Genomic DNA, 72,089 nt, shown 5'->3' on the forward strand with positions numbered 1-72,089 from the left:
GGCTGACAAGACCTAGCGGGAGATCGAAGAGGACATCTCGAAACAAGACAAAGAGTTGAAGGTGCACAACATCTCCTTGGAATATCAGGAAGAAGAGCTTGCGGCCTAGGAAGAAGACCTTGCTGACAAGCTTGCGGCCTAGGAAAAAGACCTTGCTGACAAGCTTCGGCAAGCAGGTCCAGGTCCTCGAGCTGGAGCACAAGGCCGCGCTCGAGAAGCAGTCCGTGGAGTACACCGACAAGCTCGAGGAGGCCGTGAACGACGCTGAGGCCGCCCGGCTCACCAAGGCTGAGTTGAAGCACAAGGTCGCGCTCGAGAAGCTGTTTGTGGAGTACGCTAGCAAGCTCCAGTAGGCCGTTAACGACGCTGCAGCCGCTCGGCTCGCCAAGGGTGAGGTGGAGGACAAGGTGAAGCAGAGCGGGACCTTGCTGCGTCCAGGCGAGTAATCTCGGAGCTGATAGAGAGCACCCAAAAGGATACCCAAGCCTTGGCGGACTTGCAGGCTGCCCTTGCGGGCAAGACCAAAGGCCTGGAGGCCGCTGCGACTACCAGCTCCAATTTTCTAGTGAGAGTGACCGCCAAGGAGAGGAGCCTCAAGAGTGCCCAAGCCAAGGAGCGCAACCTTCTCAAGGAACTTGAGACGGAGAGGGCGCTTGTCATCTCTGTCGTGCGTTCCTACAACGAGTTAGAGGGGAACGTTCTCTTGTGTATGACACAACTTGTTGACCTTGTCGAGGAGCTCTCTGCCCAGCTAACGAAGATGGGCTTGGAGGAGTATGTCTTCCCCAGCGACGGCCCGGAGGCAGTGAGCACGAGATTGTCCCTCTTCTTTGGGAAGCTCGTAGGTGCCTTAGCGAAGTACGAGGCTGAGCGGGAAGATGACTTCCTGAAAGGATGCCTCAAGGTCTGTCGTGGAGCCCTCTGGAATGTTCTAGTGAAGTTCGCCTATCTCAACCCTAGCGTCGACCTATGAAAAGCCACGTCCAAGATGTCGAAAGGCTTCGACACCAACGAGCTTGACACGCTCGTTGCCCCTCTCTCCTCCAGGCGTCTCTGTAACCTTGAACCACTAAGTCTTTGTTCCTACAACATTCGTATAAAAGGGCGCCTACCCAGTATTAATCTTTTGAACTTAGTTTTGTTTGTAACGCACTTTGCTTCGTTGGCATGTATGCTTCTTTCTTCTGAACACAATCTCAGATTTGTATGCTTGTTTGATCCCTACGCTTTTGCCCGATATGCCTGCCCATGCACACACCCTGTCCGTGGGTACCTTTTTGGGACGGATCCCTAGTAGCCCTTGGAGATGCCGCTACCGGTGAGTCCACCTCGTCGTGCCCGTCGCGGCTGTTTGGGACATTGAGAGGACTCGAAATTTCCAAATGTGCGGACAATTTCAGCAAGGGTCCATCGCATGCAGGTCTTTTCGTACAAACAACGATTTCGTTTCAATGGAAGATCATCAAAGGAAGGCTTTGCAATAGTTTTCGTAACTTAATTTTGTGAAGCGATAATTCTGCAGCCGTTCGAGTCACTACCATTCTCCTTCCCACGGTAAGATTTGTACGTGAGGGTCCCTATCCTCTTTTGAAGAGGAAGGAAAGAAAGGAAAACAGGGGGTGTAAGGGATGATAATGTTTATTCAATCGCTTCGTGCAAGGGGGAATCGTCCACAATATTTCCTGCAACACATATAGGATTAAGCGTGCACTTTCAATGAAAGGTTGTGGGATACTTAGCTTTAGATATGGGGTGCACCCCCGCCTCCTTCCTCCATACTAAGGGTTAGATGGACACCTTGCATAGTAGGGGCTGCCGAGAGGTCCGACAACCGCACCCTTCTTGGATGTTGCTTGACGGGATGCTCGTCGTTGTGCAAGTTTAGCACTTGAGTGTCATCCCTGGTCGCCTGGCACGCTGCATCAGGCCTAACGACCTGTGCCGCCCCGGAAGGGCTCACTGGCATTATTCCTCTTGCCCCCGATGGAGGAAGTCTCGGGTGAGTCATCGACGGGTGTGCTGTGCTCAGCAGTGCACTTCCCATATTCGTCATGAGTCTTATTAGAGGTCTTGGGCTTGCTTTTGGCTGGAGTAGACGCCTCGTCGGTGGATGCTGTGACTGCCTCATGGTAGATCCTATCGATGCAAAGGATTGCGTTTTTCTTGTGTGCTTGGATGGTGATGATGCTCATCGGTCGTAGCATCTTGATCGTGTTGTAGGCATGGTGAGACTCCGCCATGAACTTGGCCAGAGCGGGACGACCCAGGATTCTGTTATATGGCAGTGCCATCTTGGCAACGTTGAAGGCGACCTTCTCTGTCCTCAAACTCAGCTTGCTGAAGAATGTGACTGGAAGGATTAAGTTGCCCTTTGGTTGACACCCCCCCCCCCGGTCCACTCCTTGGAAGGAGCCCGTTGGTTTAAGATCTAAATCGGGGATTTGCAGCATTTTGATCACATCGGGTGATATCAAGTTCAGGCCGGCCCCACTATCGACCAACATCTTTGTGACTCTGAGGTTGCGCACCATTGGCGAGAACAACAGTGGCACGCACCCAACCGCGGTGATGCAATCAGGGTGGTCCTCAGCATCAAAGATGATGGGAGTGTTGGACCACGTGAGAGGCCTCCTTGCTTCTATCGTTGGCTCTGCCGTGTTGACTTTGCGGACCCATTGCTTAAGCTACCTATGGGAGGAGTGAAAGGATGCTCCTCCGTCAACACACATAGCATATATAGCATTTTGGAACTCCTGCCTCTCGGACTCCTCTCCATCCTCGTCATCATCACTTCTCGACTGGTTATCTCGGCCCCTGGCAAGCTTCTCCTTTTGTTTCTTGGTGTTGTCGCGGCAGCCACCTTGACCGTCGCTGTGCTTCTTATCAGACCCTCCCGCACCGTCTCGGCCATTCTCCTTGTCGTGCCTGTCGTACTTTTGCTTCTGCTTCTCAGCAAGTTGTTCTATTTGGTGGCACTCATTGATATCGTGGCCTTTGCTGAGGTGGATCTTGCAGTACGGCTTGCCTGTCTTCTTGTCTGCTCCGGCTTCGCCATCCTCGGAGCACGCGACAATATCCTTGCCTGCCCCCTCAAGCTTGGACTTCTTGCCGCAGCTCGACCGCCATCATTGTGTTCCCCTTTCCCTTCTTGTTGCACTTACGTCCTTTGTTTGAGGAGGCCGGCGCGACCTCGTTGTCGTCGGAGTCAACTTCCACGCCAACGTCCTCCCCCGGGAGCCTTCTTCCCTCTTCAACCCTGTGCACTTGTCGGCCATGGTATAGAGCTCGGCGACATCCCGCACCTTGTTGATGATCATCTCCTTGCGCATGTGGCGATTGCATAGGTTCGTGTGGAATGCAGCAATCACCACAGCGGGGTGGATGTTCGGGATATTGTGCTGCACACAGCTGAATCTTTGGATGTATTTCCGGAGGGTTTCGTCGCCCCGGTGAGGCAAGACGTGCAGATCGCTGGGATGCCCTAGGAGCTTGTGCCCCCATGGTAGGCCCTAATGAACTGGTTGCACAAGTCCGCACAGGAGGAGATGGACCCCTCCAGCAAGTTCATCAGCCAACCCCTCACGTTGAATTTGAGTGCCAATGATAAGTAGTTGGCGAGAACCATCTTGTCACGTCCCCCGGCAGCCTGCACCACAATGGTGTAAATGCCTAGGAACTCCAATGTACTGATGTTGCCGTCATACTTGTCCGGCAGTCCTGGCTTGAAAGCCATGCAGGAAGGCCAATGGACTTGCTGCAGCTCACGGGTGCACGCTGGGCATCCTACCTCATAAGGTAAGCTACCGGGCATCCCGAGCGCGGGTTCTTCAACGAGTGGGTCCGCACGACCATCGGACCGGTGGCGTGTCTCACGCCACCTCTCGATTGTGGTACACGCGTCCTCCCTGCATCGGTCCTTCAAGACATGACGATGATCCTGCTTGACTCGTGGGTTTGTCGAGGTTGAGACACCTCGTCTTGTTCATCGGGCCGAGATGTGTTTTGGTGCTATCGTGGGGGGGCCACCGATGTCGGGCCCGGTTGTGGGCCCCACAGGCGTCATGCGCTGTGGATGCGAGGAACCTGCCACGTTCGACCTGTCCTTGTTGGCAAAGCTCAATAGGCTCTGGATGGTCGTCCTCCAGGCCTCCATAAAATCTGACGCATGCGGGAAGTTCAGCAACGGCCGAGCCTATGCTAAAGCTTCTACCTTGGTCTTAGGGACTGGGTGGGCCAAGGCACGGGTAGCGTTCTTACTCCTGGCAGTGCACAAGGAGCACTCTCCCACGCCATCACCCGCCGGTGGCCCTCACCAAGGGGAGTTGCGTGAGCTTGGTTATGTGTTCCTTACACAGGAGTCTTACCCGCGTGACGCCCCAGGTCGTTGATACGTCTCCAACGTATCTATAGTTTCTGATTGTTCCATGCTATTATGTTATCATTCTTGGATGTTTTATAATCATTTTGTAGCAATTTTATATCATTTTTTGGGACTAACCTATTGACAAAGTGCCGAATTCCAGTTGCTATTTTTATCCTTTGCAGAAAATCCATATCAGATGAGGTCCAATTGCCATGAAACTTTACGAAGATTTTTTCTAGACTAGAAGGAAACTTGGTGTAGCGTCATGTTTTTCGGAAAATAATTTCCAGAAAACATGTCTATGTGTTTACCAGCCCCAGGATTGTTGTTAGCTGGTAGACACCTACTTGATATAGAATATCCAAGCAAAATACAAAATCTGGGTTACAAGACCATGAAGGTCTACTAGGTTGAACAAAAGTCTGAGGTTGGCGGCGGAAGCGACTCTAGGAATCTCCATTCCCACAGGAACAACTGACTTAGATAAATTCCTATCTCACAAGGCTGCTATCCTTGACTCCTAGGTTCCGGGGTTGACGGCATTGTGCTCCTCTCCGAACGCAATTAGGCCAAGAGAATAGCCAGGGACAAGCGAGTGAGTACTTTGAATGTACTCGCAAACATCAAGAAAACAGTTAAGTTAAGCAGGTGAGATGCATGCAATTTCCATTAACAATTGTATCATGTCATTAGAGTTTAATTCATGGATGCATTCATGAAGATATGCAACGTTTCCACCAATGCTTTATAAACAAGCAAAAGACGATAATAATGAGTAATATGCTTGCCACAGTCGGGCGTCAGAGCGACACCACAGAAAGGGCTTAAGATATGACAATAAGCATGCCTCAGTCGGGTGGCTGAGCAACACCACAGAAAGGGCTTATAAGAATTGATAATAAGTGTGCCATAGTCGGGCGTCTCAGCGACACCACATAAAGGGCTTATATGAGACAATAAACATGGCACAGTCGGGCGTCTGAGCGACACCACATAAAGGGCTTATATGAAACAATAAAATGACACGGTCGGGCGTCTGAGCGACACCACATAAAGGGCTTATAAAGAAGGCAATAATAAATGTTGAATATCCAAGAGGTAGAACCGTCCGAGGGTTATCCAACAACATAATCATATGGGTTAGTCCAGAGTAATAATCATAATGTGATCATGTCCCACATCATCATATGATTTTCAACGTCCATTATTACTATCACCGTTTATACTCCAAAGACTGACTCTAGGACGGACACTTGACTCGTCAAACAACGTCCTTGACAGGGGATACGGCTACTCGAATAGTTTTGACTTTGTAGAGGGTGTACTCTTTACCACAGCTCACGATTTCCGACAGTTGACAAGACTAATCCCTCGTACGGCATTTTAGAAGCGAACGCTCAGAATCATCACACACCAATTTTCCTCCGCGAAACCCGGCTTCACCCGGACTACGCTGCCAAGGAAAAACCATAAGACGGGAGGCTCCGACCTCGACTAGCATGGGATTAAAAAATTACACCGCGCGCTCGCTGGGAAGGGCCATTCCCTCCCAGTCCTAGACCGGGAACACCCATGCCCCGTGACCGGATGACTAGATTTAGTCCATGGCCATGGATACCGTCATACCGACCTCTCTACTTGGTTCGTGACTGATAATAGGTCTACAACTGACTTTACCGAATCCATTTTCCAGGAAACTGTGGTAGCACGTTATAGAAGTATGCCACGGACTAGACTCGATCTAGGTCGATACGGGAGTTAACCAAGTTTTACCGGCATCATCATGCACCTGTCATGACCAGGCCATAACCTATCACGTTTCGCGTGACTAGGTTATTCCACGACCTCTCATAACCAGCACATGCCATCATCATGTTTCACCATTGTTATAATGTGAGTAGCATGCATGAAAATGCAAAGTATTATTTCATGTGAGACCACTATAACCTCAAATCACGCGATTTATGCACCACCACAATCATCACACAACTTTATGCAAATATGGATTCAATATGCTTGCCTTAGGGGTTTGAGGAGGGTAATTTGTACCCCATCATCTTGGAGTAGGTATCCACTCTTCAAAATCCTAGTTTAAAAATATTTGAATTAACAGACATAATCAAAACAGCACACAGATGTTGTTTGATTTTTTCTGAAATAAATCTTAAATTAAACTATATGAAATTCTAAACAGGTAGGAAAAAGAATCAATTGGTTTGGAGTTTACCATAAAAGTTAGAGCTATTCTAAGTTTCTGCACAAATCTGTTTTTTAAAATCAATATAAAAGAAAACGTTTCGGGCAAACTACGTTTTCCCGTAGAGAAGGTTGTTGGGTAACGTAGCATAAATTCAAAATTTTCCAACGCATATTCAGATCTTCCCATGGAGAGACCAGCAACGAGAGAGGGGTAAGAGCATCTTCATACCTTTGAAGATCGCTAAGCGGAAGCGTTGCTAGAACGCGGTTGATGGAGTCATACTCGCAGCGATTCTGATCTAGTGCCGAACTACGGCACCTCCGCGTTCAACACACGTGCAGCCCGGTGACGTCTCCCACACCTTGATCCAGCAAGGAGGAGGGAGAGGTTGGGGAAGAACTCCAACAGCACGACGGCTAGTGTCGATGGAGAGACGAGGTCTCCCGACAGGGCTTCGCCAAGCACCGGCAGAGAGGAGGAGCAAGAGGGGCAGGGCTGCGCCGAGAGAGAGGGAAAACCGTGTGTCTCAATGGCCAAAACCCCTCTCTATTTATAGGAGGAGGGGAGGGGGTGTGCCACCCCTAGGGTTTCCCCCTAGGTGGTGCGGCAGCCACCAGATGGGAGGGGGCGGCGGCCAGGGCACGGAAAGGGGGGGCGCACCCTAGGTGGGCCTTGGGCCTGAGCTGCGCCTAGGGTTTCCCCCCTTCTCTGGTGCGCATGGGCTGGGTGGGGGGCGCACCAGCCCACCTAGGGGCTGGTTCCCTTCCCCACTTAGCCCATCTAGCCTCCCGGGGTCGGTGCCCCCCTTCGGAGGTCCCCCGGGGCCACCTCCGGTGGTCCCGGTACGTTACCTGTGATGCCCGAAACACTTCCGGTATCCGAAACCATCCGTCCTATATATCAATCTTTACCTCCGGACCATTTTGGAGCTCCTCGTGACTTCCGAGATCTCATTCGGGACTCCGAACAACTTTCGGTAACCTCGTATAACAATTCCGTATAACCCTAGCGTCACCGAACCTTAAGTGTGTAGACCCTATGGGTTCGGGAGACACGCAGACATGACCGAGACGCCTCTCTGGCCAATAACCATCCGCGGGGTCTGGATACCCATGGTGGCTCCCACTTGCTCCACGATGATCTCATCGGATGAACCACGATGTCAAGGATTCAATCAATCCCGTATACGATTCCCTTTGTCTGTTGGTATAGAACTTGCCCGAGATTCGATCGTCGGTATACCTATACCTTGTTCAATCTCGTTACCGGTAAGTCTCTTTACTCGTTCCGTAGCACGTCATCGTGTGACTAACTCCTTAGTCACATTGAGCTCATGATGATGTTCTACCGAGTGGGCCCAGAGATACCTCTCCGTCACACGGAGTGACAAATCCCGATCTCGATTCGTACCAACCCAACACACACTTTCGGAGGTACCCGTAGTGCACCTTTATAGTCACCCAGTTACGTTGTGACGTTTGATACACCCAAAGCACTCCTACGGTATCCGGGAGTTGCACAATCTCACGGTCGAAGGAAAAGATACTTGACATTAGAAAAGCTTTAGCATATGAACAATACGATCTAGTGCTATGATTAGGATTGGGTCTTGTCCATCACATCATTCTCCTAATGATGTGATCCCGTTATCAATGACATCTAATGCCCATGATCAGTAAACCATGATCATCTATTGACTAACGAGCTAGCCAACTAGAGGCTTGCTAGGGACACATTGTGATCTATTTCTTCACACATGTATTACTGTTTCCTGTTAATACAATTATAGCATGAACAATAGACGATTATCATGAACAAGGAAATATGATAATAACCATTTTATTATTGCCTCTAGGGCATATTTCCAACAGTCTCCCACTTGCACTAAAGTCAATAATCTAGTTACATTGTGATGTATCGAACACCCATAGCATTGTGGTGTTGATCATGTTTTGCTCGTGGAAGAGGTTTAGTCAACGGGTCTGCAATATTCAGATCCGTGTGTACTTTACAAATATCTATCACTCCACTCTGGACATGGTCCTGGATGGAGTTGTAGCGGCGTTTGATGTGCTTCGTCTTCCGGTGAAACCTGGGCTCCTTGGCTATGGCAATGGCCCCAGTGTTATCACAGAAGAGTGTCATTGGACCCGACGCGCTTGGGACCACTCCAAGGTCGGTGATGAGCTCCTTCATCCAAATTCCTTCATGAGCTGCTTCTGAAGCAGCTATGTACTCCGCTTCACATGTAGATGCTGCCATGACTTCTTGCTTGGTGCTGCACCAGCTCACTGCCCCACCATTTAACACATATACGTATCCGGTCTATGACTTAGAGTCATCCGGATCTGTGTCGAAGCTAGCGTCGACGTAACCCTTTACGACGAGCTCTTCGTCACCTCCATAAATGAGAAACACTTCCTTAGTCCTTTTCAGGTACTTAAGGATATTCTTGACCGCTGTCCAGTGTTCCATACCGGGATCACTTTGGTACCTCCCTACCAAACTTATGGCAAGGTTTATATCAGGTCTGGTACACAGCATGGCATACATTAGAGAGCCCACGGCTGAAGCGTAGGGGACAGAACTCATCTTCTCTCTATCTGCTGACGTGGTCGATGACTGAGTCTTACTCAATCTCATACCTTGCAAAACTGGCAAGAACCCTTTCTTTGAGTTTTCCATATTGAACTTCTTCAATATCTTGTCAAGGTATGTACTTTGCGAAAGACCTATGAGGCGTCTTGATCTATCTCTATAGATCTTGATGCCTAATATGTATGGAGCTTATCCAAGGTCCTTCATTGAAAAACTCTTGTTCAAATAGGCCTTTATGCGCTCCAACGTCTCTATATTATTCCCCATCAATAATATGTCATCCACATACAGTATGAGGAAAGCTACAGAGCTCCCACTCACTTTCTTGTACAGACAGGCTTCTCCGTAAACCTGTATGAACCCAAACGCTTTAATCACCTCATTAAAGCGAATGTTCCAACTCCGAGATGCTTGCACCATCCCATAGATGGAGCGCTGGAGCTTGCACACTTTGTTAGCACCCTTCGGGTCGACAAAACCTTCTGGTTGCATCATATACAACTCTTCCTTAAGGTTCCCGTTAAGGAACGCTGTTTTGACGTCCATTTGCCAAATTTCATAATCATAAAAGGCGGCAATTGCTAACATGATTCGGACTGATTTCAGCTTCGCTACGGGAGAGAAAGTCTCTTCGTAGTCAACTCCTTGAATTTGTCGAAAACCCTTTGCGACAAGTCGAGCTTTGTAAACGGTTACATTACCGTTTGCATCAGTCTTCTTCTTGAAGATCCATTTATTTTCTATGGCTCGCCGGTCATCGGGCAAGTCCACCAAAGTCCATACTTTGTTCTCATACATGGATCCTATCTCGGATTTCATAGCCTCAAGCCATTTGTTGGAATTCGGGCCCGCCATCGCTTCTTCATAGTTCGAAGGTTCACCGTTGTCTAACAACATGATTTCCATCACAGGGTTGCCGTACCACTCTGGTGCGGAGCGTGCCCTTGTGGACCTTCGCGGTTCAGTAGTAACTTGATCCGAAGCTTCAAGATCATCATCATTAACTTCCTCTTCAGTCGGTGTAGCCACCACAGGAACAACTTTCCGCGCTGCGCTACTATCCTGTTCCAGAGGGGGTGTAATTACCTCATCAAGTTCTACCTTCCTCCCACTTACTTCTTTCGAGAGAAAATCTTTCTCTAGAAAGGATCCGTTCTTGGCAACAAAGGTTTTACCTTCGGATCTAAGATAGAAGGTATACCCAATAGTTTCCTTAGGGTATCCTATGAATACGCATTTCTCCGCTTTGGGTTCGAGCTTTTCTGGTTGAAGTTTCTTCACATAAGCATCGCAGCCCCAAATTTTAAGAAACGACAACTTAGGTTTCTTGCCAAACCATAGTTCATACGGTGTCGTCTCAACGGATTTAGACGGTGCCCTATTTAAAGTGAATGCTGCAGTTTCTAATGCGTATCCCCAAAATGATAGCGGTAAGTCAGTAAGAGACATCATAGATCGTACCATATCTAATAAAGTGTGATTACGACGTTCAGACACTCCGTTGCGTTGCGGTGTGCCAGGCGGCGTCAGTTGTGAAACGATTCCACACTTCCTTAGGTGTGTGCCAAACTCGTGACTCAAATATTCTCCTCCATGATCAGATCTTAGACATTTGATTTTTTTGTCACGTTGATTCTCAACCTCACTCTAAAATTCCTTGAACTTTTCAAACGTCTCAGATTTGTGCTTGATCAAGTAGATATACCCATACCTACTCAAATCATCGGTGATAGTGAGAACATAACGATAACCACCGCGAGCTTCAACGTTCATTGGACCACACACATCAGTATGTATTATTTCCAATAAGTCGGTTGCTCTCTCCATTATTCCTGAGAATGGAGTCTTAGTCATCTTGCCCATGAGGCACGGTTCGCATGTGTCAAATGATTCAAAGTCAAGAGACTCTAATAGTCCATCAGTATGGAGCTTCTTCATGCGCTTAACGCCGATATGACCAAGGCGGCAGTGCCACAAGTATGTGGGACTATCATTATGAACTTTACATCTTTTGGTACTCACACTATGAATATGTGTAACATCACGATCGAGATTCATCAAGAATAAACCATTCACCAGCGGAGCATGACCATAAAACATATCACTCATATAAATAGAACAACCATTATTCTCTGACTTAAATGAGTAGCCATCTCGCATTAAGCAAGACCCTGATACAATGTTCATGCTTAAAGCTGGTACTAAATAACAATTATTAAGGTTTAAAACTAATCCCGACGGTAGATGTAGAGGTAGCGTGCCGACGGCGATCACATCGACCTTTGAACCATTCCCGACGCACATCGTCACCTCGTCCTTGGCCAGTCTCCGCTTATTCCGCGGTTCCTGCTTTGCGTTGCAAATGTGAGAAACAGCACCGGTATCAAATACCCAGGAGCTACTACGAGCGCTGGTAAGGTACACATCAATAACATGTATATCACATATACCTTTAACGTTGCCGGCCTTCTTGTCCGCTAAGTATTTGGGGCAGTTCCGCTTCCAATGACCTTTTCCCTTGCAATAGAAGCACTCAGTCTGAGGCTTCGGTCCAATTTTTTTCTTCTTTCCGGCATCTGGCTTACCGGGCGCGGCAACAGCTTTGCCGTCTTTCTTGAAGTTCTTCTTACCCTTGCCTTTCTTGAAACTAGTGGTCTTGTTGACCATCAACACTTGATGCTCTTTCTTGATTTCTACTTCTGCAGACTTGAGCATCGAGTACAACTCGGGAATGGTCTTTTCCATCCCTTGCATGTTGTAGTTAAGCACAAAGCCTTTGTAGCTTGGTGGGAGAGACTGGAGGATTCTGTCAATTATAGCATCATCCGGAAGTTCGACTCCAAGTGAAGTCAGACGACCGTGTAACCCAGACATTTTGAGTATGTGCTCACTGACAGAACTGTTCTCCTCCATCTTACAGCTAAAGAACTTGTCGGAGACTTCATATCTCTCGACACGGGCATGATCTTGAAAAACTAGCTTCAGCTCCTGGAACATCTCATATGCTCCGTGTTGCTCAAAACACCTTTGGAGCCCCGTTTCTAAACTGTATAACATGCCACACCTAACCAGAGAGTAGTCATCACTCCGCGTTTGCCAGACGTTTAGAATGTCCTGGGCTGCTGCGGGAGCGGGAGGGTCACCTAGCGGCGCATCAAGGACATAAGCCTTTTTAGCTGCTTCAAGGATGAGCTTCAAGTTGCGAACCCAGTCCGCATAGTTGCTACCATCATCTTTCAGCTTGTTTTTCTCTAGGAATGCGTTGAAATTGAGGTTGACGTTGGCCTTCTACAATATTTATAAAGACAACTTTTAGACTAAGTTCATGACAATTAAGTTCATTTAATCAAATTAAGTATGAACTCCCACTTAAATCGACATCCCTCTAGTCATCTAAGTGATACATGATCCATGTTGACTAACCCGTGTCCGATCATCACGTGAGACGGACTAGTAACCATGGTGAGCAATTCCATGCTGATCGTATTCAACCATACGACGCATGTTCGACCTTTCGGTCTCTTGTATTCGAGGACATGTCTGTACATGCTAAGCTCGTCGAGTCAACCTAGGTGTTTCGCGTGTGTAAATCTGGCTTACACCCGTTGTATGCGAATGTTAGAATCTATCACACCCGATCATCACGTGGTGCTTCGAGACAACAAACCTTCGCAACGGTGCACACTTAGGGGAATACGTTCTCGAAATTTTAAGAGGGATCATCTTATTATGCTACCCTCGTTTTTCTAAGCAATAAGATGTAAAACATGATAAACATCACAATGCAATCATATAGTGACATGATATGGCCATTATCATCTTTGCTCTTTCGATCTCCATCTTCAGGCATCGCATGATCATCATCGTCACCGGCGTGACACCATGATCTCCATCATCATGATCTCCATCATCGTGTCTCCATGAAGTCGTCACGCCAAATACTACTATCACTACTACTATAGCTAACCGTTAGCAATGAAGGAAAAGTAGTAAGCACATGGCGTTGCATCTCATACAATAAATTAAGACAACTCCTATGGCTCCTGCCGGTTGTCATACTCATCGACATGCAAGTCGTGAAACCTATTACAATAACATGATCAGCTCATACATCATACATGCAACATCACAACTTTGGCCATATCACATCACATGTCAAACCCTGCAAAAAACAAGTTAGACGTCCTCTAATTGTTGTTGCAAGTTTTACGTGGCTGATTTGCGTTTCTAGCAAGAACGCCTTCTTACCTACGTGACAACCACAACGATGATATGCCAAAGCTATTTACCCTTCATAAGGACCCTTTTCATCAAATCCAATCTGACTAGAGTAGGAGAGACAAACACCCGCTAGCCACCTTTATGCACGGTGTGCATGTCTGTCGGTGGGACCAGTCTCACGTAAGCGTATGTGTAAAGTCGGTCCGGGCCGCTTCATCCAACAATACCGCCGGAAAAGAATAAAACTAGTAGTGGCAAGCAAATTGACAAATCATCGCCCACAACTTTTGTGTTCTACTCGTGCATAGAATCTACGCATAGAAAACCTGGCTCGGATGCCACTGTTGGGTAACGTAGCATAAACTCAAAATTTTCCTACGCATATTCAGATCTTCCTATGGAGAGACCAGCAACGAGAGAGGGGTAAGAGCATCTTCATACCTTCGAAGATCCCTAAGCGGAAGCGTTGCTAGAACGCGGTTGACGAAGTCGTACTCGCAGCGATTCCGATCTAGTGCCGAACTACGGCACCTTCGCGTTCAACACATGTGCAGCCCGGTGACGTCTCCCACACCTTGATCCAGCAAGGAGGAGGGAGAGGTTGGGGAAGAACTCCAGCAACACGACGGCGTGGTGTCGATGGAGAGACGAGGTCTCCCGGCAGGGCTTCGCCAAGCACCGGCAGAGAGGAGGAGGAAGAGGGGCAGGGCTGCGCCGAGAGAGAGGGAAAACCGTGTGTCTCAATGGCCAAAACCCCTCTCTATTTATAGGAGGAGGGGAGGGGGGTGCGCCACCCCTAGGGTTTCCCCCTAGGTGGTGCGGCAGCCACCAGATGGGAGGGGGGCGGCCAGGGTAGGGAAAGGGGAGGCGCACCCTAGGTGGGCCTTGGGCCTCACCTGCGCCAAGGGTTTCCCCCCTTCTCTGGTGCGCATGGGCTGGGTGGGGGCGCACCAGCCCACCTAGGGGCTGGTTCCCTTCCCTAATTAGCCCATCTAGCCTCCCGGGGTCGTTGCCCCCCTTCGGAGGTCCCCCGGGGCCACCTCCGGTGGTCCCGGTGGTCCCGGTACGTTACCTGTGATGCCCGAAACACTTCCGGTATCCGAAACCATCCGTCCTATATATCAATCTTTACCTCCGGACCATTTTGGATCTCCTCGTGACTTCCGAGATCTCATTCGGGACTCCGAACAACTTTCGGTAACCTCGTATAACAATTCCGTATAACCCTAGCGTCACCGAACCTTAAGTGTGTAGACCCTATGGGTTCGGGAGACACGCAGACATGACCGAGACGCCTCTCTGGCCAATAACCATCCGCGGGGTCTGGATACCCATGGTGGCTCCCACTTGCTCCACGATGATCTCATCGGATGAACCACGATGTCAAGGATTCAATCAATCCCGTATACGACTCCCTTTGTCTGTTGGTATAGAACTTGCCCGAGATTCGATCGTCGGTATACCTATACCTTGTTCAATCTCGTTACCGGTAAGTCTCTTTACTCGTTCCGTAGCACGTCATCGTGTGACTAACTCCTTAGTCACATTGAGCTCATGATGATGTTCTACCGAGTGGGCCCAGAGATACCTCTCCGTCACACGGAGTGACAAATCCCGATCTCGATTCGTACCAACCCAACACACACTTTCGGAGGTACCCGTAGTGCACCTTTATAGTCACCCAGTTACGTTGTGACGTTTGATACACCCAAAGCACTCCTACGGTATCCGGGAGTTGCACAATCTCACGGTCGAAGGAAAAGATACTTGACATTAGAAAAGCTTTAGCATATGAACAATACGATCTAGTGCTATGATTAGGATTGGGTCTTGTCCATCACATCATTCTCCTAATGATGTGATCCCATTATCAATGACATCTAATGCCCATGATCAGTAAACCATGATCATCTATTGACTAACGAGCTAGCCAACTAGAGGCTTGCTAGGGACACATTGTGATCTATTTCTTCACACATGTATTACTGTTTCCTGTTAATACAATTATAGCATGAACAATAGACGATTATCATGAACAAGGAAATATGATAATAACCATTTTATTATTGCCTCTAGGGCATATTTCCAACAGTCTCCCACTTGCACTAAAGTCAATAATCTAGTTACATTGTGATGTATCGAACACCCATAGCATTGTGGTGTTGATCATGTTTTGCTCGTGGAAGAGGTTTAGTCAACGGGTCTGCAATATTCAGATCCGTGTGTACTTTACAAATATCTATCACTCCACTCTGGACATGGTCCTGGATGGAGTTGTAGCGGCGTTTGATGTGCTTCGTCTTCCGGTGAAACCTGGGCTCCTTGGCTATGGCAATGGCCCCAGTGTTATCACAGAAGAGTGTCATTGGACCCGACGCGCTTGGGACCACTCCAAGGTCGGTGATGAGCTCCTTCATCCAAATTCCTTCATGAGCTGCTTCTGAAGCAGCTATGTACTCCGCTTCACATGTAGATGCTGCCATGACTTCTTGCTTGGTGCTGCACCAGCTCACTGCCCCACCATTTAACACATATACGTATCCGGTCTATGACTTAGAGTCATCCGGATCTGTGTCGAAGCTAGCGTCGACGTAACCCTTTACGACGAGCTCTTCGTCACCTCCATAAATGAGAAACACTTCCTTAGTCCTTTTCAGGTACTTAAGGATATTCTTGACCGCTGTCCAGTGTTCCATACCGGGATCACTTTGGTACCTCCCTACCAAACTTATGGCAAGGTTTATATCAGGTCTGGTACACAGCATGGCATACATTAGAGTGCCCACGGCTGAAGCGTAGGGGACATAACTCATCTTCTCTCTATCTGCTGCCGTGGTCGATGACTGAGTCTTACTCAATCTCATACCTTGCAAAACTGGCAAGAACCCTTTCTTTGAGTTTTCCATATTGAACTTCTTCAATATCTTGTCAAGGTATGTACTTTGCGAAAGACCTATGAGGCGTCTTGATCTATCTCTATAGATCTTGATGCCTAATATGTATGGAGCTTCTCCAAGGTCCTTCATTGAAAAACTCTTGTTCAAATAGGCCTTTATGCTCTCCAACATCTCTATATTATTCCCCATCAATAATATGTCATCCACATACAGTATGAGGAAAGCTACAGAGCTCCCACTCACTTTCTTGTACAGACAGGCTTCTCCGTAAACCTGTATGAACCCAAACGCTTTAATCACCTCATTAAAGCGAATGTTCCAACTCCGAGATGCTTGCACCATCCCATAGATGGAGCGCTGGAGCTTGCACACTTTGTTAGCACCCTTAGGGTCGACAAAACCTTCTGGTTGCATCATATACAACTCTTCCTTAAGGTTCCCGTTAAGGAACGCTGTTTTGACGTCCATTTGCCAAATTTCATAATCATAAAAGGCGGCAATTGCTAACATGATTCGGACTGATTTCAGCTTCGCTACGGGAGAGAAAGTCTCTTCGTAGTCAACTCCTTGAATTTGTCGAAAACCCTTTGCGACAAGTCGAGCTTTGTAAACGGTTACATTACCGTTTGCATCAGTCTTCTTCTTGAAGATCCATTTATTTTCTATGGCTCGCCGGTCATTGGGCAAGTCCACCAAAGTCCATACTTTGTTCTCATACATGGATCCTATCTCGGATTTCATAGCCTCAAGCCATTTGTTGGAATCCGGGCCCGCCATCGCTTCTTCATAGTTCGAAGGTTCACCGTTGTCTAACAACATGATTTCCATCACAGGGTTGCTGTACCACTCTGGTGCGGAGCGTGCCCTTGTGGACCTTCGCGGTTCAGTAGTAACTTGATCCGAAGCTTCATGATCATCATCATTAACTTCCTCTTCAGTCGGTGTAGCCGCCACAGGAACAACTTTCCGCGCTGCGCTACTATCCTGTTCCAGAGGGGGTGTAATTACCTCATCAAGTTCTACCTTCCTCCCACTTACTTCTTTGGAGAGAAAATCTTTCTCTAGAAAGGATCCGTTCTTGGCAACAAAGGTTTTACCTTCGGATCTAAGATAGAAGGTATACCCAATAGTTCCCTTAGGGTATCCTATGAATACGCATTTCTCCGCTTTGGGTTCGAGCTTTTCTGGTTGAAGTTTCTTCACATAAGCATCGCAGCCCCAAACTTTAAGAAACGACAACTTAGGTTTCTTGCCAAACCATAGTTCATACGGTGTCGTCTCAACGGATTTAGACGGTGCCCTATTTAAAGTGAATGCTGCAGTTTCTAATGCGTATCCCCAAAATGATAGCGGTAAGTCAGTAAGAGACATCATAGATCGTACCATATCTAATAAAGTGCGATTACGACGTTCAGACACTCTGTTGCGTTGCGGTGTGCCAGGCGGCGTCAGTTGTGAAATGATTCCACACTTCCTTAGGTGTGTGCCAAACTCGTGACTCAAATATTCTCCTCCACGATCAGATCTTAGACATTTGATTTTTTTTGTCATGTTGATTCTCAACCTTACTCTGAAATTCCTTGAACTTTTCAAACGTCTCAGATTTGTGCTTGATCAAGTAGATATACCCATACCTACTCAAATCATCGGTGATAGTGAGAACATAACGATAACCACCGCGAGCTTCAACGTTCATTGGACCACACACATCAGTATGTATTATTTCCAATAAGTCGGTTGCTCTCTCCATTATTCCTGAGAATGGAGTCTTAGTCATCTTGCCCATGAGGCACGGTTCGCATGTGTCAAATGATTCAAAGTCAAGAGACTCTAATAGTCCATCAGTATGGAGCTTCTTCATGCGCTTAACGCCGATATGACCAAGGCGGCAGTGCCACAAGTATGTGGGACTATCATTATGAACTTTACATCTTTTGGTACTCACACTATGAATATGTGTAACATCACGATCGAGATTCATCAAGAATAAACCATTCACCAGCGGAGCATGACCATAAAACATATCACTCATATAAATAGAACAACCATTATTCTCTGACTTAAATGAGTAGCCGTCTCGCATTAAGCAAGACCCTGATACAATGTTCATGCTTAAAGCTGGTACTAAATAACAATTATTAAGGTTTAAAACTAATCCCGACGGTAGATGTAGAGGTAGCGTGCCGACGGCGATCACATCGACCTTTGAACCATTCCCGACGCACATCGTCACCTCGTCCTTGGCCAGTCTCCGCTTATTCCGCAGTTCCTGCTTTGCGTTGCAAATGTGAGAAACAACACCGGTATCAAATACCCAGGAGCTACTACGAGCGCTGGTAAGGTACACATCAATAACATGTATATCACATATACCTTTAACGTTGCCAGCCTTCTTGTCCGCTAAGTATTTGGGGCAGTTCCGCTTCCAATGACCTTTTCCCTTGCAATAGAAGCACTCAGTCTCACGCTTGGGTCCATTCTTTTTCTTCTTTCCGGCATCTGGCTTACCGGGCGCGGCAACAGCTTTTCCGTCTTTCTTGAAGTTCTTCTTACCCTTGCCTTTCTTGAAACTAGTGGTCTTGTTGACCATCAACACTTGATGCTCTTTCTTGATTTCTACTTCTGCAGACTTGAGCATCGAGTACAACTCGGGAATGGTCTTTTCCATCCCTTGCATGTTGTAGTTAAGCACAAAGCCTTTGTAGCTTGGTGGGAGAGACTGGAGGATTCTGTCAATTATAGCATCATCCGGAAGTTCGACTCCAAGTGAAGTCAGACGACCGTGTAACCCAGACATTTTGAGTATGTGCTCACTGACAGAACTGTTCTCCTCCATCTTACAGCTAAAGAACTTGTCGGAGACTTCATATCTCTCGACACGGGCATGAGCTTGAAAAACTAGCTTCAGCTCCTGGAACATCTCATATGCTCCGTGTTGCTCAAAACGCCTTTGGAGCCCCGTTTCTAAACTGTATAACATGCCACACCTAACCAGAGAGTAGTCATCACTCCGCGTTTGCCAGACGTTTAGAATGTCCTGGGCTGCTGCGGGAGCGGGAGGGTCACCTAGCGGCGCATCAAGGACATAAGCCTTTTTAGCTGCTTCAAGGATGAGCTTCAAGTTGCGAACCCAGTCCGCATAGTTGCTACCATCATCTTTCAGCTTGTTTTTCTCTAGGAATGCGTTGAAATTGAGGTTGACGTTGGCCTTCTACAATATTTATAAAGACAACTTTTAGACTAAGTTCATGACAATTAAGTTCATTTAATCAAATTAAGTATGAACTCCCACTTAAATCGACATCCCTCTAGTCATCTAAGTGATACATGATCCATGTTGACTAACCCGTGTCCGATCATCACGTGAGACGGACTAGTAACCATGATGAGCAATTCCATGCTGATCGTATTCAACCATACGACGCATGTTCGACCTTTCGGTCTCTCGTATTCGAGGTCATGTCTGTACATGCTAAGCTCGTCGAGTCAACCTAGGTGTTTCGCGTGTGTAAATCTGGCTTACACCCGTTGTATGCGAACGTTAGAATCTATCACACCCGATCATCACGTGGTGCTTCGAGACAACAAACCTTCGCAACGGTGCACACTTAGGGGAATACGTTCTCGAAATTTTAAGAGGGATCATCTTATTATGCTACCGTCGTTTTTCTAAGCAATAAGATGTAAAACATGATAAACATCACAATGCAATCATATAGTGACATGATATGGCCATTATCATCTTTGCTCTTTCGATCTCCATCTTCAGGCATCGCATGATCATCATCGTCACCGGCGTGACACCATGATCTCCATCATCATGATCTCCATCATCGTGTCTCCGTGAAGTCGTCACGCCAAATACTACTATCACTACTACTATAGCTAACCGTTAGCAATGAAGGAAAAGTAGTAAGCACATGGCGTTGCATCTCATACAATAAATTAAGACAACTCCTATGGCTCATGCCGGTTGTCATACTCATCGACATGCAAGTCATGAAACCTATTACAATAACATGATCATCTCATACATCATACATAGAACATCACAACTTTGGCCATATCACATCACATGTCAAACCCTGCAAAAACAAGTTAGACGTCCTCTAATTGTTGTTGCAAGTTTTACGTGGCTGATTTGGATTTCTAGCTAGAACGCCTTCTTACCTACGTGACAGCCACAAAGATGATATGCCAAAGCTATTTACCCTTCATAAGGACCCTTTTCATCAAATCCAATCCGACTAGAGTAGGAGAGACAGACACCCACTAGCCACCTGTATGCACGGTGTGCATGTCTGTCGTTGGAACCAGTCTCACGTAAGCGTACGTTTAAAGTCGGTCCGGGCCGCTTCATCCCACAATACCGCCGGAAAAGAATAAGACTAGTAGCGGCAAGCAAATTGACAAATCATCGCCCACAACTTTTGTGTTCTACTCATGCATAGAATCTACGCATAGAAAACCTGGCTCGGATGCCAGTGTTGGGTAACGTAGCATAAACTCAAAATTTTCCTACGCATATTCAGATCTTCCTATGGAGAGACCAGCAACGAGAGAGGGGTAAGAGCATCTTCATACCCTTGAAGATCCCTAAGCGGAAGCGTTGCTAGGACGCGGTTGATGGAGTCGTACTCGCAGCGATTCCGATCTAGTGCCGAACTACGGCACCTCCGCGTTCAACACACGTGCAGCCCGGTGACGTTTCCCACACCTTGATCCAGCAAGGAGGAGGGAGAGGTTGGGGAAGAACTCCAGCAGCACGACGGCGTGGTGTCGATGGAGAGACGAGGTCTCCCGACAGGGCTTCGCCAAGCACCGGCAGAGAGGAGGAGGAAGAGGGGAGGGCTGCGCCGAGAGAGAGGCAAAACCGTGTGTTTCAATGGCCAAAACCCCTCTCTATTTATAGGAGGAGGGGAGGGGGTGCACCACCCCTAGGGTTTCCCCCTAGGTGGTGCGGCAGCCACCATATGGGAGGGGGGCGGCGGCCAGGGCAGGGAAAGGGGGGGGGGCGCACCCTAGGTGGGCCTTGGGCCTCACCTGCGCCTAGGGTTTACCCCCTTCTCTGGTGCGCATGGGGTGGGTGGGGGCGCACCAGCCCACCTAGGGGCTGGTTCCCTTCCCCACTTAGCCCATCTAGCCTCCTGGGGTCGTTGCCTCCCTTCGGATGTCCCCCGGGGCCACCTCCGGTGGTCCCGGTGGTCCCGGTACGTTACCGGTGATGCCCGAAACACTTCCGGTATCCGAAACCATCCGTCCTATATATCAATCTTTACCTCCGGACCATTCCGGAGCTCCTCGTGATGTCCGGATCTCATCCCGGACTCTGAACAACTTTCGGTAACCTCATATAACAATTCCCTATAACCCTAGCGTCACCGAACCTTAAGTGTGTAGACCCTATGGGTTAGGGAGACATGCAGACATGACCGAGACGCCTCTCTGGCCAATAACCATCAGCGGGGTCTGGATACCCATGGTGGCTCCCACTTGCTCTACGATGATCTCGTCGGATGAACCACGATGTCAAGGATTCAATCAATCCCGTATACGATTCCCTTTGTGTGTCGGTATAGAACTTGCCCGAGATTCGATCGTCGGTATACCTATACCTTGTTCAATCTCGTTATCGGTAAGTCTCTTTACTCGTTCCGTAGCACGTCATCGTGTGACTAACTCCTTAGTCACATTGAGCTCATGATGATGTTCTACCGAGTGGGCCCAGAGATACCTCTCCGTCACACGGAGTGACAAATCCCGATCTCGATTCGTACCAACCCAATAGACACTTTCGGAGGTTCCCGTAGTGCACCTTTATAGTCACCCAGTTACGTTGTGACGTTTGATACACCCAAAGCACTCCTACGGTATCCGGGAGTTGCACAATCTCACGGTCGAAGGAAAATATACTTGACATTAGAAAAGCTTTAGCATACGAACAATAAGATCTAGTTCTATGCTTAGGATTGGGTCTTGTCCATCACATCATTCTCCTAATGATGTGATCCCGTTATCAATGACATCTAATGCCCATGATCAGGAAACCATGATCATCTATTGACTAACGAGCTAGCTAACTAGAGGCTTGCTAGGGAGACATTGTGATCTATTTATTCACACATGTATTACTGTTTCCTGTTAATACAATTATAGCATGAACAATAGACGATTATCATGAACCAGGAAATATGATAATAACCATTTTATTATTGACTCTAAGGAATATTTCCAACAAAGGCGAATTCACCGAAAGGCTACGCACGAATGCGCTTTACCTAAAATAAAACGCACTAGTGGGGGTTTGCGCCACTCGGGTTGTGGCTGGCTCACCGACAGGCGGGACCTGTGTGTCGGGTTCTTCTCCGTCCTCCCGTGTGTGTGTGCGCATGCAATAGAGGCACTCCGGTGAGGCTCACCAGCGGCACATGGCACCTCGTGTCGCGCTCCTTTTATGCACGCGCTCATGGGAGTGAGCCGCATCCATTTTTGCCAGCTAGAGGCACGAAGGAGCTCGGGTCTAAGCGGGGCTTCAACAATGGCGGATGGAGCTTCGACCATCCTGCAGCTTCGGCCTCAGGTTGTCCTTGTCGTGCAAGATGATAGGGATGGGTTTCCTAGGGTCTGGTAGGCTAGCAGGGTAGGTAGGGGAGCACTACGGGCTTGCGCTGCCGGAATCGAGCAGGGGGTCTCGACGACGATGCTGTCACAGGCGAGCAACAAAAAGGAGCTTGGCCAAATTGGGGCGATGGGGAGGGGGCTACTGGTCCTCAGAGGTGATACGTCCATTTTGCATCATGCTTTCATGTTGATATTTATTAATTTATGGGCTGTTATATTACTTTGTGGTACCATATTTATGCCTTTTCTCTCTTATTTTGCAAGGCTTATTTGAAGAGGGAGAATTCAGGCAGCTGGAATTCTAGACTGGAAAAGGAGCAAGTCTTAGTCCACTATTCTGCACATCTCCAAATGCCCTGAAAATTTACGTGGAATTTTTTGGGATTATATAAAAAATACTGGGCGAAAGAAGTACCAGAGGGGAGCTACGAGGGCGCCACAAGCCTGGTAGCCGCCACCCCCTGGTGGCGGCTAGCAAGCTTGTGGGCTCCCTGACGTCCGACTGGCCCCCCTCTTTTGCCATATGAAAGGTTTCGTTCCAGAAAAAATCAATCGGGATCTTTTTCGTGGTTTCGCCGCCGCCACGAGGCGGAACTTGAGCAGATCCAATCTAGAGCTCCGGCAGGACGATCCTGCCGGGGAAACTTCCCTCCCGGAGGGGGAAATCATCGCCATCGTCATCACCAACACTCCTCTCGCCGGAGGGGAGGCATCTTCATCAACATCTTCATCAGCACCATCTCCTCTCCACTCCCTAGTTCATCTCTTGTAACCAATCTCCGTCTCACGACTCCGATTGGTACTTGTAAGGTTACCAGTAGTGTTGATTACTCTTTGTAGTTGATACTGGTTGGATTACTTGGTGGAAGAGTTTATGTTCAGACCCTTGATGCTATTCATTACACCTCTGATCATGATTATGATTATGCTTTGTGAGTAGTTACTTTTGTTCCTGAGGACATGGGATAAGTCATGCTGATAATAGTCATGTGAATTTGATATTCGTTCGGTATTTTGATATGCTCTATGTTGTCTTTTCCTCTAGTGGTATTATGTGAATGTCGACTACATAACACTTCACCATACTTGGGCCTAGAGGAAGGCATTGGGGAGTAGTAAGTAGATGATGGGTTGCTGGAGTGACAGAAGCTTAAACCCTAGTCTATGCGTTGCTTCGTAAGGGGCTGATTTGGATCCACTAGTTTAATGATATGGTTAGACGTTGTATTAATTCTTCTTTCGTAGTTGCGGATGCTTGCGAGAGGGGTTAATCATAAGTGGGATGCTTGTCCAAGTAAGGGAAGTACCCAAGCGCTGGTCCACCCACATATCAAACTATCAAAGTAACGAACGTGAATCATATGAACGTGATGAAACTAGCATGACAGAATTTCCCGTGTGTCCTCGGGAGCGTTTTTTCTCCCATAGGACTTTGTTCAGGCTTGTCCCTTGCTACAAAAGGGATTGGGCCACTTGCTGCACCATTGCTACTACTTGTTACTTTTCGCTTGCTACGTTTCACCTCACTACACCATCACTTCTTACCGCTAATTTCAGTGCTTGCAGTTATTACCTTGCTGAAAACCGTTTATCAGAGCCTTCTGCTCCTCGCTGGGTTCGACACTCTTACTTATCGAAAGGACTATGATTGATTCCCCATACTTGTGGGTCATCAGGAGGCTGCTGAGGGGTGATACGTCTCCAATGTATCTATAATTTTTTATGGTTCCATGCTATTATCTTGTCAAACTTTGGATGTTTTGTATGCCTTTTATATCTTTTTTGGGACTAACTTATTAACTCAGTGCCCAGTGCCAGTTCCTGTTTTTCCGTGTTTTTGACCCTTTTCAGAGGAGGATTTTAAACGGTGTCCAAATGGAATAAATCTTTCGAATAGATTTTTTTTCCGGAACAGAAGATACGCACGGGATGTGAGAACCAAGGCAGGGGCCACCAGGGGACCCCACAAGCCTCCTAGGGGCGGCCAGGGGGGCCCGCGCCTAGCAGGCTTGTGGGCCCCCTGTGGCTCGTCTGCCCTACCTCTTCTGCCTATAAATTCCTAAAAAATCCAAAACTGCGCGAGAGAACCATGAAAATACTTTTCCGCCGCCGCAAGCTTCTGTCTCCGCAAGATCCCATCGGGGGCACGTTCTGGTGCCCTGCCGGAGGGGGATTCGGATACGGAGGGCTTCTTCATCAACACCATGACCTCTCCGATGATGCGTGAGTAGTTAACCATAGACCTTCGGGTCCATAGCTAGTAGCTAGATGGCTTCTTCTCTCTCTTGGATCTTCAATACAAAGTTCTCCATGATCTTCATGGAGATCTATTCGATGTAATCTTCTTTTGCGGTGTGTTTGTCGAGATCCGATGAATTGTGGATTTATGATCAGATTATCTATGAATCTTATTTGAGTTTCTTCTGATATCTTATATGCATGATTTCATATCCTTGTAATACTCTTCGAGTTGTGGGTTTGGTTTGGCCAACTTGATCTATGATTCTTTCAATGGCAGAAGTGCTTGGTTTTGGGTTCATACCGTGCGGTGACCTCTCCCAGTGACAGAAGGGGCAGCGAGGCACGCATCATGTTGTTGCCATCAAGGTTAAAAAGATGAGGTTTACATAATTGCTTTGAGTTTATCCCTCTACATCATGTCATATTGCTTAAGGCGTTACTCTGTTCGTCATGAACTCAATACACTACATGCATGCTGGATAGCGGTCGATGTGTGGAGTAATAGTAGTAGATGCAGAAAGTATCGGTCTACTTGTCTCGGACGTGATGCATATATGTATGATCATTGCCTTAGATATCGTCATGACTTTTCGCGGTTCTATCAATTGCTCGACAGTAATTTGTTCACCCACCATATTATTTGGTATTTTGAGAGAAGCCTCTAGTGAACACTATGGCACCCGGATCTACTTCACATCATATTTTCAGCCTTACACTTTTTCTTCGTTGCACTTTCCGCCTTCATATCTCACTTTGCAATCAATCTTGAAGGGATTGACAACCCCTTTATAGTGTTGGGTGCAAGCTCGTTTTGTGTTTGCGCAGGTACTCTGGACACTTGGCTCGATTCTCCTACTGGATTGATACCTTGGTTCTCAAACTGAGGGAAATACTTACTGCTCTTGTGCTGCATCACCCTTTCCTCTTCAAGGGAAAAACCAACGCAAGCTCAAAAGGCAGCAGAAGGATTTCTGGCGCCGTTGCCGGGGAGGATCAAGTCAAGAACTCATCCAAGTAAGTGTCGCAAACTCATCTCTTGCATTTACTTTTTTTCCTCTCATTTTCCTCTCCCCCACTTTTGAAAAACAAAAATTTACAAAAATATTTGCCTTTTTCGTTCGTCCTTTTCTCTCGCTTGCTCTCTGTTCGCTTGTGTGCTTGTTTGCTTGCTGAAGTCACCATGACTGAAAACACCAAACTTTGTGACCTCTCGAATACTAAATAAAGATTTCATTAGTACTCCGATTCTCGCGCCACTAGTGCGGAATCATACGAAATCAATGCTGCTTTGCTGAATCTTGTTATGAAAGAGCAACTCTCCGGCCTTCCTAGTGAAGATGCCGCATCCCATCTTAATACCTTCATTGAGCTTTGCGATATGCAAAAGAATAAATATGTGGATAATGATGTGATTAAATTGAAGCTTTTTCCGTTCTCGTTGCGAGATCGAGCAAAAACTTGGTTTTCGTCTTTGCCCAAAAATAGTATTGATTCTTGGAACAAGTGCAAAGATGCTTATATATCCAAGTATTTTCCGCCGGCTAAGATTATCTCTCTCCGTAATGATTTCATGAATTTTAAGAAACTTGATCATGAACATGTTGCACAATCTTGGGAGAGGTTGAAATTGATGATTAGAAATTGCCCCGCTCATGGCTTGAGTCCTTGGATGATTATACAAATCTTCTACGCTGGTTTGAATTTCGCTTCTAGAAATATCTTGGACTCCGCCTCAGGTGGAACGTTCATGGAAATCACATTAGGAGAAGCCACAAAACTCCTAGACAATATCATGACAAACTACTCTAAGTGGCACACTGAAAGGTCACCTACTAGTAAGAAGGTACACGCTATAGAAGAAATTAACTCATTGAGTGCTAAGATGGATGAGTTAATGAATTTGGTTGCTAGTAGAAGTGATCCTTTAGATCCTAATGACATGCCCTTGTCTTCCTTGATTGAGAGTAGTAATGCAAGCTTGGACGTTAATTTTGTTGGTAGGAATAATTTTGGCAACAACAAAGCTTTTAGAGGAAACTATGTTCCTAGGCCTTTTCCTAGTAACCCCTCTAATAACTTTGGCAACTCCTACAACAATACTCCTGGAAATTACAATAGATTACCCTCTGATCTACAGAGTAATATCAAAGAGTTTATCAACTCGCAAAAGATCTTCAATGTGTCCATAGAGGAAAAACTACTCAAAATTGACGATTTGGCTAGGAGCGTTGATAGAATGTCTAGGGAAATTGATGCTTTGTAAGTTAGATGTGCTCCTCCCAAGATCAATATGGATGAAACTTTGAAAGCTATGCGTGTTTCCATGAGTGAGAGCAAATAAAGAACCACCCAAATTCGTGCTAGACATTAATGGCTTAAAAAGGCGTGTTCTCGTGATAAGAATCACGAAGATCTTAAAGTGCTTTGTGTGACTCCCATTGAATCTTTGTTTTCTAGTGTCAAACCTAATGATGATGGGGCTGGATATGAATCCACTTTGGTTGAAAAACGTCCCAATGATTCGGAGTCCATCTATCTTGATGCTAAAATCATTGAAAGTGGAGTAGAAGATATCAAAACTTTGAGTAATAATGAAACTACTACTTTGGATTTCAAGGAATTCAATTATAATAGTTGCTCCTTGATTGAATGCATTTCCTTGATGCAATCCATTCTAAACTCTCCACATGCTTATAGCCAAAACAAGGCCTTTACCGATCATATGGTCGATGCTATGATAAAATCTCTTGAAGAGAAACTTGAGTTGGAAGTTTCTATCCCTAGAAAGCTTCATGATGAGTGGGAACCTACTATCAAAATCAAAATCAAAAACTATGAATGCAATGCTTTGTGTGATTTGGGTGCTAGTGTTTCCGCGATTCCAAAGTCTTTATGTGATATTCTAGGCTTTAATGAGATTGAGGATTGTTCTCTTAATTTGCATCTTGAGGATTCTACTGTCAAGAAACCCATGGGAAGGATCAATGATGTTCTTATTATTGCAAATAGGAACTATGTACCCGTGGATTTCATTGTGCTTGATATTGATTGCAATCCTACATGCCCTATCATTCTTGGTAGACCTTTCCTAAGGACTATTGGTGCTATCATCGATATGAAGGAAGGGAATATTAGGTTTCAATTTCCTTTAAAGAAGGGCATGGAGCATTTTACTAGAAAGAAAATAAGATTGCCTTATGAATCCATGATGGGGGCTACTTATGGTTTGAGCACCAAAGACGACGATACGTGATTCAATCACCTTATGCCTAGCTAAGGGCGGTAAACAATAGCGCTTGTTGAGAGGCAACCCAATGAATTTATCTTTTTCTTTCTGTTTTCTTGCGTCCACACCATCATATTCTGTTATGATTGTGTTTTTTGTGTTTCTTTTTTCTGTTTGAGCCAAGCAAAACCTTTATGACTAGTTTTGGTGATGGTTGTTTGATCCTGCTGGAAAAAGACAGAAACTTTTCGCTCACGAAATTATTTTTCATTTTTATCCAGAAAGTGGTTTTGAGTTGATTCTTTTTGCTTCTGGTTTATATGCCTTTTGCCCAGGCTGTCGTAATTTGTCAGAATTTTTGAGGTACCAGAAGTATACGAAGTATACAGATTGCTACAGACTGGTCTGTTTTTGACAGATTCTGTTTTTGTTGAGTTGGTTGCTTGTTTTGATGAAACTATGGATAGTATCGGGGGGTACTAGCCATGGAAAAGTAAGAATATAGTAATCTAACACCAATATAAAGAGAAATCAAGATTGATACAGTACCTAAAGAGGTGGTAGTTTGTCTTCTTGTGCTAATGATATCACGAGTTTCTGTTCAAGTTTTGTGTTGTGAAGTTTTCAAGTTTTGGATAAAGAGTGGAAAGAGATCAAGCTTGGGGATGCTCAAGGCATCCCAAGCCAAATTCAAGGACACCAAAAATCCTAAGCTTGGGTATGCCCCGGGAAGGCATCCCCTCTTTCGTCTTCAATCCATCGGTAACATTACTTGGAGCTATATTTTTATTCACCACATGATATGTCTCTTGCTTGGAGCGTCTTGTATCGTAGGAGTCTTTTCTTTTTGTTGTGTCACAATCATCCTTGCTGCACACCTTTTGAGATAGACATGCACTCATCGTGAATTTGCTAGAATGCTCATTGTGCTTCACTTATATCTTTTGAGCTAGACCATTTTGCTATATGTGCTTCACTTAGATCTTTTAGAGCACAGCGGTGCGTAACTTTGTAGTTGGGTTGTTCTATGAAAGTAGTCCCAAAGGTGATAGGTACCCAAAGAGGATACAATAAAACCTCCATCTTCATGTGCATTGAGTAGAAAGAGAAGTTTGATTCCTCTCAATTAGTTTTGAGATGTGGATTTGGTAATATTAAGAGCTATGTTAGTAGGGTGTTGTGAATCTAGAAATACTTGTGTTGAAGTTAGTGATTCCCGTAACATGCACGTATGGTGAGCCGCTATGTTAGGAAGTCGGAGCATAACTGATCTATTGATTGTCATCCTTTGTGTTGCGGTCGGGATCGCGATGGTTTACACCTACCAACCCTTCCCCTAGGAGTATGCGTTTAGCACTTTGTTTAGATTACTAATAAAAACTTTCGCAATAAGTTTGTGAGTTCTTCATGACTAACGTGAGTCCATGGTATATATGCACTTTCACCTTCCACTATTGCTAGCGTCTCTAGTACCATGCAATTTTCGCCGGTGCACAAACCCACCATATGCCTTCCTCAAAACAACCACCATACCTACCTACTATGGCATTTCCATAGCCATTCCGAGATATATTGCCATGCAACTCCCACCGTTCCGTCTCATGACTTGTGTCGTCACTCTCATATTGCCATTGCATGATCGTAATCCCGATACACTGCCGGAGGCATTTCCTATAGAGTCATCATCGTTCTAAGCTTTGAGATGTGAGTAAATAAAAGTGTGATGATCATCATTATTAGAGCATTGTCCCATGTGAGGAAATTAACAAAAAAGGGAGAAATATGGAAAGAGGCCAAAGAGCCCAAAAAAGAGAAAAAGAGAGAAGGGACAATGCTACTATCTTTTCCACACTTGTGCTTCATAATAGCACCTTGTTCTTCATGATTGAGAACCTCTCATTTTGTCACCACCATATACTAGTGGGAATCTTTATTATATAACTTGGCTTGTATATTCCAATGATGGGCTTCCTGAAAATTGCCTTAGGTTTTCGTGAGCAAGGAAGTTGGATGCACACCCACTAGTTCTCCTTTTGAGCTTTCACATACTTATAGCTCTAGTGCATCCTTTGTATGGCAATCCCTACTCATTCACATTGATATGTATTAATGGGCATCTCCATAGCCCTTTAATACGCCGAGTCAATGTGACCATCTCCTCCTTTTTGTCTCACAACCACCACCACAATCTATTCCACCATAGTGCTATATCCATGGCTCACGCTCATGTATTGCATGAGAGTTGAAAAAGGTTTGAGAAAGTAAGAGTGCGAAAACAATTACTTGGCCAATACAGGGGTTGTGCATGATTTAAATTACTTGTGTGGGGATGATGGAGCATAGCCAGACTATATGATTTTGTAGGGATAGCTTTCTTTGGCCTTGTTATTTTGAAAGTTCATGATTACCTTGCTAGTTTGCTTCAAGTATTATTGTTTTCATGTCAATAGCAAACTATTGTTTTGAATCTTACGGATCTGAACATTCATGTCACATGAAAGAAGTTACAAAGGACAACTATGGTGGGGAGCATTCCACATCAAAAATTCAGTCTTTATCCCTTCCCTACTAGAGGACGAGCAGGAGTTAAGCTTGGGGGTGCTTGATACGTCTCCAACGTATCTATAATTTTTTATGGTTCCATGCAATTATCTTGTCAAACTTTGGATGTTTTGTATGCCTTTTATATCTTTTTTGGGACTAACTGATTAACTCAGTGCCAATTGCCAGTTCCTGTTTTTTCCGTGTTTTTGACCCTTTTCAAAGGAGGATTTTAAACAGTGTCCAAACGGAATAAAACTGCCGAAAAGATTTTTTTCCGGAACACAAGATACACACGGGAAGTGAGAACCAAGGCACGGGCCACCAGGGGACCCCACAAGCCCCCTAGGCGAGGCCAGGGGGCGCGCCTAGCAGGCTTGTGGGACCCTTGTCGCTCTTCTGCCCTACCTCTTCCGCCTATAAATTCCTGAAAAATCCAAAAGTGCGCGAGAGATCCACGAAAATACTTTTCCACCGCAGCAAGCTTCTGCCTCCGCAAGATCCTATCAGGAGAACGTTCTGGTGCCCTGCCGGAGGGGGGATTCGGATACGGAGGGCTTCTTCATCAACACAATGACCTCTCCGATGATGCGTGAGTAATTCACCATAGACCTTCGGGTCCATAGCTAGTAGCTAGATGGCTTCTTCTCTCTCTTGGATCTTCAATACAAAGTTCTCCATGATCTTCATGGAGATCTATTGAATGTAATCTTCTTTTGCGGTGTGTTTGTCGAGATCCGATGAATTGTGGATTTAGATTATCTATGAATCTTATTTGAGTTTCTTCTGATCTCTTATATGCATGTTTTCATATCCATGTAATTCTCTTCGAGTTGTGGGTTTTGTTTGGCCAACTTGATCTATGATTCTTGCAATGGGAGAAGTGCTTGGTTTTTGGTTCATACTGTGCGGTGACCTCTCCCAGTGACAGAAGGGGCATCGAGGCACGCATCATGTTGTTGCCATCAAGGGTACAAACATGGGGTTTACATCGTTGGTTTGAGTTTATCCCTCTACATCATGTCATCTTGCTTAAGGCGTTACTCTGTTCGTCATGAACTCAATACACTAGATGCATGATGGATAGCAGTCGATGTGTGGAGTAATAGTAGTAGATGCAGAAAGTATCGGTCTACTTGTCTCGGACGTGATGCCTATATGTATGATCATTGCCTTAGATATCATCATAACTTTGCGCGGTTCTATAAATTGCTAGACAGTAATTTGTTCACCCACCGTATTATTTTCTATTTTGAGAGAAGCCTCTAGTGAACACTATGGCCCCCGGGTCTACTTCACATCATATTTTCAGCCTTACACTTTTACTTCGTTGCACTTTCCGCCTTCAGATCTCACTTTTCAATCAATCTTGAAGGGATTGACAACCCCTTTATAGCGTTGGGTGCAAGCTCGTTTGTGTTTGCGCAGGTACTCTGGACACTTGGCTCGATTCTCCTACTGCATTGATACCTTGGTTCTCAAACTGAGGGAAATACTTACTGCTCATGTGCTGCATGACCCTTTCCTCTTCAAGGGAAAAACCAACACAAGCTCAAGAGGCAACAAGGGGATGGGAGGGCTCAGGGCTCCATTAAATAGCCGGCTGAAGGCGGTTCCGCTGGGGCTTCAGATAAGCTCGACGGCGGCAGTCACTGGCAATAGTTCAGGCGCACATGAGCGGCGGCAGGGTGGAGCAGGGGCAGTAGGGTAGCTAGGCAGCAACAGCTAGTGCGTGAGAGGCGTTCCAGGGGCAGCTGCCGGCCGGGGATGGCTTGGGCATTTCTGACGACTGCAGCAGCAGAGAAGAGGCCACGGCCATCGCGCTGCCATTACACGGCTCGAACAGAGAGACGGTGACCAACTGTCGGTGGAGGGGGGGGGTTGACGCGGCCTACAGTTGGTCCAGAGGGCAAGGGCACGAGGGGACGCGGCGGCTCGGCGCCCACGCGTGCAAAACATGCGTTCTGGCCATGCCCACAGCACGCACGACACCTGCTCGACGAAATGCCAAGCATCACCACTGGACTCCACATCTGCTCTAACTTAACAGGGTTAGGCTAGTTGGTAAGGCAAGATGGATGGACATGAAGGTTTGCCTAGGGAAGACACTCCACAATGCAAGTCCAAGGCCATGCCAAATCTAGACATAATCCACAAGTGCTTGATGAAATGTGAGGGGCTCCAAATGATCTTTGATGCCCGCCAAACTGTCCAGATCAGGGTCTCTCTAGGTGCTAGTAATGGTGGTAGGGTTAGTTTGGCAAAAGTCAAAACTTGCTAATGCAAAATTTGAAAAACACAACTCTGGACAGAAAATTGGAGCTATTATCACATGCACTTACTTTCATACAATGGGGCTCAATTCTTGGTGTTAAGGTTTTGGTAGGGTGACGTACAAGCATGCAAAATATCAAAGCAATTGGAGCAAGAAAAACTATGGCTGTAGTGCAAAGCATCAATTTGGACCAGAATAGAAAAATGGTTGTTATGCTAAATTTTTACAAAGCACATAGTGCGGTTTTTGCATAAAAGTGAATTTCATGCTATACTTTACATCACCAAATTTTTATGGAGTTTTTGAAAGATTATTTCTAGGGGTTGTAGTACAAACTCAAATCAGGACCATATTAGAAAAGTAGTTATTGTGCTCAAAATATTCAAAACACTTGAGTAGGTTTCTGCATAAATGTGATCCAGGGACATCACAGGTTACCTACAAATTTGTATAGAATTTTTAGACGAAGTTATCACAAGGTTGCAGTGCAAAACAACACTATAAAGGAAATATAAATCCGTTTCCAATAAAAGAAATCTCGGTAAAAATATTAAAATAAAATATCCCAAGAATTTACCAGAAGAAAAGAAATGTTTTTATGCAAGTGATCAGGTTCCAACATAAATTATCAAAAATATCTACCTAGGAAAAATATCTTTATAAAGGAAAAAAAGGAGTGTTTCAAAGATTAATTAAAAATCCAGAAATTCAGATATTAAATAGATATGGACAAAATAATATTCCCATATAATGAAATAGATAATTCAAAATGGTCTCAAGCAAGGGCTTAAGTACAAAAAGATCTTTGAAAAGCCACTTGAAATGAAAGTTCTTGGAAAGAGGCTTCGACAAGAGTCATGAAGCAAAAACAAATCTAATTTTTTTTTATTTTAGGCAAAATTTTATATTAGAAAAATGTTATTAAAATTTTGGAGTGTGATAGACACTACCCACCCTTAAAAATAAATCTCGTCCCTGAGATTTGCTTAGGAGAGAAAAACAATACATTCATGAAAACACGGAACATGATCACTCAAAGTGCAGGCGCAAACAAGGCAATCATATAGCAAGCAATCATCCATATTCGGGTGCAAGCAATGCCATCAAATAGCACATCACTACTCACATAGCATCCGGAAAACATACCACTGGACTAAAGTACACTCCGAGGATAGGCAACGGGATACAGGCAAGGGGTTCTCGAGAAAATACTCTCGGTCGGGGAAAACATATTTCACTTCTCCTAGAACATCCGGATGAATCCCAATGGAAGGTCCAAAATTTTGCAAAAAGCCTACATGTGGAATTATTCCACCCACTGATGGGTCAACACCCTTGGCGATGACCCGAAGGGCAAGGGATGGGCAAACCAGAGCTACTCTATACTGGGCTGCGAGGAAACACAGTTACCTTTGTAGGTTTGCATCCAGAACATCCGGATGAATCCTAGTGAGTACTCATGGGGAACTAGCTCGGGGCAGCGCACTTGGTGAGAAGTGCTAAGAGCGGTCATGGGTGGTCTAAAAAGGGTACCTGGTTTAGGGATACACACAGTATGATACTGGGGTGGCATGGTCCACCGGGGTGAAACTCGGGTATCAACTCTTATGGATACATCACTCGGGTAGCTGACTTGGTGGCTAGCTGGTCACGCCCAAAAATTTAATCTAAGGCCACGTGGACTAGTTTACGCAATTTTACTTATAAAAACAAGGTGTACAGGCATCCTGCAATTTTATTAAAACTCTATTCTATTACAGACATGCGAATACAATGTTACATGGTAACGCGGTTACCAAGGCTTGACACCTACTCTGACGGACTCGCTCTGCCTTCATTGGCCTCTTAGCTGATGGGCTCAGTAGCCATTAAGGCTTCTCCATTCACCGAGGCTCCTGAGTCAACAGGACCATGGAATGGGGCTGCAGGGTTGCGGTGGCGACGACATCTCGGACGACGCGCTCTTGGCATAGCTTCATTGCAGAAGGAATCCAAACTGCGGCGAAGCTCTGCTGGGGTCATGGGTGGTGGGGCAAACCTTAAGGGTCCAATAGGTCTTCTAGCCAAAATGTGTCGGTTGCTGGAGGCGGTTGCGGCTTAGTAGCTTGCCAGGGTCCGACGAGCAGTTTGCGTGCGGCTCATGACCAAGTCAGAGGTGATCTGATCGATGAGTGCCTCATGCGCTCTCCAATAGCGCACAACTTGCACCAGGGCAGGGTCTGTCTCAAGGTCTTCGTTGGCAACTCGGGTCAGACTACCATAGTCTTCACAACTAGGATCGTAGCAGAACGGTTGTTTGTTCATCCATGGCGACAAATGTCGCAACTCGACTATAGCTTCTCAGGCTGCAAGCTGACGAGCTTGGGCTTCATTGGTGGTTTCTCTACCAGTGAAATGGTGAGGGCACTCCAACGAGGGATCTCCTTCATAGATGTGCACCGAGGCCCAAAAGTAACGAATATCATCACTCGTAGGCTCCTCATGCACAACATACACTGGAGGTTCTTCTATGCCAAAAACTTGGCGGCTAAGGTCGGCGCGGATGACAACAAAGTCTCCAGGCTCGGACATGGGGGTCTCGTTGCCAGGAATGCGGCCAGGCATCTTGCAAGTCAAGAGGGGTTTACTAGGGTAGTGGTCTCAAAGTTGTGGGTTGCTGGGTTGAGGCAAGGCCTTACTATATAGGCTAGGGATTCTTTCACCTCACGCTAGAGGTTGCAACACTCCGGTGTTGGTCATAGACACATAGCTTAAGGGTTGGGCTGACAGGTTAGGCACCGACTGCCAAAAGGTGTCGGATGGCCATTGTGGTTGGCTATTGGGTAGGCTAGGCTGGGGTGTGGATATATAAATATCTAGTTTAGGGATAACGACCTGGCTAAGATAAGTTTAGCCAATGGTCATCTTGGCCCTGATACCAAGGTTGTAGCGACGTGTTCTTCGAAAAATAATTTCCAAAAAACATGTCTCTGTGTTTACCAGCCCCAGGATTGCTGTTAGCTGGTAGACACCTACTTGATACAAAATATCCAAGCAAAATACAAAATCTGGGTTACAAGACCATGAAGGTCTATTAGGTTGAACAAAAGTCTGAGGTTGGCGGCGGAAGCGACTCGAGGAATCTCCAGTGCCCATGGGACTTCATTCCCACAGGAACAGCTGACCTGGATAAATTCCTATCTGACAAGGCTGCTATCCTTGACTCCTAGGTTCCGAGGTTGACGGCATTGTGCTCCTCTCCGAACGCAATCTGGCCAAGACAATAGACAAGGACAAGCTAGTGAGTACTTTGAATGTACTCGCAAACATCAAGAAAACAGTTAAGTTAAGAAGGTGAGATGCATGCAATTTCTACTAACAATTATATCATGCCATTAGAGTTTAATTCATGGATGCATTCATGAAATATGCAATGTTTCCACCAATGCTTTATAAACAAGCAAAAGACGATAATAATGAGTAATATGCTTCCCACAGTCGAGCGTCGGAGCAACACCACAGAAAGGGCTTAAGATATGACAATAAGCATGCCTCAGTCGGGCGTCTAAGCGACACCACAGAAAGGGCTTATAAGAATTGATAAGAAGCACGCCACAGTCGGGTGTTTCAGCGACACCACATAAAGGGCTTATATGAGACAATAAACATGCCATAGTAGGGCGTTTGAGCAACACCACATAAAGGTCTTATATGAAACAATAAACATGCCACGGTCGGCATCTGAGCGACACCACATAAAGGGCTTATAAAGAATGCAATAATAAATGTTGAATATCCAGGAGGTAGAACTGTCCGAGGGATATCCAACAACATAATCATAGGGGTTAGTACAGAGTAATAATCATAATGTGATCATGTCCCACATCATCATATAATTTTCCACGTGCATTATTATTATCAGCGTTTATACTCCAAAGACCTATTCTACGACTGACACTTGACTTATCAAACAACGTCCTTGACCGGGGACACGGCTACTCGAATAGTTTTGACTCTGCAGACGGTGTACTCTTTACCCACAGCTCACGATTTCCGCTAGTCGACAAGACTAATCCTGCGTACGGCATTTTAGAAGCGGACGCTCAGAATCAGCACACATCGATTTTCCTCCGCGAAGCCCGGCTTCACCCGGACTACGTTGCCAAGGCAAAACCATAAGACGGGGAGGCTCCGACCTCAACTAGCATGGGATCAAAAATTTATACCGCACACTCACTGGGAAGGGCCATTCCCTCCCGGTCCGAGACCGGAAACACCCATGCGCCCTGACCGGATGACTGGATTTAGTCCATGGCCATGGATACCTTCATACCGGCCCCTCTACTTGGTGTGTGACTGATAATAGGTCTACAACTGACTTTATAGAATCCATTATCCAGGAAACTGTGGTAACACGTTATAGAAGTATGACATGGACAAGACTCGATCTAGGTCGATATGGGAGTTAACCAAGTTTTACCGGCATCATCGTGCACCTGTCATGACCAGGCCATAACCTATCACGTTCCGCGTGACTAGGTTATTCCACGACCTCTCATAACCAGCACATGCCATCATCATGTTTCACCATTGTTATAATGTGAGTAGGATGCATCAAAATGCAAAGTATTATTTCATGTGAGACCATTATAACCTCAAATCACGCGATTTATGCACCACCACAATAATCACACAACTTTATGCAAATATGTATTCAATATGCTTTCCTTAGGGGTTTGAGGAGGGTGATTTGTACCCCGTCATCTTGGAGTAGGTATCCACTCTTCAAAATCCTAGTTTGAAAATATTTGAATTAACACACATAATCAAAACAGCACATAAAATTTGTTTTTTTTTTGAAATAAATCTTAAAATAAACTAGATGAAATTCTAAACAGGTAGGAAAAAGAATCAATTAATTTGGAGTTTCCTATAAACAGTTAGAGCTATTCTAAGTTTCTACTCAAATCTGTTTTTAAAATACATATAAAAGAAAACAATTCGGGCAAACTACATTTTCTCACACAGAAGGCGTATTCACTGAAACGACTATGCACGAATGCGCTTTACCTAAAAGAAAACGCACCTGCGGGGGATTGCGCCAATCGGGCTGGTCCCGCCTATCACGTTCTTCTCCCTCCTCCCGCGTGTGCGTGGGCAGGCAACAGAGGCACTCCGGCGAGGCTCACCGGCGGCACAGGGCACCTCCCATCGCGCTCCGACTATGCACACACTCGTGGGAGTGAGCCGCATACATTTGTTTCAGCTAGAGGCGCGAAGGAGCTCGGGTCTGAGCGGGGCTTCCACAATGGCGGATGAAGATTCGGCCATCCTGCAGCTTCGGCCTCAGGTGGCTCCTGGTCGTGCAGGACGATGGGAATGGGTTCCCTAGGGTTTGGGTAGGCTAGCAAGGTAGGTAGGGGAGAACTACACAGCTTGTGCTGCCGGAATCGAGCAGGGGGGCGATGGCGGCGGTGCTCTCAGAGGCGAGCAACAGAAAGCAGCTTGGCCAAATTGGGGCGATGGGGAGGGGGCTACTGGTCCTGGGAGTCTGCTGAGGGGATCGGAGGACTCGGGGTTCCATTAAATAGCCGGCTCAAGGCGGTTCCGCTGGAGCTTCGGATAAGCTCGACGGCGGCAGTCACTGGCAATAGTTCAGGCGCACAGGAGCGGCGGCAGGGCGAAGTAGGGGCAGCAGGGCAGCGAGGCAACAACAGATGGTGCGGGAGAGGCGGTCCACGGGGCAGCTGGCGGCCGGGGATGGCTTGGGCGGTACCGGCCACTGTAGCAGCAGAGAAGAGGCCATGGCCATCGCGCTGCCATTGCACGGCTCGAGCACAGAGACAGCGACCAACTATCGTGGGATAGGGGGGGTTGACGTGGCCTGCAGTTGGTCCAGAGGGCAAGGACACGAGGGGACGCGACGGCTCGGCGCCCGCGCATGCAGAACATGTGTTCTAGCCACGCCCAGAGCACGCACGACACCTGCTCGACGAAATGCCAAGCATCACCACTGGACTCCACATCTGCTCTAACTTAACAGGGTTTGGGTAGTTGGTAAGGCAAGATGGCTGGACATGAAGGTTTGCCCAGGGAAGACACTCCACAATGCAAGTCCAAGGCCATGCCAAATCTTGACATAATCCACAAGTGCTTGATGAAATGCCAGAGGCTCCAAATGATCTTTGATGCCCACCAAACTCTCCAGATCAGGGTCTCCCTAGGTGATAGCAATGGTGGTAGGGTTAGTTTGGCAAAAGTCAATACTAGCTAATGCAAAATTTGAAAAACACAATTCTGGACAGAAACTTGGAGCTATTATCACATGCAGTTACTTTCATACAATGGGGCTCAATTCTTGGAGTTAAGGTTTTGGTAGGGTGCCATACAAGCATGCAAAGTATCAAAGCAATTGGAGCAAGAAAAACTATGGCTGTAGTGCAAAGCATCAATCTGGACCAGAACAGAAAAATGGTTTTTATGCTAAATTTTTACAAAGCACATAGTGGGGTTCTTGCATAAAAGTGAATCACATGATATACTTGACATTCCCAAATTTTTATGAAATTTTTAAAAGATTATTTCTAGGGGTTGTAGTACAAACTCAAATCTGGACCAGATTAGGAAAGTAGTTATTGTGCTCAAAATATTCAAAACACTTGAGTAGGTTTCTGCATAAATGTGATCCAGGAACATCACATGTTACCTACAAATTTTTATAGAATTTTTAGAAGAAGTTATCACAAGGTTGCAGTGCAAAACAGCCCTATAAAGGAAATATAAATCTGTTTTGGATAAAAGAAATCTGGGTAAAAATATTAAAATATAATATCCCAAGAATTTACGAGAAGAAAATAAATGTTTTTATGGAAGTGATCACGTTCCAACATAAATTATCAAAAATATCTACCTAGGAAAAATATCTTTATAAAGTGTTTCAAAGTTTAATTAAAAATTCGGAAATTCATATATTAAATAGATATGGCCAAAATAATATTCTCATATAATTAAATAGATAATTCAAAATGGTCTCAAGCAAGGGCTTAAGTACAAAAAGATCTTTGAAAAGCCACTTGAGATGAAAGTTTTTGGAAAGAGGCTTCGACAAGAGTCATCAAGCAAATTATTTTTCTATTTTTTTTATTCTAGGCAAAATTTTATTTCAGAAAAATATTATTAAATTTTTGGGGTGTGACACTTGGGAACCAAGAATGGGTAGCAGACAAGGCCCAGGGGCCCACTAGACATCAAGGCACACTAGAGACCCCTCACGTGGCCTGGTGTCTAGTGGGACCCTCGAGAAGCTTCTCCACCGCCTGTGAGCTCTTTAAATACCCCCATATTCAAAAACCCTAGAGGAGTTGAGGAAAAATCGTTTCAGCCGCTACTAGTTCGAGAGCCACGAAATCCAATCTAGAGCCCGTTCCGGAGAGGAACACGGTCGGACATGGGTTCACCATCCTCATTGGTGCTCCTCCGATAATGCATGAATAGTTCATATCACACCTACAAGTCCTTAGGCAGTAGCTAGATGGCCTTCTCTATCGTTTTGTTTCTCAACACAATGGTCTCTTGGAGATCCATAGGATGTAACTCTTTCTTTTGCGGTGTGTTTGTTCGGATCCGACGAATTGTGATTCCATGATCAGATCTATGAAAATATATTCATGCTTGATTATTATAGCCTCGTATTTGTTCTCCGATATTTGGTTTTTGTCTGGCCAACTTGATCTTTTATCTTGCAATGGGAGGAGGTTCTTTGTGATGGGTTCGATCTTGCGATGCTCAATCTCAGTGACAGAAACAGACATGACACACACACATATATATATTTCCTATCAAGGATAAAACGATGGGGTACATTCCTACATGAATAGATCTTGTCTACATCATGTCATCGTTCTTAAGGCATTACTCCATTTCTCCATGAACTCAATACACTAGATGCATGCTGTATAGCGGTCGTGTGTGGAGTAGTAGAAGTAGATGCATGCAGAAGTTGGTTTACTTATCTTGGACGTGATGCCTATATATATGATCATTGTCTGGAATATCAAGATAATTACTTGCTTTTCTATCAATTTCCCAACAATAATTTTTCTACCCACAGCTTGCTATATTCTCGAGAGAAGCCACTAGTGAAACCTACGACAACGGGTTTATTTCACATTATCTATTTGCAATCTCTACTTTGCTATTTGTGTTTCTACTTTATTTGTTATTTTGTTTTCAAATCTATATTATCAAAAAACCCAAAAATACCTTGTTGCATTCTGTTTGCTATCACTCTTATTTGCATATGTGAATTTATCCTCACTTCACCCACGAGGGATTGACAACCCCTCTACGCGTTGGGTTGCAAGGATTTGCTATTTGTGTGCACGTGTTGCTTATATAGTCTTGTGGATCTTCCTACTAGATTGATACCATGGTTACTTAACTGAGGGAAATTCTTGCGTTGCTGTGCTACATCACCCTTTAAGCTTGGAGGAGAAGCAACGCACCTGCGAGGAGTCACAAGATTTCTCGCACCGTTGCTGGGGAAGATCAAGTCAAGATCTATCAGGTTCCTACATATAAATCTCATCTCCTTGCAATTACATTATTTGCCATTTTCCTCTCATTTTCCTCTCCCACACTTCACAAAAAATTTCCTTTTTATTTGCCATCTTTCCCTTGCCGTTTTCTTGCTGGATCTCTTGTTTGCTTGTGTTCTTGTTTGCAAAGTCAGGATGACTCAAGAGAACACTAAGTTGTGTGATTTTTTCAAGACCAATAGCAAGGATTTCATTAGCACTCCTATCCTACCACTAGTGCGGAGTCTTATGATGTTAATGCCACTTTGTTGAATCTTGTTATGAAAATGCAATTTTCCGATAATCCTAATGAGGATGCCGGTTCCAATCTAATAACTTTCATAGAATTGTGTGATATGCAAAAAAACAAATATGTGGATAATGATATTATCAAGATGAAATTATTTTTGTTCTCTTTGTTGTGATCGTGATAAAATCTGGTTTTCATTTTTGGCAAGAAATAGTATTGATTCTTGGAACAAGTGCAAATATTCTTTTATAACAAAGTATTTTCCTCCTGCGAAAATTATTTATCTTAGAAATCAGATTATGAATTTTAAACAACTTGAGCCTGAGCATGTTGCTCAATCTTGGGAAAGGATGAAATTGATGATAAGAAACATCCCAACTCATGGTTTGAATTTGTGGATGATCATAATTTTTTTTATGTGGGATTGAATTTTGTTTCTTGAAATCTTTCAGACTCCGCTGTGGGTGGTACTTTTATGGAAATTACTTTGGGTGATTCTACTAAATTTCTTGATGATATTATGGCTAATTATTCACAATGGCATACTGAAAGAGCTCCTACTAGTAAAAAGGTTATTTCTATTGAAGAAATTGATGCTTTGAGTAAAAAAGTTGATGCTCTTATGAAATTGGTTTCTAGTAAGCATGCTCGTATTGATCTTAATTAAGTGCCCTTGTCTACTTTGATTGAGCAAAATAATGATCCCGTAGATGTGGTTTTTGTCTCGTGAATCAATTTTAATACCAATGCTTATAGGAACAATTTTAATACTAGGTCATATCCTCGAAGTTCTTCAAATAAATATGGTAATTCCTATAGTAATTCTCATAATAATAATGCTAGGATACCCTCTGATCTTGAGAGTAATATTAAGGAATTTATGAATGCGCAAAAGGCTTTCAATACCATGATAGAAGAAAAGTTGAATAAAATTGATGATATGTGTAGAAGAATTGATAGAATTTCGCATGATGTAGAAAATCTCAAGAATATTTTTTTTCCTAAGGTTGATATTAGTGAATCAATTAAAGCTTTACATGTTTCCATAGATGAAACTAAGAAAAGACCGCTATGCTTAGAGCTAAAAGAGGATTTTTAGAAAGAGCTTTCCGGATTGCTTTCGTAAAAATGTTGAAGAGATTAAAATGATTGGTGTTTCTTCTATTGATTCCCTGTTTAATAATGTTAAAATTAATGATGAGGGAACTTAACAAGTGTCAACTTTAGCTAGAGGGCATTCCCATGATTTGGAGGGTGAAAATCTTATTGAAAAAATTGCTAAAAGTGGGATTAAAGAGGTAAATTAGCTAGTGATGCACCGAGTATTTAGGATTGCATTTTTTTTATTTTTGATATTTGCTTCTTCATTGAGTGTATTTATATGCTGCAATCTATGATAAATTCACCCAATGCCAATGAACAAAATAAAGCTTTTGCTAAACATATTTCGGATGCTGTGATTAAAACTTTGGAAGAAAAGTTAGAGCTAGCGACATGATGAATGGGAACCCACCATTAAGATCAAAATCAAGAATTTTGAGTGCTATGCTTTATGTGATTTTGGTGCTAGTGTTTCCACAATTCTGAAATCTCTTTGTGATGTGCATGGTCTTACCAATATTGAAGAGTGTCCTCTCAATTTGCACTTGGTGGATTCTACCATTAAAAACCCTATGGGAAGAATTAATGATGTTCTTATTATTGCAAGTAGGAATTATGTGCCCAAAGATTTTATTGTTCTTGATATTGGGTGCAATTCGTCTTGTCCAATAATTCTTGGTAGACCGTTCTTGCGTACTATATGAGCCGTGATTGATATGAAAGAAGGGAATGTTAAATTTTAGTTTCCACTAAGAAAGGGCATCGAACACTTCCCTAGAATTAAAATGAAATTACCATATGAATCAATCATGAGGGAAAACTAGGGATCAATCGCTAAGGATGACATCACTTCAATCTATGTAATGTGCCTAGCTAGGGGCGTAAAACGGTAGCGCTTGTTGGGAGGCAACCCAACGAATAATAAATATTTTCACTTTTGTTTTCTATTCTTGAGTGTTTGAAAAATTACGATACTGTTATAATTGTGTTTTTGTGTGTTTTATTTTGTGTTTGTACCAAGCAAAGCCTTCGGGGTCATGTGGGGTATTACTTGCTTTAATCCTGCTGTAAAATAGAAACTTCTGCGTCCAGTAGAAAAAATCCTAAAACTCATAGAAATGTCAAAAGTGTGTGAATATTTTACACAATATTAATTTACAAATTACCTATGTTTTCCTAATTTTTAAGAATTTTTGGAGTTACACAAGTATAAGTAAATTTCGAATCTTTACACGCTATTCTGTTTTTAACAAATTTTGTTTTCTTTGCGTTATGTTCTTACTTTAATGATTATATGGTTTATATCGGGGGCATAAGCCATGGTAAAGTTAGAATATAGTAGGTATGGTGAAAAAACAAAATTGGAATGGGTTTTCAAGAGTGCTTATAGTAAATTTTGGTTTTCTTATACTAACGGATCTCATGAAATTTTGTTGAGTTTTGTGTGATGAAGTTTTCAAGTTTTGAGTGAGATCACGATGGATGATGGAACAAGGAGTCATAACATCCTAAGCTTCGGGATGCCCATGACACCGCAAAGAAATATCTAAGGAGTACCAAGTAGCTAAGCTTGGAGATGCCCCGGAGGGCATCCCCTCTTTCTTCTAGAAACCAACTGTAATTTTACTTGGAGATATATTTTTATTCATCACATATCATGAGTTTTTCTTGGAGCGTCTTGTACCATTTGTGTATTTGCTTGTTAGGTTGTCATAATAAACCCTGCTGGACACACCCATATGGGAGAGCCGAATTATGCTATGATTTGTTAGAATCGCTCTTTATGCTTCACTTAATTTTTTTGAGCCATAGAATTGCTAAAGTACTTCACTTACATCTTTTTGAGAATGGTGGTGTTGTTATTTTGAAGAAAATTTCTCTCACGCTTCAATTATATTGTTTTTAGAGTTGCTGAAATTTTGAAGAAATCATGTCATGCTTCACTTATATAATTTTGAGAGTTGAAAATTTTAAAGAAATTTGTACTCTCGTGCTTCACTTATACTTGTCTGAGAGCTTGTTATTTGCATTGACAATTTGCTTTAAATGAAAATTAGTTCCAAAGTGATGAATGTCCAGGAAAGATATAATGAAAACTTTCATGAAGATCATTGGATATTAAGTTTTACTCTTTGCAATAGTTTTGCGACATGAAAATAGTAATATGTGAGTTAAGTTGATGAGTAATTATGCTCTAGTAAGAATATTAGTGTTAAGGTTTGTGATTCCCTACGCATGCAGATGAATTCAATAACTATGCTATGAAATTACATCCTACTTGTGTTTCATTATTTGGTGTTAGCTATGTTTAATGTTTACTTATGATGATTTTTGTTCCTTCTTTGGGCACTTCTCAATTTATTTCCTAGCCTTCAGTTGTACTAAGCGGGAATACTGCTTGTGCATCCAAATCCTAAACCCATAGTTGTGCCAAATGAGTCCACCATACCTACATATACGTGGTATTTCAACTCCATTCCAAGTAAATGTGCAAGTGCCGACTCTAATATTCAAAATAAAATTATGTTTTGTGTGCCCGTACCGCTCATGAATCGGCGAGGGGTGTCGATATCTTCCATGTTAATTAGGTTATTCTCAAGATGAGTGTTTATTCACTTGCATTGCACGAGAGTATGTGGTAATAGGGATGCCCAGTCCCAAAAAGAAAAAAACATATTTTATGTTGTCAATTAATAAATTCCTTGGAAAATGTTGGTATGGACGACAGAGTGGATGCGGCTAGCCTTGGCAGGTGCAAGAATGGTGGAAAAGGAATAAACTTTATTTTTAGTTTGGGAACCGCCTATAATTTGTTTAGCACACAAGATATTGGAAACTCTTAGTTATTGTCGTTGACAAGAAAAGCATGCCACCCTAAAAAAAATTATCTCTAAGTTTTTCACTTTGAGCTATGGACCTCTACAAATCCCTACTTCACTCTGTGAAGGGCTATCTATTTACTTTATGCAATTTTTATTTTTGAATTTGAGTCTCCATCTTCTCTTATAAAGCTTAAACTAAGGAACACCATTATCACACTTGAGCATTGGATGTAGTTAATATTTAAGTGTGTTGCAGGAATGGATCAATGATAGAGCATGATGGGCTAGGGATAATGTTCTTTAGTGTTGATATTTTGAAAGACTTAGTTGCTTGTTGATATGCTTGATTATTGAAATCTTCATGTCAAATTATAGTCTATTGCATTGCTTCATCTATAAGTACATATGTCCATGGTGAAAGAAAAATAATATGATGAACATGTGAGGCAACATTCCACAATAAAAAAATATGTTTTTATCATTTGCCTACTCAAGGACGAGAAGGAGTTAAACTTGGAGATGCTGATACGCCTCCAACGTATCTATAATCTTTTATTGTTCCATGATGTTATGTTATCATTCTTGGATGGTTTATAATCATTTTATAGCATTTTATATCATTTTTCAGGATTAACCTATTGACATAGTGCATAGTGCCACTTGTTGTTTTTTTGCTATTTTTAGTTTGTAGAATATCCATATTAGATGAGGTCCAATTGCCATGAAACTTTATGAAGATTTTTTCTGGACCAGAAGAAAACTTGGGAACCAAGAATGAGCAACATACAAGGCCTAGGGGCCCCACTAGACATCAGGGCGCACTAGAGGCCCCTGGCACGGCCTCGTGTCTACCGGGGCCCTCAAGAAGCTTCTCCACCTCCTTTGAGCTGTGTAAATACCGCAATATTTGGAAAACCCTAGAGGCGCCGATGAAAAATCATTTCAGCTGCCGCAAGTTCCACAGCCATGAAATCCAATCTAGATCCCGTTCCAGAGAGGAACACGATCACGGAGGGGTTCACCATCCTCATTGGTGCTCCTCCGATGATAGTGAGCAATTCATTTCAGACCTACGGGTTCGTAGGCAGTAGCTAGATTGCTTTCTCTCTAGTTTTGTTTCTCAATACAATGATCTCTTGGAGATCCATATGATGTAACTCTTTATTTTGCGGTGTGTTTGTCGGGATCCGATAAACTATGAGTTTATGATCAGATTTATGAAAACATATTCATGCATGATTATTATAGCCTCGTATTTCTTATTCGATCTTTGGTTTTTGTGTGGCCAACATGATCTTTATCTCGCAATGGGAAAAGGTGCTTTGTGATGGGTTTGATCTTGCGGGGCTCAGTCTCAGTGACAGAAAGATACATGACACGCATGTATCATTCCTATGAAGGATAAAATGATGGGGTCTATTCCTACATGAATAGATCTTGTCTACATCATGTCATCGTTCTTAAGGCATTGCTCCGTTTCTCGATGAACTCAATACACTAGATGCATGCTCGATAACGGTCGATGTGTGGAGTAACAGAAGTAGATGCAGGCAGAAGTTGGTCTACTTATCTTGGACGTGATGCATATATACATGATCTTTGTCTTGAATATCGTTATAATTATTTGCTCTTCTATCAATAGCCTACCAGTAGTTAGTCTATCCACTCCTTGCTATTTTCGCGAGAGACCCCACTAGTGAAACCTACAGCCCTCGAGTCTACTTCACATCATCTATTTGCAATCTCTAATTTTCCATTTGTGTTTCTACTTTATTTGCTCTTTTGTTTTTCAAATCTCTATTATCAAAACCCCCAAAAATACCTTTCTTTGTTCTATTTGCTATAACTCTTATTCGCATCTATCATTCTATCCTTACTTTACCCATCAGGGATTGACAACCCCTCTACGCGTTGGGTTGCGGGGATTTGCTATATGTGTGCAGGTGCTGCTTACATAGTCTTCTGGGTCTTCCTACTCGATTGATTCCTTGGTTTCTTAGCTGAGGGAAATACTTGCCAGTGGTGTGCTACCTCACCCTTTAAGCTTGGAGTGCGAACCAACGCACCTGTGAGGAGTCATTTGTCCTGCCACGGGTGCGGGTCATGGCGGTCCAAGGAGGGACGCAGAGGAGGTCTGGGATCCGCCGCCGCAACCATTGTCGTGGCCGTGGCATCGCCCCCGGCTGCTGCCAGAGCGTCTCACGCTAAAACGAGAGTGGGGTCCGTGCTCTGGCTTGCGGAGCTCCATGTAGTGTTGTGGCTTCGTTCACTAGCTCGATGCGCCTCGTGAGCTCCCTCGCCCTCGTCGCCCGTTGCGGCCGACGCGTGCAGCTTGGATGTTGAAGGGGCAGCCACCGTGCCACCCTGTTCTTCTTTGGCGCCATGGGCGTCGAGAAAGACATGTGGAGATGTCGATGCACATACGCGCATAGAAAGCCCCCCTACCCAGCGCGCCAAAGATGTCAGGGGAATGGACCCACAACAATCTATGGGACCCTGGAGGCCCCTTTTACGATTCTGCGTGCGGGGTTTCGATGCACACAGAGCATCAGTCGGCAAGGTAACGCGCGAGGGGATTTATACAAGGTCGGGCCGCTTGGAAGCGTAACACCCTATGTGCTGTTGGTGGTGGTTATTTGGGCTGAAAAAACACAAGAGTGTCGTGGCCCGGCAAGGATGCTCGAGAGCTCAGCCATGCGTGTGATTGAACAGAGTGTCGACCTTTGTAAATGTAGCTACGGACCTCCTTTTATAGGGTAAATGGGTTACCACAGTGGCTATAACACTCATTTTACTAGGTGTATAGTGCGAACTGCAACGATGGGACCGTTTGCCAGAGTGAGTTGTTGTCACATCCCTGGATCCCTAACTAGGGTTTAGTCTTTGTGCTCATGTTTTCTTCGTTTGCATTCAAGAATTTGAAACAAACTCCAAAGAAGTGGTGAAAATCAAACCAAAAACCCTAGCCACTTCTTATTCAAATGAAATTTACATCTTGTCAAAATCAATGAACCCAAAATGGCCTTCTTAAAAGTTCAATATTTCTGATAAATATTGAAAACAAATTATCAGGGGAGAAAACTATTTTCAAAACACCCTTGTCAGTTATTTTTAATTCAGAAAGCCCCTGAATTCAAACTTAAATTTGAATTCAAGTATTTTCAAGTTTCAAAAATGTTGCAAACCTCAGGAGTAGTTGGGAATATTCCAACTATCACTCAGGGCTTTTCAAACTAATTTTTAGTTTGCTTTTTTAAGCCAAAATAAATAGAAATCAATGTCAGCAAATAAAACAAAAATAGAAATAGCAGAAAATGAAAAAACCCTATTCTACGATTACCTACGAGGCCCAGCCCACGAGGGGCAGGGTCGTCTTCTTCCTCTGCCTTGTGGCAGAGGAGAGAACGACCACGGCGGCCTCCTCCACCTCCTGCTTCGCCGTGGCGTCCTCCGGTGCCCCCCAGGACAGCGCGAGAACGGGGATGACTCCCCCGAGCGCATCCCTATCCATCCCCGCTCTCCATTCCTCCCCCTCCTCTCAGTTTCTTCCCTCTCCTCCTGCCGCCACTGATAGAAGCTTGAGCTCGAGGAGCCCGAGCTCTCTGGCCACAGGGAAGCCCTCCCGAGTGTTCCATCCTCTCCGCAACGTCGAGCTCGACACGCACGTCAATGAAACCGTCCTCCCCGAGCCTTGCAATGCCCCCAGTGCCGTCGTCTTCAACCTCCGGCCGCCGGCAAATCGACGGTGGATCGCCGGCTACAGCCCCTCTGCGATCAGTCTGAGCCCAGCTTCGCCTCCACCGTGAGCCTGCGAGCATTTCCCCTCTGTTTCCCCTCTCTCTCCAGCACTCAAGCCCCGAGACCCATGAACCTGAGCTCCGGCAGCCGCCTCGGCTCGTCGCCGGCATGCTCCGGCCACCCATAGCCCCTCTTGTTGCCCGTAGAGGATGAGGCCGAGCCTGGGGATCATCCCACTCCTGTCGGCACTCGATCCCGAGCACCAGAGCGCGATTTGGTGCGTCTCTAGTGAAGATCCACCGCGGATCTGGTCGCCGCCGGTCAGTCTCTAGCGGGGGACGACGTGGCCGGCCTAATCCCGGTGGATTAGGACTAAGCAGCCATTGACAGTGGGCCCTAGCAGTGGGTCAAACCCACTTAGGGGCTGGTCAGCGCGGGATGAGCTCCCGAGACGCTAACCAGTGGCCCCCACCTGTCAGGTTTGACCTGACCAGGTCAGTTGACCTGCTCACGCAATGCTAACGTAGTTATGACGCAATAAAGAGTTTTTCTGATTTAAAAGAATTCCAGAAAATGCGCAAAACTTCTAAAAATCATAGAAAATAATCTGTAACTCCAATGAAAATAATATATATATGAAAAACTATCCGAAAAATCCAAGGAATCTGATTTGATATTTTCAAACATGTTTGAAAATGTTAACATCACCAAACAGATTAAATGATGATTAGGATAACCATATTAAGTAATATAGATTTTGAATTTCAAATCCATTTGAATTCCACTTCAAATATTATGACCAAACAATGATCAGGAACAATCATCACCTCAAAATACCATCTTCATGCATGCTAAAACAAGATTACCTGACCATCAGGTCGAATCAATTAAAAGGGTATTTGAAAATACCTTGTTTGAAGTGATATTTGGATCTTGATTCAAATCAACTTCAACTTAAGAAATGGTAGTCACATTAGCCTACCACCTTTCATACATGGAGCTCAGTTCCTAGGGTTTAGGATTTCCTAGACCCCGCTCCTCCGGGTTCCACCGAATATCCGACTGACGGATATTGTCCCTCTGCTGAGCAACAAGGCAAGCAACCATTTTGATCATCGCGATAAATCCCATGTTCTCGCTCGTGCTCTTATTTCTTGCATTAGAGAAAATGTTTTCACTACTTTTACTACGTAAGTTGAACCCACTTCCTTTGCATGACCTGTCTTTGTCACAGTAAATAGCTGAACCTTGCCACCTAGCATACCTGGTAGATGCTTGGGCCATGATGTGCCTTATCTTGCTATGCATGCTATGCTTAGAGTTGTGTATGGTCTGTCATCTGGGTGATGAACAGAATTGTGAGAATGTGTTCAGTAAGTAAAGGTTGTGCGTTGAACCTGATTTGGTAAAGGTGCCGGTGAAAGGCTATGTAGGAGTACATGGTGGGTTGTTTCATTGGAACCGTCCTTAGGAACTAAGCTCCGTGTATGTAATCCAAGACTAGATACTACCACACGTTGGGATACTTAATTGACCCTCTCGACTTACTAATCGCTTAGTACTCGGTCCAGGAGTTGCAATTAGTTTCTGGTGTTTATAGTCATGCTCGAGGCTGTGCGTAGCGCTGATCTTAGAGGTGGGCTATTATGCGGTAGGCAGTGGCACGGTATACCAAGTGGCACCCGGATGGTCGGCTTGGGAACCCTGCGCACATCATTTGGGGCCATGGCGGAAGCCTCGGCCGGACTTCCGTGCGGGTTACCCTCAGATAGGCGATAGACCTGGACTAAGTATTAGCGTGGTTAATGGTCGTGGCCGACTCCCTCGCTGGGCTTCCGCTTGAAGGTTGCCGAGGTGCATGACGTGCACATGGCAATAAGTTGCGAGAGTGTGTGTGAAGAAGTACACCCCTGCAGGGTTATGATCTATTCGAATAGCCGCGTCCGCGGATATGGACTACTTGGAGACATATGTTGTTCATAGATAACTTTAATGGCTACTCATAAAATTGTCAAGATAAGTGTGAGTGTCGTGGATGGCATTTCCGTATGGAGACGGAATGATTCCACGATGGAGTATTGTTGTGGTGTTAGTGGACTCGTGTGCGAGAAATCAGAGTTGTCGAAACTTATTTAAAATGCAAGTTGTCTAGCCACGAGTCAAATGCTGGCTTTCCGCATGAAACCCCACAACTCCTTATTGATACATTGCATGAGTAGATAGCTTCTCCTAAAGTCTTGGTGAGTACTTTTCTACTCATGTTTTCTTAATAATTGTTGCAGAGGTTGTTAATGACCCTAATGGAGGGTTCTACCTAGACATTGACGACGACGAGTAGCTGGTATCCCAGCTACGATCTGGCCCTAGGATGGGTCTGTAGATAGTCAGGCCATGTGCCTTTATCTTTCCATCAGTTTGTACTCAGACAACTTTACTCTTCCGCTGGTTTGTAAGAATTGTGTGTATGACTTGTGATGATGGGTCGTGAGACCCCTACCTTGTAATATTATGTGTGTGTCTCTTCCGAGCCTTCTAAATAAAGTTTGTATGTTTATGGTTATGTTGTGATGCCATCGATGTATCTATACATATCGGTATGCCATGCGTACGTGTGTTATACTTGATATGTATGGGGTTCGATTACCTAGCCGTAGGCTTTAGTAGCATTCCTTACAGGGAAATGCCCCTTTGCGATCCAACGAGCCATGGTAGTTCGCTACTGCTCCGGACACATTGGTTGACCGACATGTGTCCTTCTTAGCTGTTGTGTCTGTCCCCGTTGGGGAAATGTCACACGATGTAATGGAGTCCTTGTAGCTTGCTACGACTCGTCTACATTCGCTGGTGACCGACACCTACTTTGTTGGGTCATGTATGCATGTCCCTGTGCGGAGCTGCCGCTTTGGTTTATGACTAGACATGTCGATCCGGGTTCTTTGTCATTGGATTGCTCGCGACACAATTGCATACGCGAGTCAAAAGGCGCAAACGGTCCCGGCTAAGGTAAGGCTACAACCGTGGGGATAACCGTGCGTGAGACCGCAAAGAGATGCGATGTGTTACAGGCTGGATTCCTATGGCTTAGGATCGGGGTCCCGACAGCGTTGGTATCAGAGCCTAACTGATAGTAGGATTACTAAGCCAAACTGGTCGAAGTTGAGTCTAGAATTGCTTTAGTTATATAAAAGGGAATTGTTTGTGGAAGGGAACGTAAGACTCTTGTTCCCTTGTCAAGTTATTCTATTCTGGTCATCCTCGGTTTTTTTCCGGGAATTAAGGATTAGGTTACTCATCTTCTCTTAGGCTCGTGTTTCTGATCGGTAGAATATAGGACAACGGGTCGAGAGTTATTTCGGGTTGCTTTTATCCCTAGGAAAAGGAAGTAAGTTTGATGATCAGAGAATTGAACTTGATAGTTGAGTGGTTACGCTATTCTATCTTATGGGTTGTCTCAAAATTGTTTTTGAGCATTTACAGCCGTTATGGTGCCCAATTTTGTATTTAGAGCTCTAATGCTTTTGCATTATTCTCTATTTTCAGATGCCTGGCCGTCCTTCTCGTCAGGTGGTTCGTCTGACTAGGTGCATTGATGTGCCGGGTCATACGGCCATGCTAGTCAGGATGATGTGAGTGTCCGGTTACCGCTGGTACCTAAAGTACATAGTGGAGGAGCAGTACCGGGATTTTAATCACAGCCAGTACCTCTGCACTGTTAGGGTATTCCCAGATTACCCTGGAGTTGAGGAGCCAATCCATTGGTCTTATGGATTGGGGGTCACTGTTGACATGGGAGTATAAGATGCTGCCTATTCAATGCTGTCCATCATGAGGGCTGGACATGCACTGCTGCAGAATTCAGAGTTCTGCTATGTTCCTGCCTCTCAGCTAGGTGAAGAACGATACCTCAGTGGGGTCTACTTTGATTCCTCTATGGAGGATCCGCTGCTGCAGTCCACTGTTGAGATGCTAGAGAATAGAGACAGGGATGCTCGTGCCCTTCGTATGGTGTACTATGCTACACGTGCCCGTGTGTGGACGGCTTTGACGCAGCTGACACCGGTAGTCCAGACAGGGTATGGAGATATGGAGATGCTGAACCCTGTTAGAACCCATCTTCCGGCTCATGTTGACTGGCCTGCTATAGGAGGAGTCACCCCTCTTGGGGGACCTCTACTACCACCAGTCAGGGGTCCAAGGCCACATCCATGTCCTTACGGATCCCAGGGATCTCAGGATGGAGTATTTCCTGATCCGCAGGTTGAGCTTCCAGGCCATGGAGGCAATCTTTATGAGATGTTCTATGCGGATGCCTGAACCGTGAGTGGAAGGATAGTATGGTACTAGCTGTACTTTCACAGTCCTGTGTGACTTGTGAAGTATGCTTGTGTCATGAAATGAATTCCGGAGGCATGGATAAATAATGTATAGGAAGCTTGGAAGCCTCTGATGAGTAGTTTCAAATTTTCAGTAGTTTGTTCTTCGATTAAGGTTGTACTGAACTATGTAATGGTGTGTATGAACCATGGTGTATATATAGCAGTTGCTTGTTACCATGTTGTTCGGATATTCATTTCCGCATTCCATGTGTTCAGTGCATTCTTAATCCATAGCTAGTATTGATGTTGATATTGGTCTAAGTTGTGAGTTTGTTTGTCAGGATGGTGTTCACCAGGTTGAACCGTGCCCCTGCTCATGAGCAAGGCGAGGGTAGTCAAGCGTCGCAGGAAGAACTGCCTCACCCGCCCTCTCTGGCGGAAGTTATGCTTGAGGCACAGAGAAACAAAAGGGAGACCAACCGACTGTTAGAGCGTATTGAGCAAAATACGGCTCGTCAGCCTCGGAATGCTGCAGTGTCCCTCAATGACTTTGTGAAGCTGAATCCTCCAAAGTTACATCACTCCGTCGAGACCCTCGACGCTGATGATTGGATGTGCAGTATATCATGCAAGATTCGCTCTGCGAATGTTTCTGAGGCCGACAAGGTGACCTTTGCGGCGTACTTTCTGGAAGGACCCGCTAATCTGTGGTGGGAGAACTTTAAAGCTATGCGTCCTGCTGAACCAGCATCTACATGGGCAGACTTTAGTGCAGCCTTCCGTCTGCACCATATTCCAGAGGGCCTAATGGACAGAAAGAGAGAGGAGTTTTGTGCATTCACCCAGGGAAAGTTGACCGTGGATGCTTATAGCCGCGAGTTCGGTAACCTCGCCCGCTATGCAACAGAGGAGGTTTCTATTGATGCCAAGAAGCAAGCAAGATTCCGTAAGGGTCTGACCCCTGAGCTTCATCGTGACTTGCGCCTCCACGAATGTACAAGCTTCCAAGCCCTTGTCAACAAGGCGATCAGTGCCGAGACTGGTCATACCGACTATGAAGCCACAAAGAAGCACTCCCATGACTTTGGCTCGTCATCTAGTTCCGCGTTTCCCAAACGCAGGCTGTGGGTTCCAAACAGTTCTCTGCCGCCAAGATACACTCCGAGGCCATCCTATGTGGTGCCTCAGATGAATCAGACCAACCCTCCAGCAAAAACTTATGGTGGTCCAGCTACCAATGCAGCACCACGTGCAAATCAGGTGATCTGTTACAAGTGTGGAGAACCATGGCACTATTCCCGTGAGTGTCCCCAGAATGTGGGTGCCAAGCAACCCGAAAAGTCCGTTGGGCAAGGCAAGTCGGGCAAGGCTTACTATGTGAAGCCAACTCCTGCACGTGGCCGTGTGAACTATGTTTCAGCAGAAGAAGCTGCAGAGAATCCCGACGTCATACTGGGTACGCTCCTTGTTAATCATCATGCAACGTCTGTTCTTTTTGACACTGGGTCTTCTCATTCCTTCATTTCAGAAAGTTATGCACAGTTGCATAACATGTATTTCTGTGATATGCCAATCCCATTGGTTGTCCAAACCCCTGGTAGTAAGTGGCAAACCTCCAGGATAACCTATGACAATGAAATTCTAGTAGACAGGCTAGTTTTTCTAGCATCATTGATAGCCCTGAAATCTTCGGATATTAATATCATCTTGGGTATGGACTGAATGTCAGCTCACTATGCCAAGATTGATACTCATTCCAAAAATGTTCAGCTTACCCATCCATTGGGTGAGATAGTCAATGTCTCCACTCGATTTTCCAAATGCCAACTCTATTCCCTCAATGCGAACCCTCTTCCGAAACTTGAAGACATTCCGGTAGTCCGTGACTTTCCGGATGTTTTTCCAGAGGAACTGCCAGGAATTCCACCTGACAAAGATGTAGAGTTTGTAATAGATCTTGTTCCGGGAACCGTTCCAATAGCCAGAAGACCATATAAGATGGCACCCCTGGAGCTAGCCGACCTTAAGAAGCAACTAAATGAGGCCTTGAATAAAGGTTTCATTCGTCCTAGCTCTTTTCCTTGGGCTTGTCCCGTCCTCTTCGTCAAGAAGAAAGACAGAATGGATCGGATGGTTGTAGATTACCGACCAGTTAATCTGGTCACCATAAAGAACAAGTATCCGCTCCCCAGGATCAACGACCTGTATGATCAGCTCGCTGGATCCTCAGTCTTCTCAAAAATGGATTTGAGGTTGGGATACCATCAAATCAAGATCAAGAACGGGGACATTCCAAAAACGGCTTTTGTCACTCGTTATGGCCAATACGAGTACACCGTCATGTCCTTCGGTTTAACCAATGCCCCAGCCACCTTCTCTCGCTTGATGAATTCAATATTCATGGAGTATTTGGATAAATTCATCGTAGTATACCTCGATGATATTCTCATCTACTCGAAGAACGAACAAAACCATGCCGAGCATCTAAGGCTGGTATTGATGAAACTTCGAGAGCATCTCCTTTATGCCAAGTTTTCAAAATGTGAATTTTGGTTACCAGAAGTGACCTATCTAGGTCACGTAATCTCTGGTAAGGGTATTGCTGTCAATCCCGAGAGAGTTCAAGCTGTCCTTGATTGGACTCAACCTTAATCGGTTAAGCAAGTTAGGAGTTTTCTTGGTCTAGCGAGCTATTGTCGCCGCTTTGTCGAGAATTTCTCCAAGGTTGCAAAGCCTCTAACTGAACTCCTCAAGAAATATAAAAAGTTCGAGTGGACACCATAGTGTGAGCATAGTTTTCAGGAACTGAAAAGACGCCTGACTTCCGCACCTGTGTTGCTACCACCAGATTTCTCTAAGGACTTTGTTATCTACTGCGACTCCTCGCGACAAGGATTAGGTTGCATTCTCATGCAAGATCGTCATGTGATTGAATACGCATCTCGACAGTTGCGCCCACATGAGGATAATTATCCCACACATGATCTTGAGATTGCAACTGTAGTCCATGCACTTAAAACCTGGCGACATTACCTTCTTGGTAATCGTTGTGAAATATTCACTGATTACCAAAGTCTGAAATATATCTTCACCCAGCCGGATTTGAATCTCAGGCAAAGACGGTGGGTTGAGTTGATCACGGATTACGACTTAGGGATAACTTACACCCCTGGGAAGGCCAATGTTATGGCTGATGCACTAAGTCGTAAGTCTTATTGTAACAATTTGATGCTACAATGAGGTCAACCACATCTCTAGGAGGAATTTCAGAAGTTAAATCTTCATATTGTTCCTCAAGGATTCCTTTCTACCCTGGTGGCGAAGCCTACTCTTAGGGATCAAATCATAGTTGTGCAGGCTTATGATACGGGTATATCCCGAATCAAGGAGAATATTGCTAGCAGAAACGCTAGGGATTTCTCCATCAATGAGAAAGGTGTTGTGTTCTTTGAGAACCGTTTAGTGGTTCCTAAGAGCAAACGTCTGCGACAATTGATCCTTAAAGAGGCACATGATTCTCCTCTCACCATTCATCCTGGTAGTACTAAGATGTATCAGGACCTACGCCAGATGTTTTGGTGGTCTAGGATGAAGAGAGAAATTGCTGAGTTCGTTGCTAACTGCGACGTTTGTTGTCGAGTTAAGGCAGAACATCAAAGGCCTGCTGGCACCCTTCAACCTTTACCTATTCCTGAATGGAAATGGGATAAAGTCAGTATGGATTTCATTACCGGATTTCCCAAGACCAAGAAAGGAAATAATGCTATCTTTGTGTTCATTGACCGTCTTTCCAAAGTAGCTCATGTTCTTCCAGTTCGTGAGAGTATAACAGCTAGCCAGTTGCAGAGTTATATATCTCTCGAATAGTGTCTCTTCATGGTGTTCCCGTGGAGATTAACTCAGACCGTGGAAGTATCTTTACTTCTTGCTTCTGGGAAAGTTTCCAGAATGCTATGGGCATTCACTTATCTTTTAGCACTACTTTCCATCCTCAATCAAGTGGTCAAGTAGAAAGAGTGAATCAAGTCCTAGAAGATATGCTCCGAGCTTGTGTTATATCGTTCGGTATGAATTGGGAGAAGTGCCTTCCATTCGCCAAATTTTCTTATAACAACAGTTATCAATCAAGCTTGGGCAAAGCCCCTTTTGAAGTTCTCTATGGACGAAGATGTCGAACAACTCTTAATTGGTCGGAAACCAGAGAGAGGAAACTCTTTGGCCCGGATATGATCCAGGATGCAGAAGAGCAGATTCGCATTATTCGTGAAAAGTTGAAAACAGCCCAGTCTCGTCAAAAGAGCCAATATGATCGTCATCATAAGGCTGTGACCTTTGAAGTTGACGAGAAGGCTTACCTTCGGGTTACACCTTTGAAGGGTACCCATCGATTCAGTATCAAGGGCAAGTTGGCTCCTCATTACATTGGTCCTTTTCGCATTCTTGCCAAACGAGGAGAAGTTGCCTACCAGTTGGAACTTCCTCTGCATCTTTCCAAGGTTCATGACGTCTTCCATGTCTCGCAACTCAGGCGTTGCTTTTCGGATCCTATCCGTGAAGTGGACCACGAAACGCTTGATCTCCAAGATAACCTTTCATACCGAAAATACCCTGTGCGTATTCTTGATCAAGCTGAGCGTACCACTCGACGTCGAAACCTCAAGTTTCTTAAAGTTCAAAGGTCCAATCATACTGAAAAGGAGGCAACATGGGAAAGAGAGGATCGTCTCCAACTTGAGTATCCCGTGCTATTCCCGACGACTTCTAAATCTCGGGACGAGATTCTTTGGAGTGGGGGTGAGTTGTCACATCCCTGGATCCCTAACTAGGGTTTAGTATTTGTGCTCATGTTTTCTTCCTTTGCATTCAAGAATTTGAAACAAACTCCAAAGAAGTGGTGAAACTCAAACCAAAAACCCTAGCCACTTCTTATTCAAAGGAAATTCAAATCTTGTCAAAATCAATGAAACCAAAATGGCCTTCTTAAAAGTTCAATATTTCTGATAAATATTGAAAACAAATTATCAGGGGAGAAACTATTTTCAAAACACCCTTGGCATTTATTTTTAATTCAGAAAACCCCTGAATTCAAATTTAAATTTGAATTCAAGTATTTTCAAGTTTCAAAAATGTTGCAAACCTCAGGAGTAGTTGGGAATATTCCAACTATCACTCACGACTTTTCAAACTAATTTTTAGTTTGCTTTTTGAAGCCAAAATAAATAGAAAGCAATGTCACCAAATAAAACAGAAACAGAAATAGCAGAAAATGAAAAAAACCCTATTCTATGCTTACCTGCGAGGCCCAGCCCACCAGGGGCAGGGTCGTCTTCTTCCTGTGCCTTCTGGCAGAGGAGAGAACGACCACGGCGGCCTCCTCCACCTGCTGCTTCGCTGTGGCGTCCTCAGGTGCCCCCCAGGATAGCGCGACAACGGGTATGACTCCCCCGAGCGCGTCCCTATCCATCCCCGCTCTCCATTCCTCCCCTCCTCTCGGTTTCTTCCCTCTCCTCCTGCCGCCATTGAGAAAAGCTTGAGCTCGAGGAGCCCGAGCTCTCTGGCCACAGGGAAGCCCTCCCGAGTGTTCCATCCTCTCCGCAACGTCGAGATCGACACGCACGTCGACGAACCGTCCTCCCCGAGCCCTGCAACGCCCCTAGTGACGTCGTCTTCAACCTCCGGCCACCGGCAAATCGACGGTGGATCGCCGGCTACGGCCCCTCCCCGAGCAGTCTGAGCCCAGCTTCGCCTCCACCCTGAGCCTGCGAGCATTTCCCCTCTGTTTCCCCTGTCTCTCCGGCACTCTAGCCCCGAGACCCATGAACCCGAGCTCCGGCACCCGCCTCGGCTCGTCGTCGGCATGCTCCGGCCACCCATAGCCCCTCATGTTGCCCGTAGAGGATGAGGCCGAGCCTGGGGATCATCCCAGTGCTCTCGGCACTCGATCCCGAGCACCACATCGCGATTCGGTGCGTCTCCGGCGAAGATCCGCCACGGATCTGGTCACCGCCGGTCAGTCTCCGGCGGCCTAATCCCGGTGGATTAGCACTAAGCAGCCACTGACAGTGGGCCCTAGCAGTGGGTTAAACCCACTTAGGGGCTGGTCAGCGCGGGATGAGCTCCTGAGACGCTAACCAGTGGCCCCCACCTGTCAGGTTTCACCTGACCAGGTCAGTTGACCTGCTGACGCAATGCTGACGTGGTTATGACGGAATAAAGAGTTTTTCTGATTTAAATGAATTCCAAAAAATGCCCAAAACTTCTAGAAATCATAGAAATAATCTCTAACTCCAATGAAAATAATTTATATATGAAAAAGTATCAAAAAAATCGAAGGAATCTGATTTTGATATTTTCAAACATGTTTGAAAATGTTAACATCACCAAACAGATTAAATGATGATTAGGATAACCATATTAAGTAATATATATTTGGAATTTAAAATCCATTTGAATTCCACTTCAAATATTATGACCAAACAATGATCAGGAACAATCAGCACCTCAAACTACCATCTTCATGCATGCTAAAACAAGATTACCTGAGCATCAGGTCGAATCAATTAAAAGGGTATTTGAAAATACCTTGTTTGAAGTGATATTTGAATCTTGATTCAAATCAACTTCAACTTAAGAAATGGTAGTCACATTAGCCTACCACCTTTCATTTTCATGCCATGCTCATGCATCATCTTGTTGCATATGATTGTTATTGATTGTTATTGTTCTTACCGGTAGGCCCCGCTCCTCCGGATTCCACCGGATATCCGACTGACGGATATTGTCCCTGTGTTCAGCAACAAGGCAAACAACCATTTTGATCATCCCGATAAATCCCATGTTCTCGCTCCTCCTCTTATTTCTTGCATTAGGGCAAATGTTTTCACTACTTTTACTACGTTAGTTGAAACCACTTCCTTTGCATGACCTGTCTTTGTCACAGTAAATAGCTGAACCTTGCCGCCTAGCATACCTGGTAGATGCTTGAGCCATGATGTGCCTTATCCTGCTATGCTTAGAGTTGTGTATGGTCTGTCATCTGGGTGATGAACAGAATTGTGAGAATGTGTTCAGTAAGTAAAGGTTGTGTGTTGAACCTGATTTGGTAAAGGTACCAGTGAAAGGCTATGTAGGAGTACATGGCGGGTTGTTTCATTGGAACCGTCCTTAGGAACTAAGTTTCGTGTATGTAATCCAAGACTAGATACTACCACACGTTGGGATACTTAATTGACCCTCTCGACTTATTAATCGCTTATTACTCGGTCCAGGAGTTGCAATTAGTTTCTGGTGTTTATAGTCATGCAGGAGGCCGTGCGTAGCGCTGACCTTAGAGGTGGGCTATGATGCGGTAGGTAGTGGCACCCGGATGGTGGTCTTGGGAACCCTGCGCACATCGTTTGCGGCCGTGGCGGAAACCTCGGCCGGACTTCCGTGTGGGTTACCCTCAGATAGGCGATAGACCTGGACTAAGTATTATCGTGGTTAACGGTCGTGGCCGACTCCCTCGTTGGGCTTCCGCTTGAAGGTTGCCGAGGTGCATGACGTGCACATGGCGATAAGTGGCGAGAGCGGGCGTGAAGAAGTACACCCCTGCAGGGTTATGATCTATTGAATAGCCGCGTCCGTGGATATGGACTACTTGGAGACATATGTTGTTCATAGATAACTTTAATGGCTACTCATAAAATTGTCAAGATAAGCGTGAGTGTCGTGGACGGCATTTCCGTATGGAGACGGAATGATTCCATGATGGAGTATTGTTGTGGTGTTAGTGGACTCGTGTGCGAGAAATCAAAGTTGTCAAAACTAATTTAAAATGCAAGTTGTCTAGCCACGAGTCAAATGCTGGCTTTCCGCATGAAACCCCACAACTCCTTATTGATACATTGCATGAGTAGATAGCTTCTCCTAAAGTCTTGGTGAGTACTTTTCTACTCATGTTTTCTTAATAATTGTTGCAGAGGTTGTTAATGACCCTAATGGAGGGTTCTACCTAGACATTGACGACGACGAGTAGCTGGTATCCCAGCTACGATCTGGCCCTAGGATGGGTCTGTAGATAGTCAGGCCATGTGCCTTTATCTTTCCATCAGTTTGTACTCAGACAACTTTACTCTTCCGCTGGTTTGTAAGAATTGTGTGTATGACTTGTGATGATGGGTCGTGAGACCCCTACCTTGTAATATTATGTGTGTGGCTCTTCCGAGCCTTCTAAATAAAGTTTGTATGTTTATGGTTATGTTGTGATGCCATCGATGTATCTATACATATCGGTATGCCATGCGTACGTGTGTTATACTTGATATGTATGGGGTTCGATTACCTAGCCGTAGGCTTTAGTAGCATTCCTTACAGGGAAATGCCCCTTTGCGATCCAACGAGCCATGGTAGTTCGCTACTGCTCCGGACACATTGGTTGACCGACATGTGTCCTTCTTAGCTGTTGTGTTTGTCCCCGTTGGGGAAATGTCACACGATGTAATGGAGTCCTTGTAGCTTGCTACGACTCGTCTACATTCCCTGGTGACCGACACCTGCTTTGCTAGGTCATGTATGCCTGTCCCTGTGCGGAACTGCCGCTTTGGTTTATGACTACACATGTCGATCCGGGTTCTTTGTCATTGGATTGCTAGCGACACAATTGCATACGCGAGTCGAAAGGCGCAAATTGTCCCAGCTAAGGTAAGGCTGCAGTCGTGGGGATAACCGTGCGTGAGACCGCAAAGAGATGCGATGTGTTATAGGCTGGATTCCTATGGCTTAGGATCAGGGTCCCGACAGTAGTGGGAAATACCTAACTCTGACGATCTGGGACACGCACATTAAATGCGTCATGAGGTCACACATGGACGGTGTCTCCCGGCAAGAATTTCCTCTCTCTCCGTGTCGTCCGCCCAACTCCCTCTATATCTTCTTGCCATGTTGTAGGACATGTGTTACCTGGACTGGGACTCGTCCGCTGATATGGCCGCGTGCCCCTGCCGGCCCTACTCATATGCCTGCCTACTCGACACCTCTGCTAATGTAGACAATTAGCCCCCTCGTGAGGTGGAGCGGCGGCTTGGCGGGCTGGGGTCTTGTCGTGCGCCATGAGAAGATGTCAGTAGAGTACGGTGGGGGCCTTGCTGCCCTGCCCTGGCCTTGGTCATGTTTTCCTCGGGGTTTGGGATGACCCCGACAAGGATTTGCCACCCTAGGGGCCGCGGCTGCCCGTGCATATGTTAGGAGAACTAAGGGCCCCCATTCCTGAGTTCACCGACACGATGTTTATTTAACAATTAATATTATTTTTTAGCACTAACCTGTTAACCCAATTCCTAGTGCGAGTTGCTATTTTCTGCATGTTTTTGGCTTTTTAGTTGTACAATACCAAACGAAGTCCAATTGCCACAAACTTTTTTATGACTCTTTCTTGACCAAAAGAAGACCTAGAAGCTTTAGGAGGAGGCCCTAGGCTCCACGAGGGAGCCACCACACAACAGGGCGTGCCCAGGGGGGTCACTCCATGTTATGTGGTGGGCCCCGCTAGCGTCTCGTGAGGCCCCTCTATGGCCTCTAAATTCCTTAAAATCCCAACCCCGCGAAACACTTTTCCCACCGCTGCTAGTCTCTGTTCCGCCGCGTGCCCATCTAGATTCCTATTCCGCTGCCCTGCCATAGGGGGGCCCATCACGGAGGGCCTCTACATCAACCTTGCTGGTCCCATGGTGATATGTGAGTAGTTCAACACAAACCTACGAGTCCGTAGTTAGTACCTAGATAGCTATCTCTCTCTATCTATCTATGTATCTATCTATGTATCTATCTATCTATCTCCCTCATCGTCAATACAATGATCATCACATCTTCGCTTTGATCTATCTGATGTAATTCTTTTGTGCGGTGCATTTGTTGGGATCCGATGAATTGTGGGTTTATGTTCAGATTATTCATGTTAAAAGATTTGAGTCTTGTCCGAATTATATATTTGATTCTCATTTACATGATTATTATTGCTTCATAAATCATTACGATATATTGATTTGGTTTGGCCAACTAGATTAATCTTTCTTGAGTGGGAGGTGTGTATTGTAGTGTGATATGGCCCCAACGTATCTATAATTTTTGATTTCTCCATGCTATAATATTATCATCCTAGGATGCTTTTATGGTGTTTATATACCAATTAATATTATTTTTGAGCACTAACCTAGTAACCCAGTGCCCAGTGCCAGTTGCTATTTTCTTCAAGTTTTTGGCATTTCACGTTTATAGTACCACACGGAGTCCAATTGGCACGAAACTGTTTATGATTTTTTTGGACGAAAAGAAGACCTGGAAGCTTTGGGAGGAGACCACACACTGTACGTGGGAAGGAGCACACAACAAGGTGCGCCCAGGGGGGTGGCCAAGCCCTGATATCTGTTGCACCCTTGTGTGTCCCTCGACGTCCCTCTCTAGTCTATAAATTCTAAAATATCTCCAAACCCTACGAGATCCACCAAAAAAACTTTTTCTGCCATCGCAAGTCTCTATTCCATCGTGTGCCGATCTAGAGCCCTTTTCCGGTGCCCTACCAGAGGGGAATCGACCATGGAAGGCCTATACATCAACATTGCTGCTCCCATGATGATGTGTGAGTAGTTTACCACAGACCTAGGGGCACCTAGATGGCTTTCTCTCTCTCTATCGTAGTTTACCATAGACCTAATATAATGATCATCGCATGTTTGCTTTTATCTATCCGATATAATTATTTTGTGCGGTTCATTTGTTGGGATCCGATGAATTGTGGATTTATGTTCAGATTATTCATGATAAAGATTTGAGTCTTCTCTAAATTCTATTATGATTCTTATTTCCATGATTATTATAGCTTCATAAAGCTCTCCGATCTATTGAAATAGCTTGGCCAACTTGATTGATATTCTTCAGTGAGAGAGGTGCGTTGTAGTGTGTTCAATCTGTCGGAGTTCTATATCCCAGTGACACAAAGGGACAAGGACACGTCTTTGTATTGTTGACACTAAGGATAAAATGATGGGGCTAATTCATATTGATTGAGTTCTCTTTGTCTACATCTTGTCATTATTCTCCAAGCATTACACTATTTTACTTAATATTCTAGCTGCATGCTGGATAGTGGTCGATGGGTGGAGTAATAGTAATAGGTGTAGAGAGGAGTCAACCTATTTTTTATGGACGTGCTGCCTATATATACATAATAATTTCTGTGAATATCACATAACTATGCTCTTTTCTATGAGTGGCCCAACAATAATTTGTTTACCCATCATATGCCTACTACATGAGAGATGCCATTAGGGAAAACTACACCCCCAGGGTCTATTCACTTATAATTTTACAAATGCTACAATTACCTCACTGCTTTTATTTACTTTTTCTTTACTTTGCAATTATAAACTATCATCTTCACACTTTACTTGCTTAAAAATAACGTGTCCAAGGGGATTGACAACCCTCTTGCATGCGTTGGGTGCAGTGTTCGCTTCTTTATGTGCAGTCGCTGAACACGGAGGTTGGTTGTTACTCCTATTGGTTCGATAAACCTTGGTTCTCTAATGAGGAAGCACTTATCAATACTGTGTCGCATCACCCATTCCTCTTCACGGAAAACCCAACACAGATCACAAGTATGAGGAAGGATTTGTGGCGCCGTTCCCGGCGAGTGTCATCAGCCTACTATCAAGTACCTTCGCACTATTTATCATTCACTTGTTCTTCTTTTATTTGTTGTTATATTTTTCTTGCTTGCCTAGTTTTGTTATATTTATCTTTGTCACACCAAAACATGAAGTTAATGCAAAAATTGAAGATAAATGGATCGTCATCCACTTGCTAATCTTTTGAAATTTGCTACTTATTGTAAACCAATAGCCCGTAATCAAAATGATGAATTAAAATTCTATTTGGATACAATTATTGAATGAGCATGATTGCAGTTTTGTTAGTATAAATTCTATGAGTGTCAAGTGTGCTAATGATCATGATTGGGGTGATAATCATGATAATTCTTGTGATCTTGAGAATTCTGAGCTTCATCTTGAATCTACCATTGATAATGATATTTGCACTGCTACTAAAAGTGGGTTTGGAATAGTGTCAAGTTTAGGTAACAATGGTCCTACTACTTTAGAGAATGATCAATCTTATGAATTTTTTGATAAAAGTGGGTTTGGAGAGGTTATGACTTTAGTTAATGTTGATCCCACTATCTTGGAAGATTGTAAAACTTTTGTGCATGTAGATCATGAAGAAAATATTTTATACAATAGCTATATAGTTGAATTTGAATATGATCCTACATGTAATTATTATGAGATAGGAAAATATGGTTATAGATTTTTTTCATGTTACTCATTGACCTCTCTTGATATTCAATTTGTTAATGCTTCATTCTTCCTACTTGCTTATGGTAGACACTTATTGTCTTGATAAATTGTTTGATTATAAAATGTCTATGCATAGGAAGTATGTTAGACTTAAATGTGCTTGTCACATGTTTTATGATGCTCTCTTTGTGCTTCAATTCTTGTCTTTTATGTGAGAATCATTATTACCACAAGCCTATCTTAATGTCTATAAGGAAAGAGCTTGTTGGGAGACAACCCAATACTTTATGTTTGTGTGTGATAACATGATTATTGACTCTGTAATGATTGTGTTTTTACGTTAAAATTGGAGTTTGTGCCAAGTAAAGCCTTTGGGATGATTTAAATGATTGTAGAATTGATACGATGCAAAAATAGAAACTTTGACGTCTAATGCAGAATTTGTGTGATTCTACAGGAATGTATTTTTGATATGAATTGTTTACACAATATTGTTATAAAAATTCCTAAGGTCTTCTAATCTTTCAGAATTTTTGAGTTACATAAGTGTGGTACTTAATTATGTCATTACAAACTATTTTATTTTAGACAAATTCTGTTTTTGCTTGCATAGTTTGCTTGTTTTGATTATGCCATGGATTGTATCACGGGGTATAAGTCATCCCGAAGTTTTAATACAGTACTGTGACAGCCCAAGACCAACGCTCCAGAAGATTCCCCTTTTATTCTGTTGCCGCCGTGGGATTATATTGTTTATCGCACTCATCATCGCATCATACGCATCATCTGCATTGCATCGGCACTCCGTTGCCACCAGTTTTCAAAAGTTGCGTCCGTTAGTAGTTGTCGGTTCTCCCTTTTTCGTCGTTGACCATTTTGAGACCGATCACACACGCACTTGCCCGCGGCATCGTTAAATATTGTTTTTAAAAGTGCGGGAAAATATTCTCAGATTGGGTCAAAAAGTGACGTGCGGTATTAATATTGTGTAGGTAGACCGGGTGCCAAATTTTGTCGCAATCGGAGTCCGTTTGATACCTGAACGATCCACCGTAGCGGCTCCACCATCGGTTTACCGTCGGACGTTTTCGTTGTTTTAAACCCTGATGCCAGGCTCACTGTTTTCCCTCTCTTCGCCACGTAGCCTCTCTAACACAACCACCTAACTCTATGGTGCTACCGAGGCCATTCGATCACGATCTTATGGTTGAAATCGGTGTTACAATTCTTACCCTAGCCCCCATTTCCTATATAAACAACCCCGCCATCTAATTTGGGCAGCCAACCTCCCTGCCTCGAAATCTACGCCAAGCCCTAACCCTAGCGCCACCTCTCCCACCTCCTCTTTCCTCCCAGTCGCCAACGGCCCGTTCGAGCCCGGTTCAGGCCCTCCCGGACCCATCTGGCCGCCGCCGAGCTCTCCAGCGCTACAGCTCGTGCCCGAGGGGAGGAGCCCCCGCAGCACCGCGCACGTCCGCACCCCGACCGCGCCTTCCTTGTCTCTCTACCGCGCTCGCAGCTCACCCTCATTCCGTCGACCGCATCTCCTGTCGTCTCCATGCCGAGCAGCGAGCTCCATCCGCCGCCACCGAGGAGCCGTGCTGCCAAACATCGCATCATCCCAGCACAGCCTCGAGCCCCGAGGGCTCCTGCGGCCTAGCCCGGAGCCGCAGTTCCTCCCGCATGCGAGCCGTCGACCAGATGGAGCCCCACAGCTCGCTGGTGCCCATTCCCGCCGGAAGTCGTCACCCTAGCTCCCGCTGACCGCCGCCATGCCTCTGCTTGCTGGGAGCGCTCGCCTCCTCCCATGTGGGCCCACGCCCCAGCCAACGCTAGCGCCGCACCATGGGCAGCCCAGCTGGCCTCCGCATCGCCCCTTCAGCCCAGCAGCCTCGCGCCAGCCAGCTCCGGCCCAAGAGGCCGAGGTGAGAACCCCCCTGCCGCCCCTATATTATGCGCCATCTGTGTCCTGTTGTATCCAACGCTTGCCAGATTCGACCCATGTAGGTTTTTTAGGTCCTCCAAATTTATTGATTTCAGAAAAATGCATATTTTCAAACGCTCTTAACTTTAATCCGTGTGTCGGATAGCAGCAAGTTAGATATGTAAAGTGATTAGAATTTTGCGTAGATACAGATTTTTCTGCTCTCATGCATATTTAAAACTGTTTTACATGTTGTTTGCATCGGTTTGCGTGTCAATGTATTAGAAACGGTTTAGGTCGTAGTTAATTAACCGTAGCTCCGTTGGAGATGAGCCATATATGTAAATGGACTAGAACGATGAGTAGAATTACGTGAACTACTTAGTTTCGTTGTTTAAAAACATAAAATGTGGTTAGGACCAATATGGACAAATTACGAAGTTAACGTGTGGGGTCAGTTTGGAGAGGCTATATGTCGTTTTCGGCCTCATTTAAAATGCCTAGATAGGTAGTTTAATTTATGCTTCACCCCTTGTCATGTTTAACAACATTTAATATTGTCCTGGAAATAAACATGTGTGAACTAAATAATTAAATGTGGAGTTACGTCAATATGCAACTAGTTGCATATTGAGCTTCACTTAATGTGTAATGTTTGATTGTGTGAATTGCCATGCCATGCCTTGCATATTTGAACTGATCACGCATCATATTAGGGTGTGCATCATGTTGTGCATGTGCCGTGGTGAATATCATGTGTTGATTGTTGTTCCAGTTTGCTTCGTCTCGATAGAGTTTCGCAAGCATGTCGGAATATGAGGATCCGTTCGACGACGCCGGTTCGTCAGCTTTGCGAAGTCGTTCTTCTTCCAAGCGGGATCTCGGGTAGGATCACCATTTCCCTAGATACCATCACTATAATTTCCACCACCTATTATATGTCAGCCTCTCAACATTGCCATGAAACCTTCAACCTGATCACAACCTAGCAAACCATTGATTGGCTATATTACCGCTTGATTAACCATGTGTTAGTGTTGCTAGTTGCTGGTGCAGTTGCTTCCATGTGAGAACATGGGTTCCTTGTTATATCACCATATTAATGCTATTTAAATTAATGCACCTATATACTTCGCAAAAGGTGGAAGGCTCGGTCTTTCTAGCCTGGTGTTTTGTTCCACCTTTGCCGCCTTAGTTTCGGCTACCTGTGTTATGTTCCATAAATGAGCTCTCCTAACATGCTTGGGGTCGTTATGGGGACTCCCTAGATTCTCGTTTTGGGATAAAACTCGTCTCGCAAGCCCAACATTGGTACTATATTTTCCACACATAATAATTCTGTTAAGACTGAAAACATAGCACGTCATGAACCTGAGGAGTAATTCAACATAATACAGGGGGGCTAGTGCTGATGGTGTTGGTCCAAATAGAGCAGCTTATTAACGCTACCCGGGGCGACTCGGCGTCTGGCGTGGTAACCATAGCTCATCCGATTAAACCTGAGAACGAGATACGCGGCTCCTGTCGGGATCGTCGGAACGTCGGGCGACCTTGTTGGACTTGTTTTACCTTTCTCGGGTGTCTTATGCGAGGGATTCCGAGGATGCTTTGGGCTATCTCTAGGTTGAGGTTTTCCAATAGGAACCCGAGGAGATCACGGGTTTCCCTGATCGAGGTCATTCCATCGCAGCGTGTGGTAGTTCGTAATGGACTAGTTGGAGCACCCCTGCAGGGTTAAATCTTTCATAAAGTCGTGCCCGCGATTATGTGCCAACGTGGAAACTTTGTTTAACATCCGATTCTAGATAACTTTAAGTAAGCTTAACTAAAACTTGCCAACTGACTACGTAATCGTGACTGTCTCTTTCGTGATCTCCTTCTCCGATCGAGGACACGGTGGGGTTATATCTGGCGTAAGTAGGTGTTCAGGATCATTCAGTTGATCATCAGTAGTTTGCGTCCACTATGCGTATATCATCCCCCTCTTATTCTTGTACTCGTAAGTTAGCCACCTCAAATAAATGCTTAGTCGCTTGTTGCAGCCTCACCACTTAACCTTACCTCACCCATTTAGATTTGCTAGTCTGGATACCTTTGGAAATGAGATGCTGAGTCCCATGTGTCTCACAGATTACTACAACACCATTTGTAGGTACAGGTAAGGAGTTACTTTGATGTGAGCGCGATGAATGTTCATTTGGAGTTTCTTCTTCTTCTTCTTCGTCGATCTAGGATGGGTTCCAGGCCTGCAGCCTGGGATAGCAATGATGGACGTCGTTCTTTTAGCGGTTGTTTTCGTCCGTAGAAGGACCCTGCTCTTCTTCATGATGATTGTATATGGTTGTATTGATGTGACTCTGATGTAGCTTGTGGCAAGTGTAATCCAACTCCTTATACTCATCTTTTTAGTACATGTACTTGTAACGATATCCATTCTTGCGAAACGACGAGATGTGTTTCTATGCCTATCGAGGCCCTCGCACTAAAATAAGAATAGGACCGCATCAACCATTGTACATGTCCAAAAATATTCTTATCTTAAATCTTGAATGTAATTTAGAGATGACAAAAAAGAGATCCTACAATGGGTCATCTCTTAGCCTTATCTTCTATAATTACTTATTCCCAAAAACATGGTGAGACATATTGTGTTAATAGGTCACCTCTTGTCTTCTCTTAAATAAGAGAAGGCAAAGCCTTTTTTCAAGTTCTCTCTCCTCCACCTCATCATTTATCCTATGTGGCACTTCTAAGATAGCACCATTGTACATGCCCTAACCATGTATGCACGACTTCGTAGCTGCCCCGCATGCACTCAGTGCCACCTCACACCCTATTTCTGCACGCCCACTTCTGTTTCAAAAGGAACAAGGCACCTTATTTGTTACACACAAAAGCTAGTTGAGTTAGTTATCACCACGAGTATCAATCCAGAAAGCTAGGGATCAAATTCCGATGCTCATCCATTTTTGTTACACTCTTTATTTCAAACACATGCACACACGCAAACATGACTGTTTGCTGTTTATTTGGCACATGCATCCTTTGCAGTTTTTTAGTTATTCTTTGCGCACAAAAATAGTACCACCTCAGATAGAAAAACATGTAATAAATAAATAAATATTCATGATAAAATAATAATAATAATAATAATGATGATGATGATAATATCGACGAACGAATCTATATATTAGCGGGTCTATTCTACTAATATTAGCAGAATAATATTAGAAGAAGAATATTCTGCTAACACTTTCGAATTGTATTCTTAACGCAAGTGAATGACATTGTGAAGCAAAGAATATTGTAATGCTACGCAAGGCGAACTGCTCGTGGTAGAAAAAACAACATGCATTTTTTGGTACTGTTTTTGCTCAAGTTTTTTAGCCATTTGTCAGAACGAGGCGTGTGATCCGTCGTTGGAAAGCTATGGATTAGGCACAAGTTTTCCATGTTTAACTCACTGCGAGATTCCATGTCATTTAAGAGTAGTTTAAAAAACGTTACGGCAACCTACGAGTGGCACGAAGCTTATTTTCATGTTTTTTTCAAACCAATCGTTAGAATGATGCCACTGGTACACCATTGCAAAGATATCATGGCACAACTTTTATGCAGAACACTCTAACTAATTCGTTAAGGTTTGAGAACAATTTCATATTAACGAAACATGAAAACTCCATTTTGCAAGTTTGCAATTTTTTCGGTAAAATTTTCGCTCCAGTTTTTTTAAAGTTTGTGAGAATAAGATGTGCAAACACCGTTCGACAGCTATGGAATAGGCGCAACTTTCATATGTAGGACATGTGCGGTGATTTATGACGGTTTTAAGTGAATGTTGGTAATGGAGTTGCACCAGTGACAACGA

The sequence above is a fragment of the Hordeum vulgare genome, chromosome 6H (genome assembly GCF_904849725.1).
Source record: "Hordeum vulgare subsp. vulgare chromosome 6H, MorexV3_pseudomolecules_assembly, whole genome shotgun sequence".
Classification (NCBI taxonomy): Eukaryota; Viridiplantae; Streptophyta; class Magnoliopsida; order Poales; family Poaceae; genus Hordeum; species Hordeum vulgare.